The 70,985-nt window shown below is 52.4% G+C and overlaps 1 protein-coding gene and 1 pseudogene across 1 annotated transcript; both read left to right on the forward strand.

Annotated features, from left to right (window-relative positions):
* The first annotated feature begins 5,390 nt into the window (after positions 1-5,390).
* Positions 5,391-33,244, forward strand: LOC113835735 (annotated as a pseudogene).
* A 28,230-nt stretch (positions 33,245-61,474) lies between these two features.
* Begain (brain enriched guanylate kinase associated) lies at positions 61,475-67,637 on the forward strand. The gene is made up of 5 exons (XM_035445914.1): positions 61,475-61,725; positions 62,846-62,912; positions 63,483-63,590; positions 65,067-65,153; positions 66,097-67,637. The coding sequence occupies exons 1-5, from the start codon at positions 61,475-61,477 to the stop codon at positions 67,444-67,446; spliced, it is 1,863 nt and encodes a 620-aa protein (XP_035301805.1). The 3' UTR covers positions 67,447-67,637.
* Positions 67,638-70,985: the final 3,348 nt, after the last annotated feature.

Consider the following 70,985-nt stretch of genomic DNA (forward strand, 5'->3'; position numbering starts at 1 on the left):
TGTATGCAGGACATGGAGAGTGTAGTGCTCCCTGAAAAGAGAGAGAATTTTTTTTATCAGTTTATCTCACAATACCGTAGCCAGGAAACAGAAGTTGGGAAATCTATCGAAAAAAATCTGGAGAGTTGAGCTGTTGATTTGAAATGTTAAGCTTTGGTCGTTCCCATAGGTTGTCCCTACCTAGATTCCCTGTACCACCCATACACCACTCTGCTCCACCCGATACCACCCTGCTCCACCCTACACCACTGGATTCCTGGTTCCTCAAGGGTTGTGCTTCCCTGAGCTGCTCTTCTCCACCCCATCACAGAGACAGCTAGAACCTCCCTTCCATGTGCCACCATACCCCATAGTTCTCCTGGCTCTTCAAGGATCAGCTACTCACGCTGCTGGCTTATTCAATTCACCCCACCTCCTCCAGAATCTCACTCCCCTGCACTGCCCAGTCTTCTGGCTCCAGCTCCTCCCAGGTCTTGCATCCCTAAGCTAGGCCTAGACTTTCCCATCATACAGGCCACCTAGTTCTCTGGGATCTGTCTTCCCTACACTACCAGGTAGGTCTTGCTCTTTCCAATCCCTAAGATCCCCTGACTCCATACTCAGCTTCCCCCAAGATCTCATGCTCCCAACCTCTGGTGGACCCAAGGGGGCTCAGCATAGGGCATACTTGGACAGAGAAGCATGCCAGAAGGCAGAAGGGGGTATGCTGGTACCCGTTAGCACAGACAGTAATGGAGGCTGGAAGAGAAGATCAGGGGTAGAACTGGCAGCCCTCAATACCAGTCCCACTGAGGAAAACAACAAAGCAACCTTCTCCCACCTTAGCCCCCTCCTTGCATTTTTGCAAAGCTCCTTGCATTGTTGCATAGCTCCTTGCATTGGTGCGTAGCTCCTTGCATTGGTGTGTAGCTCCTTGCATTGATGCATAGCTCCTTGCATTGGTGCATAGCTCCTTGCATCGGTGCATTGTGAAGAAAGGTTGTGTGAGCAAAAAGACCTGAATAACAAACGACTTCAGATATCCGAGTCCCAGCAGAGAAACAAAAGCAACAGGAAAAGAGGCAACAGCACGTCCCACCCCAAATTACTAACTACAATAATGGCCCCTGGTAAGAATGACCTGGAAGAACTTCCAGACAAATAATTCAAAAGAATGATTATAGCTGTGTTCGAACAACTCAAAGATATAAAAAATATGCCAAGAAAACAAAAACAAAGGGCTGAATGAAACAAGGAAATCTGTCCAAAATGTGAAAACAGGTTTTAACAGCAAGATAGAATTACTGAAGAAAACCCGAAAGGGAATGATGCTGGGAATGAAACTCAGTGAGACAAGTAAGAGCTCCCGTGGGAAGCCCGCCAACAGAAAGAACAATGTGGAAAGCAGAGGGTCGGGGCTGGAAGGCAATGTAGAAGAGAGGGATAGAAACACCAAAGAGGTTACAAAGGAAAAACAAACAGTACAAAGACAGCAACTGGAAAAAGGTCCAAGCAAACACCACAAAACCAACAAAATGACAAGTCAAGAAATAACTTTCAGTGTTAACTCAGAATATCAGTGGTCTTGGCTCCCCAATTAAAAATAATTACAGACTAGCTAACAGATTGGTCTAGGAACAGGATCCATATTTTTGCCTCCAAGAAACACGTTATCAATAACAGACACCACATTAGAGTAAAGAGGTGAGAAAAGGCATTTCAAGCAAACGGAGCAAGGAAGCAAGCATGCACAACCATTTCAATATCTGACTACACAGATGTCAACCACAACTGAACTTTCACTCACCAGATACAGATGCAGCCAATTTCAACAACAACAACAAAAAAAACCTACATGGTGTAAAACCACAGATTTACCACAGCACAATGATAGTGGCTGACCTCAATACCTTACTCTCAACAACAGACAGCTCATGTAAACAAAAACTAACCAGGAAACACTGGAGTTAAATGACATCATAAATCAAGCAAGACTAACAAGCCAAGGACCTAAAGGTGTGATGTCTACACAACATGTAATATTATCCAGCTGTAAAGAACAATGAAACTGTAAATTGTGAAGGTAAATGGGTGGAATTTTAAAATACATATTATACTTAATGAGGTCACCTAAACTCAGAAAGACAAATACCACGTGTTCTCTCATGTGCATCCTGGCTTTTTTTTTTTTTTTTTAACTTGGAGTTCATGTGAAAGCTGGATAATTGGAAACTAACTATTGGGGACATTGTAAGGGAGACTTCACACAAACTAGAGTCATTTGGGAAGAGGAACTCTCTCAACTGAGAAAATGCCCCCACCAGACTCGCCTGTGGGCAATCCTGTGGGTTATTTCTTGATTGATAATTGATGTAAGAGGGCCAGGCCAATGTGGGCAATTCCATCCCTGATGTGGTGGTCCTGGTGCCATAAGAAAGCCAACTGAGCAAGCCATGGGAAACAAGCCAGTAAACAACGTTCCCCGTGGACTGTACATCAGTTCCTGTCTCCAGGTTCCTGCCTTGAGTTCCTGCCCTGACTTCCCTCAGAGACGGAGTGTGACTTGGAAGTGTAAGGTAAAATAAAACTTTTTCTCCCTGGGTTGCTTTCTGTCCTTGAGTTTTATCATAGCAACAGAACCTAATTAGTACTGTGTTTATTACAGCAATAGGAAACAAACTAAGATGGGCCGTGGTGGCGCACGCCTTTAATCCCAGCGCTTGGGAGGCAGAGACAGGTGGATCTCTGAGTGTGAGGCCAGCCTGGTCTACAGAGCGAGTGCCAGGATAGCCAAAGCCACACAGAGAAACCATGACTCAAAAAATGAAGATAAAAGGAAGGAAAGAGGGAAGGAAGGGAGGGAGGAGGGGGAGGGAGGGAGGGAGGAGGGGAGGGAGGGAGGGAGGGAGGGAGAAGAAACCAGAACAGGGAGAGGATACTGAGGGTGGAAAGATTCAAACATGGAAAGGGTGGGGAGTATGGAAATGAGGGGATGGAGAGGGCTCAACCAAAATGAAGCAGGAATGAAAAAGCTATTTGGAATCCCATGGTCTTGCAACCAAAGTAAAAATATAATTTGAAATAATAGTAGAACACACGTGACATCAAACAACAAGAGGGAATACTCCAAGTAAAAGGTTTAGGTGGGGATGGGGCCAGGAAATAGAGCAGGGGGCAGGATGTAGACGAATAAAAACCAAGCATTATGAAGAAGCTTTATGGAAAGCCACTAGTTTGTAAGCTAATTAAATAATATATTTTAAAGGAGTTGGAATGGGTGGACATGAGTTGTTAAATGAAAATCTCTGTGCTAGGCACAGGTTATCTCCCTATGTGTTATTAGTCAGGGAAGCCCCAGAGATACCAAAAGAAAGACAGGCTGTTACCATTGCTTTTGGCTGCCCATCACAACTAGATGGCGAGACCCTACTTCTGAAGACACTATTCATTTGAATGCAGGACATAGGGAAATCAACCATGATTGACTTGGAAATATCCTCCCTGCTAGCTAGCTTAACTAGTGCTAGATAGTCCTATCTAAGAAAAGACACAGATGGTCTTACCCAGCCCTGGACCCTGGATGTTATAATAACTATCTACCAGGCAAGGTGTGCCCAATAGGACAGGTGCCAAGGATAATCAACTGTGAGTGCTCATCTGTGGATGACCCCCCTATATCAACCCCATGTAAAGTTCAGAGAACACCATGGAACAATGAATAGAAAGAATGAAAGAGCTGGCAGATAAGGAAAGCTACGAAATGCTGTCTCCTCTACGTAACACAGCTGCTGTACACACCATACCACAGTGGCCCGCACAGGCTCACCCAGTCAAAGTGCCATGGGATTGCTAGTAAGAAGCTTCTCAGTGTAAGGCTTGAGAGTGGCAATTGCCTGCAGGTATGCATACACATTATAGTTTTAGAAGGCAGTTAAACAACAGAATTAAGTTTCCCCCAGAGACCTAAGACTTCCCCACCAAGGGCTTTTGACAGGTTTACAATTCCAGGTACAGATCCCCTTCTGTGGAACAGGCCTAGAATCCAACCACCAAGAGATTGGTTACCCCCATAATGGTCATGTTACACAAGCGGACACATCTTGGCTAGCCGCCAACTTGCAATTTTTATGTGTAGGTATTGATGATGAACATGTCACTGAAGAAATGACTTCTTTAGTGCCCTTGAAAGGCACAACTAATGACTAATAAGACACAAAATAACTATATGCATGGCAAAAATATGTTAAAGGGATTTTCTTTGTCCATTGTCAGTATATCTGGTATAGTAACTGATGCTACCGTACCCATGGCAGATAAAAGAGAGGGGACCTTGGAAAAATAGTGGAGTGTGATACAATTTCCTCCCCAAACTCACATTTAATGAATTATAATTGCATAGTTCATCAAAAAAAAAAAAAAACGTGTAAAAGCATTAGAAATGGGCTGGGGCTGTGATTCAGTTGGTGAAGTGTCTACCACACAAGTGTGAGGACCTGATTTGGGAGCCCCAGCACCCATGTAAAATGTGGGGCACACGGCGTCTGCCTGTAGTCTCAGCCTTGGGGGGGCGGGTAGGATGGAGAAAGGTAGATACTTGAAACTCATTGTACCACCAGCTTTCCAGTTCAACAAGAGACCATGCCTCAAAAAACAAGAATGAACCAGGACAGCCTCCAAAACAATACAGAGAAACCCTATCTCAAAAAAAAAAAAAAAAAAAAAAAAAAACCAAAAAAAAAAAAAAAAGAAAGAAAGAAAGAAGAAAAGAAAACTCACTCAGTCAACCCCTGGCCTCTGCCCACATTAGAACAAACACACACACACACACACACACACACACACACACACACGCATGTTCACATACACAACACTATTCACACACACACAAGATTGCATGTGCACATACACAACACTACACACACACACACACACACACACACACACACACACACACACACACAGAAGATTGCATGTGCACATACACAACACTACACACACAGTTGCATGTTCACATACACAACACTACACACACACACACACACACACACACACACACACACACACACGCATGTTCACATACACAACACTACTCACACACACACAAGATTGTATGTGCACATACACAACACTACACACACACACACACACAAGATTGCATGTGCACATACACAACACTACACACACACACACAAGATTGCATGTGCACATACACAACACTACACACACACACACACTCGAGCACACACACACACACACACACACACACTCGAGCACACACGCACACACACTCGAGCACACACGCACACACACTCGAGCACACACGCACACACACTCGAGCACACACACACTCGAGCACACACACACACACAAGATTTACAAATAAATAATGTCATACAGCTTCCAAGAGAGTGATGCGGTACGAGAAAGAGTTGCAGGCGCTGTCCCCTCAGCCGGCAGAGGTGGCGGCCAAGCTGGGCTTGCGGGACCCCAAGAAGGGCAGCGTGGCCAAGAGGCGGCTGGTGAAGCTGTCCACTTCCTCTTCTACTTCCGCCCGGACGAGGCTGAGCCCCTCGGAGCCCTGTTGCAGAGTGGCCCAGGAAGAGCCCCGGCTTCTCCATCAGCTTCGTGGAAGACCTCAGCAGGAAATATCACTTCACCGGGCCAGCTATGAGTACATGCGGCGAAGCCTCCCTCGTCTTCTACAGGAACGAGATCAGGAAAATGACAGGCAAGGACCCCTTGGAGCAGTTTGGCATCTCTGAGGAGGCCATGTTCCAACCGCAAAGCCTGTCTAGGGACGGGCAGACTTGTGCTGGCTCCCAGCTGGGCCCCTGGTTATCTTGGGAGGTGTTTTTTAAAACCATCTGTTCAAAGCCAGAGATCCAGAGGAGGAGGGCAGGTCTATGGTCCCTGTTCCCATGCCATCTCCCTGCCAATACTCTGAGTGCCCCCACGCAGGGACTGAGACTGGCACAGCCCCCACAATTACCAGGTGAATGTATAATGCTAGGTAAAGCTGTGACCCCCACTCCTGCTAATAGAGCAGGCCATGGTGCTGGCCTTCAGTGCTGAGCCCGCTCTTTAATAAAGGTACCTCTTTTCCAAGGGAAAAAAAAAATATGTCATACAAATCAGCATCATGACCACACTTCATTAGGACCAAGGGATTATTAAATCATTACCAATTCTAAGTACTCCTTTAAAGTGTTGATGGTGATGGAGGCAGGAGGGTGGCTGAATGGAAGCCAAATATCTAAGAAAAAAAGATTTTATATTTGTGACATGGCAAGTCAAAAAACAAAGTGTGTACTGGTACATAATGTTGAAAACAGGATTATGGATTTAGCGCTTGGGCTGACTTAACCTCTCATTTTAAATGGGTAAGAGCTTTGTCTTCATGGTGAAATCCAGCTTAATACAGTGTTTCAAAACACCGTGTTTCTAAATGAAACAAATTATGGTGAACACAAATTAAGGCAAATAGTTTTAATCATTTCAACAACCTGGCTAACCACAGTCCTGCAGAGAGCAAAATTATGTAGACTTGGTTTTCTATTTGAAACAGGAATTTGAAAGTGGATTCTGAGATTTCTATGAAAATAATATTTTGGAATGTGTGTGACTCCATTTTCAGCCAGCAGCAATTATAACTGCAAAGCTCCAAATGGAATGCAGAAAGAGGACACTGGACATGCGACGTGGAGACAAATACGATCTTGTCTCTCTGATGTCCCTCCTCACACCTCTCTGGTGGCACCTGCTTTGTGGACCACTGTTTCTTAAGAACAAAGTGCACAGAAAATAAAATTAGAACCCAAGTATCTGACAAGTCAGGGAGAGTTAGAGGGGCATGTGTAGACTAAGAAAGCGAAGCAGGCTTCTTACGATAGCTATCTTTTTCCCAGAAGACACTGCCAGAGAATGTGGATGGGGTGAACATAGAAACGAAACCAATGGGGATACAAGGACTTGGGGACCCTATAAAATAGCTGAGCCAGGCATTTAGCAGACTTCCAGTCTTTGCTGTTAACCTTCTCCTCCTCCACCTGGTCTTCTGTCTTCTCTGGTCATTCAGTTCTTTGTTGGTGCCTGGAAACAAGCTTGACAATCCCCTAAACAACCGCTATCACTACCATTAAAAGGAGCACGGTGAGACCTCACTGAGAGTTGAAACTACTTCCACTGTATTTGAGAAATGAAAGTCGAAATCCCACTGTTTTACGCTGCCATCTTTTTACTTGTATATTTTAAAACATAAAAAATCAATGAAATTTTATTACTTAGGCATGTTCTTTGTCTTCGCTAGTGATCAAATTTGAGACCCACCAGGCAATTTCAAAAGGCTTTCCTAATGGGGCATGGCTTAGTAAGACGATCGTGTGAGGACTTTGCTGTTTGCTGGTGGTTTGCCTCCTTAGTTTTTACTTTGGAGGCAAGGTCTTACTTACTATGTAGCCATGGGTGTCCTGGAACTCCATATATAAACCATGCTGGCCTCAAACTCATGGTGATCCACCTGCCACTGCCTCCTGAATGCTGGATTAAAGCCGTGCACCACCACCCTGGGCTTCTCGTTCACTCTTGTGTTTGTGCATATAATAGGTTGCCCACGACAATCTCTCTTGATTTGATGTGACCCAGGGAAGGTCTAAAACAAAGAGGCTGAATAGATGGTTTGCCATCTTCTCTCTTTCTCTAGACCAAATATCCTACAGTCAACAGCCACACAAGATTAACAGGGTGGCGTTAGCTCTTAGCCCTGGGAGCTACATGGATGATGGTGGAATAAGGTCCTGTTCCCTTCCTTACATACACAATACCTGCTTGCTGCCTCATCTCACTTCTGGGTCAAGCATCCAAGCTGTCTACAAGCCTGATCTGAGGGCTAGGCTGGTGTTGAGACTCCTTGGCATTGGGCCGAGATGTTTCCAAATCCCCAGAACATGATGGGAGAGAGCTTGAAACCTTTCCCAAGAGACTCTCCAAGACGTTTCTTTTTGAGCCATCAGTCCATGAATTGAAGGAAACTAAAGTAGGGCCTTCCTAAGACATATCCCAGAGGGCCTTCCCAACTTCTTGGGGTCTGCTCTAGGGTTGGCACTTGTGCTTGCCTGCTGCTTGGTAGACTCACACCATGGGCTGATAAAGGTCCCTCCAAGCCAGAGACCTGTCACCACTGTGGTGAGCAGAGTAGGGGCTCTTCTGTTCTGACCCTTCCTACTGAGAACAGCTCCCAGCACAAGCGGTCCAGGTAGTGCAGTTAAAGAAAGGAGATTGTAGATATCTGGCTCCCAGCATCCAGGCAGCCAGGCATGTTCATTTTCTCTCCCTGCAAAGACCTCAGCAGTGACTGCAGCTCACTGTAGTTTCACAGCTGGAAGGGCATCGGTTTCCTACCAAGGGCCACACCTAGGAGGGACATCCCCTGGGAATACAGGCAAGGTCAGAAGGATAACTCACATGGAGGAGGGGACGCAGCAGTGACTGACACCTTCCACCCCACGTGAGAGGGCCCAGCACCCTCGACATCCATTCACTCGGAGCTCAGAGGCTTCAGGAAGTGCATTTGAGTGTTCGCAGAGGTTTGAGAGATGTCGTTCCACTCTCCAAGAATGACCACAGATGACAAGGCTCACTCCATTGCCACCCCCAGAGTCCCCCGGACTCTATCCCAGTCCTATCCATGTACCATGCCTGTCCTCCCAGGTGCTGCCTGGCATCCAGAAGCCCACGGGATGGATGCATTCCCTGGATAGATCCCAGGCCTGTCTTCCACCCTGTCCTGGCTATCCGGTAACCTCCTTGCCAGCCTCTGGGCACAGGTGAAAGTAGGGTTCCTACCTGGGCAACAGCCTGCAGGTAGGAACCCTAGGCCACAGGCCCAGCCTCATCTGGTGACAGATGTGGACTGAGCCACTCGTCCATCAGAAGTGAGCATGGAGGAGACTGCCCATGGCTCCCAGGGAAGCTGGGAAGAGGCACACTTTCAGTGTGCTAGCAGCCCAAGACAAAGGCAAGAGTAGTTACCAGAGCAAGCTGTCCACATGAGAAACATGAGTCTGGACTTTTCCAAACAAATGGGGTGCCTGTGAGCTTGTGGGGTCCCACGAACGGGGTTTTTGAACAATCAGAAAATCAAGGCATAGTAGGCAGGGGTCTCTAAGACAGAGGGGAGGAGAGAAGCAGGCCGCCTGGCTAGGGAGCAGGTGGCTATAAGAGAAAGGGCTTTCAGAGGACAGGGCTCACCAACTCTGCTCTTGCACAGCCTTGAGGCGCTGGGGTTTGAAAGTCCAAGCAGCCTTCATCCCTACTGAAGGTCACCCAGCTCCCTCTTCCTATCATCTATAGCTGGGTCCCCAAGTCCTTGACATCCTGACTCTTGCCATCCCCAGCAATACCCTTTTTTTCCTCTGATGCCTGGTCCCAGCCTCTGGTCACTGTCGGTTCCATTACCACTCCACACTGTGACTCTAGATCAGTAGCTCTCACCCTGTGGGTCGAGACCCCTTAGGGTTAGAATGACCCTTTCATAGGGGTTGCTTGAGACCACCTGCATATCAGACATTTACATTGCGATGCCTAACAGTAGCGAAACTGCAGTGATGAAATAGCAATGAAAGTAATGTCATGTTCGGGGAGGGGGGGTCACCATGACATGAGCATTGCAGCATCAGGAAGGTTGGGAATCGCTGCTCTAGACTGAAGATACTAAGCTCCAGGGGTCACTGAGCCCCAATTCTTTTCCAAAGATACTGGGCTGCTTTTATCACTAGCCGGCTAGTTCACTGTCCCCTGTGAGGCCCATGTCAGCCACCCACCCCTACAGTCTCTGATTCTCCATCCTCAACCTTGTACATGCATGGCTCAGAGATGCCCTCCTTTGCACATACAATCATGTCTCCAGGCTCTTCCACACTGTTTCTTCTGCTCACGGGCCTCCCTCCACCTTCACCCTCTAGACTGGCCCATGCGGCCCTGCTCAAATGTCAAGAGCTTTTCTATCTTCCACCTGCCCCCCTCATCACCTCCTGCATCCTTGTGGGTGGACTTTTCCACACATACCACACCTCCTCTACACATTTGACCTATGGGCATCTTTGAGGCTGAGACGCCCAACCCCCCCTTCCTACCCTGAAGCTGAGACACTCAGCCCCACCTCATCCTGCTCTGTCCCCTAGTCCTTGATCCCCTTTACAGGGGACTGACGGCAGCTAGGAGCCCGCTCGGTAACTAATAAGTGGAGGTCCTCATGGAGAGCTAAAGCCGCGCTGCCCTCCGGGGCCTGACCCACTTTCCCAGCCTACACCAGCTGCTGGGGAGCGGCTGCCCCACTCGGAACAGTCTGCTTCTTGGTGAGCCTTTGATTGAGTGGCTCGGCCTGCTGCAGGACTCAGGTGGGGGTGATATGGAGGCGTTCCGGTGGCAGCTAAGTGAGGTCCTGTGTGGATGTCTTCCCATCCTATGTGCCAAACCCCTCACGTCTGACCCTGTTGCTCCACACCACACACTTGTGGTCATGGTAAGCTAGTTCCAAAGTCATCACACTATACAAAAGGAATGATGACGATGGTGGTGGTGATCCTGGTGATGATGATAATGAGAGAGAATAATGAATATCGCAGGCTTTGTGGCCCAGATCGTCTCAGTTGCAGTGAACTCTGCTCTGTGGCACCAGAGCAGCCTTACATGAGATGCACAGGCAAAGGCAAAAGTGTGGAGCATGCATGGGGGTGACTGGGCTCCCCACAGACATGTGCTGTAGAAATATGCCCTCTTTGCCCCCCCACACACACACACACAATAATACGGCTATTGCAATTCCCCTTGGCTGCCCACCAGAACTTGATGGTGAGACCATGATGTTGAAAACACCATAGGCTCTGGTCACAGGACATGGAGAAATCAAGTTAGCTCTAATGAGAAAATCTCCTCCATGTTCACCAGCTTTTCTTTTACCAGAAGGAAGGTGCTATGTAGGCTACTAAGGGAGAAAAGTTATCAATGTTCGGGCCCAACTATGAACCTGTGAAACTACAATGATGACTAGCAAGCCAACATATGCCCATTGATGACAAATAGTGGTGCATGTGTTATGGAGTAAGGAAACGCTCTGAATTAAGGTACACTCCACAGAAAGAAACGCACTCGGTACTATAAATCTGGTCAAGGACCCATGGTTAGGAAGCTCATAGGTCCCAATCATGACTCCATTCCTGTTATTCTGCTAAACGAACATAGTATCGAACTGCCCTCTAAATTTGCATCTCTCTACATATAGACTAGTTTTGTTCTCAGCCCTTATCGGAGAAGTTTGTACTGTGGATGGTGTTTAACACAGAAACTCACAACTGGTGAAAAGAATGTCCATGGAATGCTCACCCACACATAGGACAACTGTACTGCTCCACTCCCCGAGGCCCAGGGACCATTGTGGAAGACATGGCGGAAAGCCTGTAACTGCCAGAGATTAGGCTGGACCGCTGAACTCTTGAACTCACAGTAGCTATGGTTGCCTCACATTCTAGCATAAAGAGGGAAATGACTCATGAGCCCCCAACACTAACTGAGTGGGGCATTTGGGGTGCGTGTGATGGACAGTTGATGGCTTCTGAGAGATGGAGAGTCGGTTTTATTTAACAGTGTGGACCTTGGTGAGCCAACCACATGCCAGTGGATGGCCCCTAACCATGAGAATGTGGGCAACACAAATTGGACTCCATGAGTTAGATTTTTTTAAAGAACAGGAAGTTAAGGGGGGTGGGAGATAGAGAGTGGCTCTAGGAGGAGTTAGGAGAAAGAGTAGGGAGAGAATGAATCAGAATTGATCTATGAAAATCTCCAAATATTAATAAAACTATGATATGTTTTCTGAAAGGAATATTTCTCCTTTTCTCCGCCCCCTTGACCCATGGCCCCTTTCTACTTCCTTGCTTCAGCCATGTACTCAATATCAAGATATAAATATAAATATGAGAGAGAACACGCAATGTTTATGTTCTGGGCCTGAGTCATCTCACTCTATATGAGTTTTGACAGTTCCAATCATTTCCCCTACAAAATTCATTGTTCCTCTCTTGTTCTCTTTTTAAAAGTATAATGTCTTTTATTTAGTCTGACAATTTTATACAAATAAACAATGTGCCTTGATCACACGCACCCCAAATGCCCCATCCCCTCCCTCCGGGAACCTCTAACAAGTCCCCTCTCCCCTTCATCCCCATACCCACAGAATCCAATCAGTGCTACCTGTTGGAGTGTTGACTGACCTTGTTGGCTTGATCTTGGGTGGGTCTTGAGCAGGCGGCCATAACTGCAGTAAGTTCTTGAGTGAAATGACCATGTCATATTCATAGGAAACATTTTGCAGCCCTCTCCCCCTTTCTTTGTACCCTACATTCCCTATGCCCCCTCTTCCACAGTATTCCTTGAGCCCTGTTGGAGGGGGTGATGTAGATGTCCCCATCAGAGCTTAGCACTCAACAGGTACTTAATCTCAGCACTTTAACTAGCTACTCGCCTGATTTAACTGCTGATGAGTGGACAAGACTGAAGGCAATACTAATTCAATGTATGAATATAAATGTTTAGATGGCAGTTTGACAACATGTCCACTTAGTGACACAACAGTAGTAGGTTCCCCAATGGAGGCCTTTGGCCTCCTGAGTCATGGTCTTTTGACTAGGTTTATAGTGCCAGGAACGGGTTCCCTTCTGTTGAGCAGGTCCTGAACCCAATCATAAAGTGATTGGTTATCCGTCTAACTTCCACACCATTATTGCACCAGTGAGCAATTCTTGCCTAGAAGATCTGTATTGTAGCATTCAGGGTTTCCCTCTGGGTAATAGTGCTGACTAAATTTCATCCACAATGCATTTCATTTCTCTTTATGGCTGAATAAAATCTCATTGTGCGTATGTGCCATGTTTTCATTATCCGTTCATGGGTTGATGGACATTAGGGCATTTCCATCTCCTAGCTGTTGTGAAAAGACCATCATGGTGTTGAACATGGGTGTAGATGTGTCTCTGTGGCAGGAATAGAAAATCCTTTGAATAAATGTCCAGGGACGGTGCAGCTGAATCATACAGTAGTTTTATTTCTAGATTTTTGAGAAACCTCCACACTGATTTCCATAGTGGCTACACCAGTTTGCACTCCCACCAACAGTAAATAAGGGTTCCTTCCTTTGTCCCCAAACCCATGCCAGCACTAGCTGTCATTTGTTTTCCTGATCTTAGCCATTCTGACTGGGGTGAGAGGAAACATCAAAGCAGTTTGAATTTGCATTTTCCTTATGACTAAGGATGGCAAACACTTTTTATAAATATTTCTTAGCCATTTGTATTTCCTCTTCTGAGAACTCTCTGTTCAGTTCCATAGCTCATTTTGAATTGGGTTGCTTGCCTTCTTGCTGTTTGGGTTTTTCTTTTCCAGCTTTTTGTGCTTTCTGTTGGATGTATAGCTAGCAAAGAGGTCCCCGTTCTGGAAACTGCCTCTTCACCTATCAGTTTCGTTTGCTATACAGAAATAAGCTTTTTGATTTCATGAGTCCCATTTGTCCATTGTTGATCTCACTCTCTGAGCTCCTGAAGTCCTATTCAGAATGCCCCAACCTGTGCCTATAAGTTGAAGTTGCCTATTTTCTCTTCTGTCGGATTTCAGGGCATCAGGTCTTATGCTGAGGTCCTTGGTACACTGGGAAGATGAGGCTTGTGCACAGTGAGAGATAAGGATCTAGCTTCGTTCTTCCACCTGTAGCTACCAGGTTTCCCAGCATCGTTTATTGAAGATGTTGCCTTTTCTCAGGTGCGGTACCGTTCTTGAGCATGTGGTCCCAGGCTGTATAAGAGAGCTAGCCAACTGAGCAGGCATCCTCCTTGGTTCCTCATGTCCTTTGGCTGGAAAGTGAGTTCCTTGGTCAGAGGCAGTAAGTACCATGTGGACTAGCAAGCAGACCTGCTTCCATTTTCCTCCTAGAGTTCTTCCCTCCATGATGGACTGTAAAACTGTAAAGTGCAAGCTGGAATAAACCTTTTTCTTCCCTACACTGCTTTTGGTCATGGTACTTGTCACGACAGAATGATACTGAAACAGTTACCCACAAGAACTTAATAGCAAGACCTATGGCTGCAACACCACACACCTGGGCAACAGGACATGGAGAAGTCAAGGCAGTTCTGATATGGCTTTCCCGGTGCCATGAAGGTTTTTATAGGCTTCTGGGGGAGCTGAAATAATGACCACCTATGCCGATTTAAGGCCCACTCCATGGAATGCTGTAAACTAGGCCGAGAGTCCATGGCTTGGGATGTCCTAGAACATAACACTATTATATCCATAAATGGGCATGGTAACATCACACTGCCTCCTATACAATCACCTTTATACCCGTGGAAGCTCTCAGATGTCACAGAAGCTCCTGTTTGCAGTAGAGGGTGATGAAGACCAGAGACCCACAATGGGTCAGGGTGCAGAGAATGAGAGGCTGTGGGGCGCTCAGGCCTAAGTGAGACATCTGTGTCCCACCCCTCTCCCCCACACTCGTGGGGACACTGTGGAAGGGAGAGTGAAATGGTTGGATGAGCCGGAAGGCAGCGAGGACAAGAGTTAAACAGTCTCCCCTGGACATGACAGAGCTGTCACTCTCATGAGCTCACAGCAGCTCTGGCTGCCAACACAAGACCTGAGCAAGTTCAAACGAGCCACCATTCTCGCATGGATGAGAGAGGCTTGTAAGCCAACCCCTAGCTGAGGAGTACTTGACGGCTGATGGCTGCTGGTGGGGGGAGAGGTAGCTTTCCTTTAAGGGTGTAGCCCTGATACTCCAGTGCATAGCCCCACACCCATGCACATACAGGCAGCACTATTTGAAGCCGGGAGGCTATAGAGGACAGGAAGTTGGGAGGGATGTGGAGGGGTGGCTGGGAAGAGCTGGATGGGGCAGTGGGGGGGTAGATATGGTCAAAATGGATTGCATACATGTGTAAAACTCTCAAAGAATAGCTAAATATCCCCATTTCTTTAGCTGCCCGGGTGGGCCCTCAAGCTCCCAGCTCTTAGCTCAGAGGCTCCTGGATATGACAGGGCCTGGGCATGGTGGGAGAGACGAGCTTGCAAGAGGCTGAGCACCCAGAGATTGGCCATCTGCTCTTCTGCCCGAGAGCAGCAGCCTCTAGGAGGAGCATCAGGGGCTGTCAGGGCAAGGATGAGGACTCATAGGACTGCTGGGCAGGCCAGGGACACGTCCTGAAATCAGAGCAGGGACACTCGGCACTCTGCCAACAGGCAGCCCAGCGTCCGCTGTCTTCCATTTCAGAAGAGTACAGGAACAAAGCCAGCACAGCTGCGTGCTGCCACCAGGCAAGGACAATGACTGGCATTCTGTCCTGATTGTTTCCACTCTCTCTCTCTTTCTAAATGTAAAATCCAGAAACATGCCTAATAATATTGAAGTCCTCTGTGTGCCCTGGAGTGGGGCAAAGCCAGCCAGCATTTCCTGCCATCCACCCTCTTCTGCTCAGGGGATAAAATGACCTTCTGGAGCAACGTCTACCCAGAACTGCTCAGGAGTTCACCCCCATCAGCTTCTGTGACTCTGGAAGAGGAATGCCAGAGACCAGCTCTCTCCCTGCTTTGCAGAAAGGGGCTCTGGGCAACCGAGTGGAGGCTGACAGCTTTTCTAGCCTGGAGAAGGCACACTGTCCACACCAGCCACGAGTGGATTGTTTCAGGCTCTGGGTGTCTACACCAAGCACTCTGACGCTCCTTCTTCCATTCTTTCCACTGGGGTTTGTGACCCAGGCAGGCCGTGGCTCAGAGATTTGCTTCCATAGATGTTATCTGCATATATTAATACATCTTCAAAAGAAAGGCCACTGTTGCGTTCATCAGTCTCTGGTAAGTGTTAAGATGCCATTTCGAATCCCTGTCTGGTCCCCTTGGGCAGCCTCGGGGTGTGGCACACCCTGCATTAAACCACAGCTGGCAGGAACAACTGTCAGCTTGGTGGTCCTGTAGAAGAAGCTGCACAGAGCAATGAGGCTCCTCTCATGCCAAGTGGTTTGAAAGAGAAACGCCCCCCACAGCCTCCATCATTTGAATACTTGGTCCCCGGTTGGTGGTGCTACTTGGGAGATGTGGTCTTGCTGGAGGAGGTGTGTCATTAGGGGTGGGCTCTGAGAGCTTAAGGCTGCACCCTACTCTCTATTTCCCTCCCTGCTTTGTGCTTGAGCAGAGTTCAGCTTCCTTCTGCAGCCATCATGCTGTCCTCGCTGTTATAGATGTTAATTAACTCCCTGGAACCATAAGCTAAAATGAACTCTTGCTTCAATATGATGTCTTGTTTATGGCATTTTATCACATCCAACAGAAACATAACTAATACAGGGAGGGTGTCATGTGAACAGTCCTTTAAGATCATCAGGGTTAGCTGGGCTTGTTGGTGCACACTGTCGATCCCAGCCCTTGGCCAGCACAGGTAAACAGATCTCTGTGAGTTCAAAGACAGCCTGGTCTACAAAATGAGTTCCAGGACAGCCAGGGCTACGCAGAGAAACCCTGTCTCAAAAAACCAACCAAATAAATAAATACATAAGCAAAAAGATCACCAGGGGTTGCTGCTCTTGGGAGTAGGCCCCAGTGTTTGTCAGGTATAAGATATGTGTGTGGTGGGGTGGGGGTCAGGTCAGTTCATCCTATAGTCACACCCTACGTGGCATCTCTATGCCACACCCCACCCACTGCCAGTACCAACCCCCACCCTATCAAGCTCTCAGAAGACCCTGACAGAACAGTTCTTAGAAAAGCACCACATCAACAAGGGGTCAGATGACCTCCTGGGCTCTCAGAGAACCAGAAGCGGGTCTGAGAAGGGTCCAGTAATTTGGACTTAGAAAAAAAGCTGAAACACCTTTAAACTGGAATAAGAAAAAAAAAAAAAAAAAGCCCAGCACCAAACAAGGTTAAATTCCAGCTCCTGGCATCCAGTCAAAGTTACCAACCAAGCAAAGGCAGGGGGGGGGGGACAATGGCCCCTAAGAAAAGGAAACATAAGTGAATAGAAAAGGTTCTGGAAGTGGCCAGATGACAAGAGGAGCCATGGGACAGAGAACAGACAGATGCTGAGAAAACAGAGATGACAATGAGCATGAGGAAGAACAAATGGAGTAGAATTTCAAAACTACAAAGTGGGCTTGTAGACAGAGTTAAAGCGAAGTGTTTGGGGGCCTGTGAAATGGCTAACTTGGCAAAGGTATGTCTTAGTCACAATTCTATTGCTGTGGAGAGACACTATGACCACAGCAACTCACTAAGGAAAGCGTTGAAGTAGGGGTCACTTACAGTTGCAGGGGTTCACTGTCACCATGGGGAGGAGCTCGGGGGCATGCAGGCAGACGTGGTGCTGGAGAAGGAGCTGGGACTTCTACATCTGGACCCACAGGCAGCAGGGAGAGAGACGGTCTTTGGGCCTGGCTTGAGCATTTGAGACTTCAAGGCCCGCCCCCAGGGACATACTTCCTCCAACAAGGCCACACCTCCTCCCCATTCATATAGTGCCCCTCCCTGATGACTAAGCATTCAAATCTGTGAGCCTATGTGGGCCATTCTTATTCAAACCACCACAAGGTGTTTGAGAACAAGCCTGACAATCTGAGTTCAAGTCCCACCTCCTGCGTGGTGGAAAGAGAATAGACTGTCCTCTGACCTTCCCCATTGAGTTGCTGCAGGTATGCACGTGTACACACCTACAGGCACATGTGCGCTCACACACACAATAAATAAATGTAAAATAATCAAGAAAGTATATGGGATGGCAGTGACTAGTTGGGACGAACGGCAGGTTAAATGTGAAAGGAACACCAAGCAAGTACACAGGCATATAATAGCCATGAGGACAGTCCAAAATGAGAGGAGAAAGTGACGCCGAATGAAGAAGGTTCACTGTGCTGTGAGATGCACTGAGGGGACTAATGTATGCACAGGGGGGAAAAGAACCTAGAGAAACAAAATAGAATGTCCAAATCAGAAATCTATAGACAACTGAGAATCCCGGTGAATACGATGCAGAAACAGAAAGAACACAAGAAAGAAATAGAGTGAGCAAGCTGGGATTGGTGGCTCACACCTGTAATTTCATCAGTCAAAGGGGTCACCATGAATTCCAGGCAAGTCTGGGCGGCAAAATGAGAGACTGCCTCAAAAAAAAAAAAAAAAAAAAAAAAAAAAAAAAAAGAAGAGGAGGAGGAGGAGGAGGAGAGGGAGGAGGGAGGAGAAGGGGGAAGAGGAGGGGGAGGAGAAGAGGGGGAGAGAGTCACCTCATAATCAAACTGCTGAGAGCCCACAAAAGCAGAGTCCAGTTATACAGTGCAAAGAAGCAACACTGCAGGACGCCCCCACCTAACAGCAGCAGCAGACTTGACCTCCTTAAGGGAACGAACCACCTTTGTCAAAATAACATCTCCTGGGGTCATCTGTAGAGGGCTTGAATCCTACCAAACATGCCCTCTGTTCACTGTGGGATTGAGTTAGGCACCAGCTGCAGGAGACACCTAGGGTGCTGGACAGGGTTTTGTCACAAACTAGAGTTGTCTGAAAGAAGGGAAGCTCATTTGAGAAGATGCCTCCATGAGGTCCAGCTGAAAGGCATCTTCTTAATTAGTGACTGACGTGAGAGGGCCCAGCCCCTAGCAGGTGGTTCCATCCCTGGGTTGGCAGGCCTTGGTTCTATAAGGAAGCAGGCTGAGCAAAACATTTGGGAGCAAGCCAGTAAGCAGCACTCCTTAATGGCTCCTGCCTCCCGGATCCTGCCCTGTTTGAGTTCCTGTCCTGACTTCCCTCAACGATGAACAGAAATAAGGAAGCATAAGTCAAATAAACCCTTTCCTCCCCAACTTGCTTTTTGGTTGTGGTGTTTCATCACAGCAATAGAAACCCAAAACTAAGCCATACAAACATCTGGAAAGCATAAAACATCTGGGTGTCAAATTACACACTTTTAAGTAACCAACATGTCACAGGGGGAAATCACAATGGATTAGAATTTCTGGGGGCCCAGAAGATGGCACAGACAGGGTGATGGTTTGAATGAGAGTGCCCCGCCCCCCATAGGCTCATGTATTTGAAGGCTTGGCCTGCCATTAGCGGAACTGTAAACAGTTAGGGTTAGGAGGTGTGTCCTTGTTGAAGAGCATATGCCACTGTGGGTTAGCTTTGAGATTTCAAAAGCCCATGGCAGGCCCAGTCCCTCCCTCCTCCCTCCTCCCTCCCTCCCTCCCTCTCTCTCTCTCTCTCTCTCTCTCTCTCTCTCTCTCTCTCTCTCTCTCTGCCTCCCTGCCTCCCTGCATTTTCAGGTAAGATAACTACTACTCCACCATCATGCTTGCCCGCTTGCTGCCAGAGTTCCCATCATGACGTCATGGGCTCACCCTCCAAAACTGTGAACAAGCCCCCAACTAATTGCTTCCTTTCATAAGTTGCCTTGGCCGTGATGTCTCTTCACAGCAATAGAACAGTGTCTAAGACAGGCAGTGAGCCAGCAAGCCTGAACACCTGAATTAAATTCCCAAACTCACACAGTGGAAGGAGAAAGCCAATTCTTCTAAGTTGTCCTCTGACTCCCACGTGTGTGCTGTGGCTTGCATACACAAGCACAGACACTGGACAAATGGAAAGAGGGGAGGCAACCTGAACTTAGGAACAAGACAGCAAATCTTTACCGATTATCTAACCACAGACGGGCAGATCCCAGTGTGGCAGCGCAGGAAACGTGAAGAAGATCACATGAATGGCCACCTATCAAAATGACTTTGATGGCATTTCAGACACAGAGTTCAAAAGACCGATTATAAATATGGTTTAAAAAATTCAAAGGTGTTGGTGGCACACACCTTTCATCCCAGCACTCAGGAGGCAGAGCAGGAGGATCTCTGTGAGTTTGAGACCAGCCTGGTCTACATAGCAAGTTTCAGTCCATTCAGGACAACCTAGACCTGTTTCAAAAACAAACGCATAACTCAAAGAAGAGCCTACCATTTGCCGAGAGACCACAAACAGGCAGCTGATGAAATAAGGAAGTCAACCCACAATATGAAAATAAAACCTAATAAAGAGATAGAAATAGTGAAGGAAACTCAAACCAAAATGGCGATGGTAATGAAAAACCACCATAGGTCAACATAGTTAAGCAAGTGCTCTGATATAATTTAGCATCATTTGGGTATATGCCCAAGAGTGGTATTGCTGGATCTTGAAGTAAATTGATTCCCAATTTTCTGAGAAACCAACATATTGATTTTCAAAGTGGCTGAACAAGTTTGTATTCCCACCAGCAATGGAGGAGTGTTCCCTTTGCTCCACATCCTCTCCAGCATGAGCTGTCACTTGTGGGGCTTTTTTTTTTAACTTAGCCATTCTGAAAGGTGTAAGATGGAATCTCAGAGTCCTTTTGACTTGCATTTATTGATGGATAAGAATGTTGAACATTTCTTTAAATGTTTCTCTCCCATTTCAGATTCTTCTATTGAAAATTCTCTGTTTAGGTCTGTACCCCATTTTTAATTGGATTATTTGGTTTCTGATGTCTAGTTCCTTGATCTCTTTATATATTTTAAGATCAACCCTCCCTCCCATTCTGCAGGCTGCCATTTTGCCCTATTGACAGTGTCCTTTGCCTTACAGAAGATTTTGGTTTCATGAAGTTCCATTTATTAATTACAAAGACAAAAATTTTTTATGTAGAAACAAAACATGAAGAAACTCTTGGATTTCCTGAAAAGGCAAAGTCTATGTGGTATGAGCACATAGAAAGATAGGTTTCAAACAAAATGCATAGAATATATTTTCACTAAAACCAAAGAAGAAAATTTCTCATGTAGAAAACTAGAAGCCCATCTAGATACTGGGGGTACACAGAACAACAAACAGATAGCACCAGAAAAGAAACTCCTTATGTTGTATTATAATTAAAACACTAAATGAACAGAACAACATCAAAGAATATTGAAAGCAGCAAAAGAGAAGAGCCAAGTTACATACAAAGATGGGACAAACAGAATAGCTGACTTTTCAACCATGACAGTAAGAAGGGATTGAACTGATGTCTTCTCAATTCCAAAGACCACAACTGCCAACTCAGTCTAACATACCCAGCAAAACTCTCCATCATAATCAACAGCGCAACAACAACAAAACTTTCCATCATAAAGGGCAGACTATAGGAATTCATGAGTACCAACCTTGCCCTATAGAGAAGGCTGGAAGGGATGCTGCAGTCTGAAGAGAAAGATAAACACACTCAAGGGGAAAATAAATGATGGTAAGGCATGATTCAGCAAAAGGAGACTTAAAAATGCCCCAAACACTACAAAATCAACAAAATAACAAGAAACAACTGCTTTAGTCAGAGTTCTGTTGCCATGAAAAGAAACCATGACCATGGCAACTCTTATAAAGGAAAACATTTAATTGTTGCTGGCTTACAGGTTCAGAGGTTTAGTCCATTGTTGTCACGATGGAACCATGATGGCATGCAGGTAGACAGTCATAGCTGAAAGATGTACGTCTGGATCAGCAGGCAGCAGGAAGACAAAGAGACACTGGGTCTGCCTTGAGCATTTTAGACCTCAAAGCCAACCCCCAGTGACACACTTCCTCCAGCAAGGCCACATCTCCAATAACACCACTCCCTATGGGTCTATGAGGGTCATCTTGATATGTTCAGAAAATCATGAAGACATTTTAAAAAATTGTATTCTATTAAACTGGAAAATCTAAAAGAAACAGATGAATTTCTAGATGCATGTGACCTGCTAAAGTTGATCTGAGATGAAGTAAATAGATCTATAACAGTGATTTAAAATATTGCAATTACATCAGCCCAGGTCCTGGTGGGCATAGTGTAGAGTTCTACCAGGTCTTCAAAGAACAGCTAACACCAATACTACTGAAATTATTCTGTAAAACAGAAAAGGAAATAGCATCTCCAAACTCTTTATTAAGCCAAGATTCCCCTGATACCAGAACCAGAAAATGATCCAACAATAAAAGAGAATCAATCACTGGGCCAATCTCCCTGCTGAGCATAGACCATAAATTCTAGAACTTCTACAAGAATAGGGAGTGCATCTTGAGATATAGTCTGAGGTGGACAGGAGTCTGGTTGCCCAGGAAATGAGACCAATAATCCAATAATCAGCAGGTGGGACCACCTTGTGAAATTAAAAGGCTTCTATACTGCATGGAGACTATTGAGCAACTGAAGAGGCCACAGACCGGGGGCGGGGGGGGGGGGGGGGGAGGTAAGACTTCTTCCCAGTTTTGCATCTGACAGAGGGTCAGTGTCCAGAGTATAGAAGGGACTCAAAAAAACTAAATGCCAAGTAATCAGCCACACAATTAAAATGTGAGTGTAGCTGGAGTTTTCTTGTCCCACCTGGTCTCACAGCTCAATTGGCCCCAAATAAACACATGGATGCTACATTAATTATAAACTATTGGCAGATGACTAGGGATTCTTATTGGCTATCTCTGTCTTAATTATTAACCCATTTCTATAAATCTATGTATTTCCACGAGGTCTTGGATTACAGGAGAATGCCCACACCTGTTTCTCCTTTGGTGGCTACAACAGGTCTCTCAGCCGAGCCTCTCTGCCTATTTTTCCCAGAATTCATGTCTCCTAGTCCTGCCAATCTTCCTGCCTCTATTGGCCAAACAGTGTTTTATTCATCAACCAATAAGAGAAACATATATACAAAAGGACATCCCCCATCATGTGGGCTATAGAACAGAGCAGAGAGTTCTCAGAAGAGGAAATACAAGTGGGTAAGAAATATTTTTTAAAGTGTTCAACATCCTTAGCCATCAGGGAAATGCAGATTAAAACTACCTTGAGATTCAACTCGCCCCAGTCAAAACAGCCAAGATTATGGAAATAAAAGACAATAGGTGCTGGTGAGGAATGGGGTACCCTCATACACCACTAGAGCAGATAAAAACTGGTGCAGCTCCTATGGTAATTAATGAGATGCTTCCTTAAAGAACTGGGAATGGATCAGCCATGTGACCCAGCTTTATCACTCTTGGATATCTACCCAAAGTACCCAATAATTGAGGTAAATACTCATCCTTGTCCATAGCTGTTCCGTTCATAGCAGCTAAGGCACGGAATCCTACTGGATCTCCATAAACCGATGAGTGGATAGTAAAATGTGATATCTATGCACAAGAGAATTTTATTACCTGTAAAGAAAAATGAAATTTTTAGGTAAACATTACATTGAATGAGGAAACCCAGATCCAGCAAGACAAATGTCACATAGTCTCACACATTTGTGGAGCTTAGTATTAAACCTTTAGGTTTATGTGTTTAACACAGAGTGTCTGTGGGATCCAGGAAACTAGAAAGGGACCGTTGGTGGGGAGTGGAAAAGATTTGCTGTGGAGCAGGGGGATATGAAGATGGAAGGGAAAATGGGGGGGGGCCTTAACGGGGGAGAGGGTGAAAGAGCAAGGCAGAGGAGTGGGGAGAGGAGGAGGAGAGGTATGTAACACTAAGAATATTTAAAAGCTATATTTTATTTTATAAGCTTCACAGATAGATGCATGGGTAGATAGATGATAGATACATACATACATATATATTAATATTTTTAGAAGTCTAGTTGGAGTCGCCCTACACAGAGGTTTGTAGGCCTGCCAGAAGCCAGCAGGTGCCAAACAAAGAGTCCAATACTGGGTGTAGGTCACCTCACCACAAGTTATGGATCAGAGATATTTTGAAGACCCCCCCCCCAAAAAAAAAAACAATAAAAGACCAAAACAGTCTATTGCCATTTCTCTCGGTTGCTCACCAGAACTTGATGGTAATATCCTATTGCTGAAGAGACCACAGGGCATGAAGAAATCAAATTGCTACTGACCAGGGGGCTTTCTCCTGACTGGATAACTTTCATAGTACTAGAAGACGTATACAGGCTGCGGGTGGGAATGGCATCACCAGTATCACCCAGCTGTGAGCAGGGCAAACTGCAATAATGACCAGCGTGGCAAGATACAGCCATGGGTACAGCGACAGCACCAGCAACTGCCTCCCGGATGGATTTAAAGCCCAATCGGTGTCTGCTACTGTGAATCGGGTCAGCAGTCTGAGATTGCGGAGTTCACAGGCTCCAGGGTGAAGCTACTACTGACATTCCGCTCAATGGACACAGTATCAAATCGTACTCTTAAGTTTGTAACTGTGTGCCCTGAGGCAGACGCCGCTCAGACCTCCTCAGAGGAATCCCTTTGTGCAGCCGACATGGTTAACTCAGGAACCTGAGTGGTGGAAACACTGAGAACCAACGTCAGTGGAGAGAGCTCAGACACAAACGCAAATCCCATTTCATCTCCCCCACGCCGTCCCAAGTCCCAGGGACCCTCACAGAAGGGAAGGGGTTGGAGGCTGTGAGTCAGAGGTTGTGAAGACTGGAGGGAAACAGAATTTTCCCGACAAGACGGCGCTACTGCACTGACGGATGGCGCAGACCCAGGAGTTTACAAGCGGCACAAATTGAACTCAATGAGTAATTTTTTTTAAATCTATGGCATGAAGTTGGTGTGGGTAGGGAGGTGGTCTGGGAATAAAAACAGAGAGATTCTTTGGGGGCGAATATAATCAAAATACATTGTATGAAACTCTCAGAAAAATTAATAAAGTACTATATTTAAAAATAAACACATTGAAAGGCAACATTCTCTTGCGTGGAAATAATAAAAACATGACATGTTAAAATGAAGCGACAATGATGATTTTAGGGAACACTGAAGCACTGATGTGCTTATATGAGAAAGAAGAAACGGAGCCTTGAGTGGCACGCGTGTAATCACAGTGCTTGGAAGGTGGAGGCAAAAGAATTTGGCCAATCATGGCTACTTAGTGAGTTAGAGGTCAGCCTGGGCTACATGAAACTAAGTTTCAACCTCCTCACATCCCATCCAAAAAAAAAAAAAAAAATACCAAATAAGTAGATTTAAAAAAAAAAAAAAAAAACAGCGGAGATAAGAGCAGAAGTCAGTGAAATGGAAAACTCAAAACCACAGGAAAATCAGTTAAATCAAATGTTGGCTCTTTAAGGGTCAAGACGCCAAGGGTATAGTTCAACAGCAAGGTGCTTTACTAGGGTATTAGAGCTCTGGGGTCTATGCCCAGCACCTGGGGAATGGGGAGAAGAAAGAGGAGGAGGAGAAAGGGAAAGACAGGGAGGACACCGAGGGAGGGAGGGATGGAGGGAGTGAGGGAGGGAGGGAGGGGGGAGAATGAATTGCCAGTACCAGCACTGGGGCGAGATGGAACACTGTGACTCCTACAGATGTGGAATGATAACAAGGGAATATTTTAAACAACTTCATGCCGGAGAATCCAATACCTTAGGTGAACCAGGAAAAAAAAAAATGATTTAAAGGAATCCATAGCCACATTCATTAAAGAAATGGCATTTTTAGTCTTAAAATGTCTACAAAGAAATTTCCAGAGGCTATCAATTTGCAAGGAAGTAGAGGGGGAGGAAGGAAAGAGAAGAGGGAAGTGATGTAATTATATTTTAATTAAAAACTTCTTAAAAGAACTGCAAAGCTCCTTAAGACCTGAGGCAGCAAACTGCAAGATATGAGAGAATAAAGAAATTTCCAGATCCGGATGACTTTTCTGGCAAAACTACCGAAGTCTTAATGAAGACATGGGAGTCATTCGATTGGAACGCTTTCAAAACCTGAAGAGGAAAGGAAGTTTCCAACTGGTTTTTTGAGGCCAGTGTTACCTCAGCACCAAAGCTAGACAGCAACATCCTGGAGAAGAAGGCTACCGAACAGACACAGAAAATGTTCAGGAAATGTTTGCATATTAGGGGCCAGGGTGACAAGGAGATGAGTGAGTCAGTAGAGTGTTTGTGTCCTGGGGAGGTGGAGGCAGGTGGACCCCTGGGGACTGCTGACCCCTGAGCTTGGACAAATGGATGAGTTTCAGGCCTCAGTGAGAGACCTGGTCACAAATGACAGGGTGGATACTTTCTGAGGAACAGCACCCAAGATTGCCCTCTGGCCTCTCTGTGCATGAACACACACACACACACACACACACACACACACACACACACACTTGTGTGCATACACACAAATGTTTTCAAACTAAATGCAATAGAATACAAACAACGATATCCATCAGTCATGTTTAAGGAGATTATCTCAGCAATACAAGGATGGTTCAAGATCTGAAACTTCAAGGAATCCAACATGTTGACAAACTAAACAGAAAACACCCACAATTCTCTTGATAGATACAAAGTAACTTTTTGAGACGCTTCACAGTCCATTCCTAAAGATTCAGTAAGGCTCAGAAGTGTCACCTAAAAGAGCCTTGCACTGGTTAATTTTTTTTGGCAACTTGATGCAAGTTAGCATCATCATGGACAAAAGGAACACAGTCCAGTAAACACCTCCATCAGATTGGCCTGTAGAGCAATTCTGTCAGGAGTTTTCCTGGTTAATGGTTGATACTTGGACAGTGCCATCCTTGGGCAAATGGTTCCTGGTTTATATTAGAAAGCAAACTGAGCAAGCAATAGGGAACAAGCCAGTACACAGCATCCCTCTGTGGCCTCTGCTTGAGTTCCTGCCTCCAGGACCCTGCCTTGAGCCCCTGCCTTGACTTCCCTCAGGGGTGGATTGTCAGTTGTAAGTTCCCCCACCCCAAACTGCTTTAGGCTATGCTCTTTATCAGGGCAGCTGTATGGTGGGTTATAGTTAGCCAAAGCCTTAGAGCTTGTCCCAGGCAAGGATGGCGCCTCCCACCACTTCTCCCAAACATTACATCCAAGCCCTAGACAGGGCAGGAAAGCAAGGAAGTGAGAAAAGTCATGAATTGCAGATTAGAAATTAAGCTGCCTCTGCAGCTTAGCAGACAGCATGCTGTTGTGAAGCAGTGTCTATGGTTTGTACCCATGCTGAAATAGCGTTGCCATGACACTTAGATGAAAGGCTTTGAGAGCAGCTTCAGCATCAGGGGCTCAGGGCTGGGACGGACCCCCAGGACTCCTGCATGCCATAAAACTCCTCTACCACTGAACTATACCTCAAAACTAGCCCTTTCTTAAGGGACTGGGTTAATCCCCATCAGCGTGAGTTCTTGCTTTGGGGACTGAATAAGTTTCTAGAGTAGCAGGTGGCCTGGGCCAGAGGACCCATGTGTTCCTCCTCGTCTCCCTTCACTGCTGCCACAGGAGAGGCCTGCCAGCACCCTGCTACCTAGAAACCTCCAAAGCCGTGAGCCAAATCAACCTCTTTCCCTGTTCATGGCTAATTTTCTTGCAGCAACAGAAAGCAGACTGAGATAGTCACCTACGTAAATGTCACTAAGGGCTCTACAAACAGATACTACTACAACAGCAAGACTGTAAGACACCAAGGTGGACTAGTCGGCAGAAACTGTATTAGTAACAACTGCTCAGAAACACTGTCTCTTTTGTTTTTCTCTTTTCTTCTTCTTTTATTAATTAAATCTATTCATTTGTTCGCCCCTCCCATTCCTCCCTCCACCTCCCCCCTCTCCGCCATCTACCTCTCCTTTGTTTCTGCTCAGAGAGGGGCAGACCTCCCATGGGTGTCAACAAAGCACTGGCATATCAAGTTGAAGCAGGACTAAGCTCCTCCCCTTGCACCAAGGCTGGGCAAGGCAAACCAGCATGAGGAATGGGTTTCCAAAAGCCACTCAAAGTGTTAGGAACAGGCCCTGCTCCCACTGCCAGGAGTCCCACAAGTAGACCAGGCTACACAACTGTCACACATATACAGAGGACCTGGGTCCGTCCCATGCTGGTACCCTAGCTGCCAGTCCTGAGTCTGTGAGCTCCGATGAGCCCGGTTGGCTATTTCTGTGGGTTCCCTTGTGATGACCTTGACCACCCCGCACCCCGGCTTGTACAATCTTTCTTCCCTCTCCTCAACAGTATTCCCTGAGCTTGGCCCTCTTGAGTCCTAGCTGGGGTCATCCCTGCAGATTCACGGGAGTCTGCCTGCATCAGGCCTCTACCTGACCCCAAAATGCCCCCAACAGGTCATCTCTTTCCTTACTCTACCCCTCCATCCACCCCCAGCCTGGTCCCTCATGTTCCCATCCCCACTCGTTCCCCAGTCCACCCAGGAGATCTCTTCTATTTCCCCTTCCCAGAGAGATCCCCATTTGGGTCCTTCTTGTTACCTACCTTTCTGGGTCTGTGGAGAGTAGCATGCCTATTCTTTACTTTACCGCTAATGTCCACTTACAAGTGAGTACATACCATGTTTGCCTTTCTAGGTCTGTGTCCATTTGCCTTCAGATTTCCTGATGTCATTGTTGAGAAAAGCTGTCTTAACACAAATTATTAGAAACTACTAAGTATGGACTTGATCGGAATAAAAACCCTCCTCTCAAAAAAAAAAAAAAAAAAACACTTTTAAAAAACTGAAAAAGCCAACCAAAGACTTTATAAAGTCTAGAATACATAAAGAGCATTACAACTGAGTAATGGAAACACAACCAACCCAATTAAAACATGGGACAAAGTGAAGTAGATTCCCCCGTGTCTGCTGTCCTTTGGAAAATGAGAACTGAACACAGGTGGCTAAAAAGAACATACCCAGTGTTGACAAGGACATGGAGCAACTAGAGCGCTCAAGCTCTGCTGGCAGGAATGTAAGATGCTTCGAGCATTTGGAAAAAGCTTGGCAGTTTCTGGACATAGCACTTTCTGTGTGGTCCATCTCTATTCTAAGGTTCTTACCCAGGGGAAATCAAAAAGCAGTGTCTGCACATGGCGATTTGTACATGGATTGTCATAGAGACTGTGTTTACAGTAGCCAAAGTAGAACTGGAAAAAGCCAGGTGTGCGTTCCTAGATGAATACATTTTAGAAACAATAGCCTATCTGATGGAATACTACTCACCATTTAAAAAGAATGAGCTATTGAGACACAGGTTTGGGTGAATCTCAGGCTCATGCTTTGTGCACAGGTGCACGCGCGCACACGTCCACACACCACAGAAAAAAAGAGGATATAGAATATTACTCCCCTTACGGGAGAGTCTAAAACACGCAAGGTAATCTGTAATGATGGGGGCAGATCAGTGCTAGGGCGGAGGGAGGGGGATTTACTACAAGCCCCAGAAAATGCTCGCAATTGACTGAGATCCACGTTCTCTTGATTGTGGTGATGGTTTCTCGGCATCTGCATATGTCAAAACTTATCATGTTACACTGTAACTACTACGAGCTGTGTACTTCACGCCTCAATAAAGCTGTAATGCGCACAGCGAAAAGATTTCCAAAGGCTCAGCCTGCTTCTGAGCCACCGTCTTCCAGCCGTGCCATGGATGCAGCCTCCTAGGCACACGGGGACTCAGGAGGGTGATCACAGTCTCTGTTCCCTATCTTCAAAACAGACAGCTTTCCGGAGAGAGGGCTCAATGCTGCCAACTGAAATAGCATAAGCATCTCAAGGAGAAGTTACATGCCCATGAGCAGCAGAGCGCAAGGTCAGAATGTGTGCGCACAGTGAGCCATGGGCACCGTTAAGGAGCTGTGTGTGTGTGTGTGTGTGTGTGTGTGTGTGTGTGTGTGTGTGTGTGTGTGTGTGTGTGTTATACACGGTTACATAGTCTCGTGCACACATGTGGGCTAGGGGTTGATGTTGAATGTCTCCATCAATCACTCTCCACTTTTTTATTTTTATTTATTTATTTATTTTTGAGACAGGGTCTCTCACTGAATCTGGAGCTCTCAGATTCAGGTAGACTAGCTGGCCAGTGAATGAGACATCTGCCCATCTCTACCTCCCTGATGTTGGGATAAACAAGTATGTACCATGGTCCCCAACTCTTTCTGTAGGGGATCCTTAACCATGCTTATGGGGCAAGCACTTTACCACTCTCAATTTTCTCCCTAACATCTTTATTTATTTGAGTTGGAGTTGATCCAAGATATCCCATTCTTATCTGACCATTTTCTCAACACCCATGAAACCCCAAGGCCATGATCCGCCCCAGGGCAAGGATGGGTCAGTTGAGCCCAGAATTTAGGCCAGGCCTGGCAAGCGCCAAGCTCTCAGGCTCCCCTGTCCCTTGAGGTGCATGACCAGCCAGAGAAAGGCAAGAATGAGGGTGCCAAGAAGAGGCAGAAATCCAGGTAGCCCTAGGGCCCTGGTGTAGGGAGACCAGTGGTGAGAGGGGGTGAAATGCAGGGCTGAAACTGGAGCAGGCAGCTCCCCAAGCTAGAGCAGCCTGCCTCTGGGGAGTGCCCATGGATCCTGGTAGAGGCTTAGCAGAGGTTGCCTTCATAGCTAAATGCTTGGTTCCCCCTAGTGCCGGAACCCTCACTAGTTGCAGCCAAACTCTTTGCCTTGAGTCATAAAAAGTTCTTTATCCTAAGCCTAAGATGACCAACTTACCCTGCTTGCTTTGTTTGTTTTCAAAATTGTCCCATTTTAAACGAGAAAGACTTGCTCTAGGAATTTGGGCAAATCGGCCACCTTACCCGTATTTCCAACCCTACTCCAACTTCTGATCTCACAGGAACAGCGCTCTGGGCTTCTAAGCCTCAGCTCTGGCCACAGAACATTGAAGGTGGGGCATCTATTTGCGTCCCCAAGCCCAGATTGAGGTAAACAGACCGTCAGCCCCTCCTGCTAGAAACAACCTTGGCCCTTGCCACCTCTGACTGTTTTGAGTCTGGTGAGACCAGTGGCATGGGGTGGTCAGATCACGGCTGACTCCTGCCCCAGGACCCCTTCTAAGGTAGGCCCAAGTGCTGTGGGTGACTCCGTGAGCCGAGCCTTGTGCCTGGAAGCGCCTCTGAGGAGTTCCTTTTGGGCCCTTTGTGAATCTGGGAATGAAGCCAACACTCGGGTCGGGGATCACTACTAAAGTGCCCAGAGAAAGGGATGCAAAGCCTGGGAACCGGCCTGGCCTGCCGAGCTGCAAGCACCAGGGGAAGCTAGTGGCTGAAGCCTGCCCACCTGCTCAGCCAGGACTTTTTCCTGCCTCCTGCCATCCAGTCCCACTGGAGTAGGCCAGCCCTGTCCCCAGAACAACTTCAAAACTCCCAGAGCTGACTGACTAGGTCTCTCACAGGCACGCATACTGTCTGGGACACACAAAACCGGCAGAAATCATTTTCCTGCCCAGTGGAGTGAAGAAAATTGGTGGCTGCCTCCGAGCTCCTATTTTCAATGAGGGCAGCCTGCTCATGTCCCTGCGGCTGTGGCCCTGCTGCCACCTTGCGTCCCGGTGGGGAGTCCGTGCCTGGCACACTGGCTCTGCCCAGTGTCGGAGTCTCCGGGCAGTGTGACCCCTGCCTGAGAATACAGATTCTTCCTGAAGGGTGAATCTTGCCCAGGCCCTGTCCACTCACTGTGTTTCTGAATAGTATATGTGAAAGTGCACAGACAAAGGTGGATTCCCATTCCAAAAGTGACATGAGGACACTCAGAGAGAACAGAAGCATAGCCATGCTCTCCCAGAGCTTCCTGTGGGGAACTCAGGCCATCCTGGGTAGGAATGGAAGAGAACAACACACCCACAAGGGACCACATTCTTGCTGGGAGAAGAGTGTGTGAAGGTATTGGAAGTTGGAATGGAAAACCGAGCATCTCTTTAGGCCCAGAAGTTGAGGGTCTGGGCATAGCTGAGGCCAAGTAGCCCTGCCCCAGCCCCACTATTCCAGGGGCTACTGGAGCTTTCTTCTCCAGAGTGTTGCCTCTTGTTTGAGCAGACTACAGTAGGCATGACTGTGGATGGATGGGGTTGGAGGGGCAGCTTGGAAGTGCAATGAGACAGAAAAGCCCTGGGAACCAGACTCCTTGCTGTAGATTTGCGGAGATGGCAGGAACCTTGCCTGTCAGACTCACAGTGTGGTAAAAGGTGCAACCCTGTGACAGTCTCTGGTATGTAGAGACACAGCAGTGGGTGTCCAGGGAGGAGGAGGAGGTACCAGGGAAGAACAGGGGTCTCACTGAGACAAATGCTTCCTGGAGGACTCTCCTGCGACTGTCCAAGCCCAACAAGGACCCTGCTGAGGGAGCAGCCCCACCCTGTTTTCTAGATGGCACAAGTATAGGGGACAGGTATGGAACCCAAGGACCCAGACATCTGGAAAGGGTATGAGGACTTCAGGGCCAGTGCTCTGCAAGCACCTAATGCTCCCTACTGTGCCACCCAACGGACAGGAGCTAAGGACAAAGGCCTCTGCCACACAGGGCAATGCTCACCCAGCCTAGCCACCTTCTTCCTACCCCAGGTGAACACAGGACTCCTCTAGGAAGCCTGCTGGGTTGCTGTGCTCTGCTGCCCTGAACACAAAGGCCCTGGGTTCTGCAACCATTTGGGTACTCCAGGTGGCACTCGCTCCTTTCCTCCACCTGGCAGAGGTTCCTGTGACAGGTCTGACATGGATGGGAAGCATGGGGCCAGACTGAACTGTGTGCTCAGATCCTTGATCAACTTCCTCTTTGCTAGTGGCCTTTGGGAAGGGACATGGCCACTAAGCTTCAGCTGCACCACCCGCAAAGGGGTCTAGTACCACCTCCCACATGGAACATGGCAGGGACAAAGACCCACAGCAACGGCCAGCTTTCTTCCTGCTTCCCCACCACGGATAGAAGGGGGGTGGTCTGTTTGGGGTGGGGGTGGAATAAGACCTTGGGAACAAGTCTAGAGCGGGCCTGGTTGAAGCCTTCCCAGGCAAGCCTGTCCCGAGTCTGCAGACTTCCTGAGTATGGCAGGCAGGAGCCACCAGCCCCTCCTCCTTCTCTCCAGCCATCTGTGCGTTGGCAGCGGAGGAGGCAGGGCGGAGGAGAACGTTGTGGCTTCATCTGAGTAGGACCCATCTCTAGGGAAAGGCTACAGCCCAGGGCAGGAAATGCAGACAGAGTCCTGTTCCATGGACCGCATCCGCCTCCTGTGTTTTTCCCCTCGGGCCTCTGGGGGTGTGTGCCTGGCTGGGCCCTTCCACCTCTGTTAGAGCCCTGAGTGAGGTCAGGACCTCAGAGATCAGGAGTGGTGGTCCATGGCACCCCTCTACTCAGGATGTCCCCAGAGCAAAGGATATATCTATAGTGAGTCGGGGGTTAGCCTGTGCTGGCCACCATGGACTGTAGCTGCCTTCTTGTGCCTTTCTGAAATGTGCTTCGTGCCCCTAGAGCCAAGAAGGACACCCTGAGGCTCAGTGACACCTTCCCTTCTGCACCTGCTACCCAGTAACGTCCCCTGGTGCCCGTGGGGGGGAAAGGGAGGACGGTGCTTAACTTCTACCTCCTTGGCTTGCCTGTTCCCTCTAGATGCTCGGTTTTATTGCCTTCTCTCTCTCTCTGTGCCATCAGCGCCTTCTCTGCACTGTCACCGCGCTTGAACGCACCAGCTACTCCCTAATTAAAGGAGAAAGAAGTCGCTGCAATGTACACAGCACACAGGACGGAGAGGTGGACGGTGGTGACAGCCCGGTGACAGTGTGGATGTACTGGTTGCCCCTGGACTGTACATTTATTTAAAGGTGATTAAAATGGTAACTCTTGACATGCATATCTTACCACAATGCAAAATCAACACGCATGCCTTATTCACCGGCAGTACCCTCGTATCTGCCTTGTGTTTGGAAACCATTAACACGCGTGAACCACTGAGCCCACGGGCCCTGAAGGAGGCCAAAGGCAGACTCTGCCTTCTCCTCTCACCGCAGCTTCTTCCTGGCCCCATGTGTCTTGCGTTCATATGCTGGCTGCTGCTGGACGGGAGACCCTGGAGTTCTCAGGACTTAGGCTGGCCTCCACCTATGCTCCAGTCTGGTTGGGGCCATTAGACCCACTATGTCAAAGTGTTTCACCCAGGGCCAGGATCGGGCAAGTCCCGAACGCTACTGGGGCCAAGGACAAGTGGCCCTCCCGTAGTCACTCCCATACACACCCCCAAAATAAAAATGGCATTTACAGGTCAGGTTGGGAAAGGGTTGGGGAGGCTGTAGCAGTTTAAGGAGTCCCTGACTGGGATTGGGGGGTGGTGGTGGTGATGGTGGCTGTGTCAGGCCCTGGCCTGGAGAGCAGGCCATACCCTTGGAAGCATGTCCCTCAACTGCAAGCTCCCTGAGGGCAGGCACCTGACTCTTGCTGCCAAGTTAGTCCCTGGGAACCGGGACGGGGCTAGCTGGTATACACCAGGTGCCTACTAAATGCCGAGGCTCCCCCACCCCCCCAGCAGGCTAACCCAGGCAGTGCCCGGGACACAAGGCCTCGCGCCCCGCACTGCTCCATTCATGTCCGCCGCCATTCATGCGCGCGGGACTCATTCACCCCGCGCGCCGCCATTCCGCGCCCTGTGAGCCCCGCGCCCACCACGTGCGCCCAGCCCGGCGCGGCGCGGGGAAGCGCCGGAGCAGCCGCGGCTGCGCGGGGCCGGGGCTGGCGGGGAGCCGGGCCGGGGGCGGGGGGGGCGCTCCCTGCGGGAAGCGGGGCGCTGGGGAGCCCGGCCGCGGGCTCGGGCGCTCAGAGCCGGGGCCATGTGGACGGGCAGCCGGCGGCCGGGCCGGCTTCGCCGGGCGGTGAGTACCCGGGAAGCCTGGCGGCTAGGGCGCGGGGCGGGGCGGGGCGGCGGGCACCACGCCGGGGCGGTCCCTGCGCGCGCCCGCGGCGGCCCTGGGTGGCGCCGGGGCCCGGGGCCCTCGCGCGGGGCGGGGCGGCTGGGCCTCCGCCGCTGCAGTGCGCGTGCGGCCTGAGGACGTGCGGAAGGCGGGTGCGGGGGACCCGGCTGAGCCCACCCCGCTCGGGGAGGCGGGGGCGGGCGGCCGCAGAGAGGCCGCTGAGCCGGAAGGAGACTGGACAGCGGCTCGTTTCCGAGCGTGGGCCGCGTGCGTGTGCCCGCGCCAGCCTCGGGCACCTTCATCGCAGGCGGCCTTAGCAGGCCGCCAGCAGCCCTCCCATTGCCAGGAGAGGAAACTGAGGCTGGGGAGGCAGGGGCTCGCCAGGGCCGCTCTGCAGGCGCTGACCTGCTCCCAGAGCTCCAGCACGTTGGCTGGGAATTGCTGCCCCTAGTATTTCCGCTTCCTGTCTGGTTTAGAGGTGTTTTCTTTCCTCGTGGGTGCCCACCCCATCAGAGCAAGGTTCCTTTGGGGCAGGAGCTGTATGGGCAACGTCCCAGAATCTCCTGAGTGAGCAGGATGGGCCAAGAAGGGCCCCAGGAGCATGGGCTGCCTGCAGGAGAAGTGACCTGTGCAGGGTTGCAGCCCTGAGGGGTGTCCCACCAGTGCAGTCCCTGGACCAGTGCCTTGGGCACAGATAGGGCATCGTCTTCATGAACTCCCTTCCCCGGAGGTCCTAATATCCCGGGACCTCTGGAGGCCATGGGACAGTCTCTTCTGTTCACTGGGCCTCAGTTTCTCCACTGGCCAGGAGCAAGTGGTTTTTGCTACTCACAAGTCCAGGCTATGAGATGGTCTCTAGGAAGAAGCCCCTTATCCACTGTGGTGTGTCTGGACAGCCCAAAGTGGCCGTTGGGGGCGGCTCTGCCTGGCATCTATGACAAGCAGGGCGGGGAGGCAGCAGCAGGGCCTGGCAGTCTCTGCAAACCCTTAATTTTCCCACATCTCACTATAATCAGGGCGGCTCTGAAAAGCCAGCAGTGGCAGATGCAGGCGCAAGGCGAGGGGCTGCAGCCCAGCATCGAGGACCCTCCCAAGTTCCTGTCTCGCAGGCGTACATTCCTGTGGCACAACCTGCAACTTCTGGGACCTGGGAAGTGAAGTGGGGAGGCAGGACTGCCTGGGGCCATGCTGCAGGAGCTTCCCAGAGGCTAGAGGTCGAGTAAGGGACCCTCAGGGGCCCAAGAGCAGAACTCAGTTGGAAGCAGCCTGTACAGGAACTTTCCAGCCTCTCTCTGTCTCTCTCTCTGTCTCTGTCTCTCTCTCTGTCTGTCTCTGTCTCTGTCTCTCTCTCTCTCTCTCTTTCTGGCCATGAGCACCCGGTTGGCCTGCGGTAGCTGTCATTTATAGAATACTGACTGTGTATTGGGTAGTGTCATCAGCACCCCCCCCCCACCAGCAGCACCTCGGAGAATGGATGGATGAACAAGTGGATGAGTGAGTGGCTGGGAGGGAGTGACGGAAAGGAAGTCCGTCACCCCATGCCATCCGCCATAGCTTGGGGACAGTCCACAAGAATTCCATACAACTCACAGGAGAAGTCCCACAGGCTAAGTCGGAGGAGGTGAAGTTAGTCTTGGGGTAGGACAAGGCTTGCAGGGAGGAGTGAGAAGGCGTGAGTCTAAGGACCAGAAAAAGCATCTTGATGAAATGTGGCTTTCAAAGACCAGGAGAGTCCTTCTGGCACAGGCCTGATGTTCAGAAAGCCTAAGCTCACTGTGTTGGTCCACAGTTGCCCCAGGGTCCCTTCTCTGTTCTCATCCTGCCTCAGCTAGCTGGTCATGGGACTGGTGGAGAATTCTGGATTCGGTCTGAAGCCATGGGTTCCTGTCTCTGTTCTGCCAGTGGTTTGCTGTGTGACCTCAGGCAAGGCCCTAGACCTCTATAAAGACCAGTACCAGAGGCCAAGCACCCAACACATCCTGAAGAGTGAACCAGAGCAGGCTCCATCCAAAGATGATCAGGCAGCCTGACAGTCCCACAAGGGCTTCTCTCCTGGGGAGGGAGGGCCGGACCCTGTGGAAGCTGTGGGTGATCTGAGCTCACTTCCTTTCTGGAGAATGAGAGATGGCAGAATTCTGGGTGGACAGAGCAAATAGGAAGTGTCAGGGACTCAGATACCCAAGAACTGTGGCTGTCCTGGAGGATTCTTGGGTTATCAGTAGGAACCTGAGTGTCCCAGGGGACTTTCCAGAGTTCCCTGTATGAAGGGGAGCATGGTACAAATTCGGCGCTTGGAGTAGAATGCGGGAAGAAGGCCGAGGTCTCTGCGGTGCTTCTTCCATACATGGTCTGTGGTGGGCCTTGTGAGTCTGTGGTCTCTGGAACTTTTGCCCCGAACGTGGTCTATGGTGGCCATGTGCATTTCCCAGTAACCCTGCCTCTTCCCAGTTCTTCCTCTAGATACAGAGTGGCTGTCCCTAGCTTGGAGAATTGAGAGAGCAAGATGACTTGGGTTTCCAGGACTTACCACCCAGGAGCAGCAGGCCGTGCCTACCTCTTCTTCCTGCCAGTCTGGGTAGTTAGATGAGGTGGCACCCTAAGGTCTGATGGGCCCTTGTTCTTGCAAGCAGTGTGGTAGGCAGTGGAGGGATGTCAGGAACACAGGGGAAGCTGTTGGGGGTTGTGGCAGGGGACACTGGTTCTTCCAGGGACTGAAGATTCCTACTGATGTCTTCATCCAAATTCCAGCCCACAGCAAGTTCCCATCAGGTTGGGATGATACCTGCGAGCCAGCATCTGAACCTGTAGGTCTGTCCCCCTGCCCACCTATCCATTGAATTGACGTATCCATTCAGCTATTCCCTACACACCCCTCCATTTCTTCATCTGCCCTTTCACCCATTCATCCACCCACCCACTCCCTACATACCCATCTTTCTTTCCACCTACTGATTGATTATCCTCCTACAAAGTCATCCATCCATCCACCCACTCCCTTACACACCCATCCATCCACCCATCCATCCACTCATCCACCCATCCACCCATCCATTCACTCACCTGTTCATCCATTACTCTATCCGTCTATCCACCTACCCATAAATACATTCATTCATTATTAACCTGTTAATCCATCCACCTACCCACCCATCCATTCATCTACCTACCCACTTATCCATCCATCCATCCATCCATCCATCCACTCACCTACATACCACAGCCTCCTTGTTAAGCCTGTGCTATGTGCCAGGTGCAGTGCAGAAAGCTGCCATTCAAGTGAGAGCCATGGAGACTAAGCAGATGAGTTCTGGGGGGCCATGTCATGAGAAAGGCAGTGGGTATGAAAGAGACTGTGGGTGGCATATAAGACCTAAATGTGGGGACAACAGGGGACAAACTATTGAATTGGACCTCTAAAGTTTAGCCAGGAGTTAGATGGTGAGGAGCTTGGAGGGGGAGGGTGGTAAAGATAGTGGTTGCCAAGGCCCCTGGGCCACACAGAGTTCGATACATTCAAGAACTAGACACATTCCCCTGGGGGCAATGGAGGGAAGGCTCTGGGTCTTCAGAATTCTGCCCGCTATGTGGACATGTGACATTGTCAAGTCACCTAGGCTGGAGATTTACAAAGCCGGTGCTGCCATATGTAGGAGGCAGATGATCATGGGTGCCGATGAGGCGTGGTGGCACCTGGGGCCTCAGAAGTGACGATGGAGATGGTAGGGAGGTTATCAGGGTAGAGTAGAGCTGGCTGTGGTTTGCCCACAGTGCCCCGTTGAAACCTCCATGGTGCTGCTGCATGGGCTTCAAAGAAGCATCTTGAAGCACCCACAAAGCCAGGACCCTGGGGGCTTGCCCTGTGGCATCTCAGCCGGCTTCCAGGTGCACAGTGTGGACAGTCAGTGCCAAGGTAGTAGCGGAGGCTGCCAGCTGGCTGAGGGCCTAGACCTGACACAGCTTTAGTTTCCTTTGACGCTGGGGGTGGCACAGTTACACAGCTCTCCTCCTTCATGGCACTACCCCGTCGCCACACCTGGGCCAGCACTACAGGTCCCTGCTCCAGAGTCGGTAGCCGCCGTCACCCAGCTCATCCTCGTGTATCTCAATTGTATGTAGTTGCTAGCAACCAAGACTGGAAGTAATTGTGACTTAAGCAGCACTGGGCCATCTTTCTCCGGCTGAAGTGACAACACAGACAGGAGACATGGAGCTACTGGGAGGTTCCCCTGGTCAGCAGGATCCACTCTGGTTTCATCTTCCCGTGCTCTTGTCTTGGTGCATGGCCTTGGCCACAAGCATGGTTCATGGTGCAATGTGGCTGCCACAGCTCTAACTACAGAGCATGACAAAAAAGGATATCCAAAGAGGAGCCTGAAGGACGTAGGAAAGCCACCTGGTCTGTGTTAAAGAGCTCCCTTACTGATGCTCCTCGTGTTTTTATAACTCCCTGGTTTCAAGGGAGCCTGGCAAGTATGGGATTTTAGTTGTCGATCTTGCATCTCATATGAAAATGCAGGTTCTTTTTGAGTGTGTGTGGTGTGTGTGTGTGGTGTGTGTGTGTGTGTGTGTGTGTGTGTGTGTGTGTGTGTGTGTGTGTACACGTGAAAGCCAGAGGTTGATACTAGTTGTCTTCCTCTGTTGCTCTCCACCTTATTTTCTGAGACAGACTTTCTCCACTGGACCTGGAGCTCACCAATTCAGCTAGGCTGGCTGACCAGAGAGCTCCAGGGGATCCTCCTGCCTCCACCCATCCAGTGCTGGAGTGACAAGACATGCATTGTCAGCCCCACCTTTGTGTGAGTGCTGGAGATCTGAACCCAGGTCCTGGTGTTTGCATGTTACCCACAGAGTCCTCTCCCTGGCCCCCATGCCGGCTCTCGGTCAGGAAGAGTAGAGGTACAATGGGCACTGGATTATAATCTGGTCCAGTTGTGGCAGTTATGCTTTCCCTGTGCCTATACTGAGTGGTGGCTGTGACAGTTGTCTGTCCTTCTGTCCTCTGTCCTCCAGCCATGGCAGCCCTGTCTGTCCACCAGGCAGAGCTGAGGACATGACTTTCTCTCTCTGGACTTTTCTCTCTCTCTCTGACACCGATCCCCAAAGCTTGCATTTAGTGACAATCAATTTTGGGGGTGTGACCACCACGCGCTGGCACTGGGTCGATGGGTAGGAGGGCATTGGCTGGTCGTCGTGGCCTGACCCAGGAGGGCAAGAGCGCTCAGCTTGGGGAGACAGATGATGGGAAGCATGACTCTGGACCGCCTGAGAAGGATGCTTACAGGGGCCAGCTGCCAGGCCCAAAGCCCTGGCCCTGCTAGCCCTGGGTGGGTAGATTCCAAGTGCCTCCTGCCGTCCAGGACAGAAGCCCACAGCCACAAGCAGAACCCTGGCACAGGCCTAGAGAGCACTGTTTCTCACCCCAGCTGTAAAGCAGGCTGCTGCCAGGCCAGGGCACTGAGGTCTCCTGGCTCTCCTTCCCTGTCAGAACCCCCTAACTCAGGCTGCAAGGTTGCTGGGGGATCCCTTGCCCGCTTGGGCCGCTGGCGGGAGGCCAGGCTGCCCTTCTCCAAGTTCCTGGATGAGGTCACTGTGCGTGTGCTGGACCCAGTGACCCTGGAGGGCTTCAGGGGTCCTCAAGGCCACAGCCAGGAGCCCTCTCCAGGTGAGCACAGCACCAGCCCAGCCCAGGAACCCCAGACCAGAGCCACAGCCTCTGAGGAAAAGGACCTGGCTCAGAGCCCCTGGCATTCCTCGGAGGCCACAGGCACCAGGGGCCTTGGCATGGGCAGCAGCAAGCAGGGAGATCCAGCTGGTTCCCCCAGCATGTGCCGGGTGAGTCCCCATCCTACCGCCAGCCCCAAGCATGAGCATGAGTCTGCTCCCCACAGGTCCTGTCCAACTGACCCCTCATCGCACTGTTTTATATGATTGTATCAGAGACCACAAGCACCCAAAGCATGAATCATTGAGATGAAAGTGAGTGGGTGGGGTCTGGGCTCGGAGTAAACAATACTAGTAACAATATTAACATCATTGCTGGGTCAACAGAGCCTTCCTCGTTCACCACAGTTGGAGGCTCCTAAAGATACTCCTCTTATATACTGAGGACAATACTCATGGTTCTGATTCCATCTCATCTGACTCAATTAGCAAAGCACTATAGCTACCAGGATAGTTAGTGGTCCAGGGAGAGGCCCACCTGCCTATTGATTGGCTCACCCTGCTCTAAGCTCCTGACTGGACTATCTCATTCTCTATTACTCAGTGTCCAGGGAAGGGCACTGCAGAGCCCAGCTGCAGTGAGCCTCCAGTCTGTCCTCATGGCCTCCAGGTGGCCTGCCTCCAGGGCCAGTCTTATAAGGGGGACATAGAGTTCTGCTTCTCAGAGGTCCCCAAAGCCTCTGCTATGGTCCACCAGGGCCAACTGCCTGCTGTGTGATTGGGTGGGCCTTCCTGCCTCCCCCTCCCCAGGCCTCGGTTTTCCCAGCAGTGTATGGCTTCCGATCTTGTCCCCATCTCCTCCATGAGGTACTGCTAATCGTCTGGGATCCCCACTGTCTGCAGCTCTGGGCTCTGTATATATATATTCTCTCTCTCTCTCTCTCTCTCTCTCTCTCTCTCTCTCTCTCTCTCTCGCTCTGTGTGTGTGTCTTTCTGTTTCCCTCTCTATCTCTCTGTCTCCCTGTCTATGTCTCTGTTTCTCTCTGTGTGTCTCTGTGTGTCTCTGTCTCTCTCTCTCTTTCTCTCTCTGTCTGTGTGTGTGTGTGTGTGTGTGTGTATCTTTCTCTGTCTCCCTCTCTATCTCTCTGTCTCCCTGTCTCTCTGTCTCTGTTTCTCTCTGTGTGTCTCTGTCTCTCTCTCTCTGTCTCTGTCTCTGTGTGTGTGTGTCTTTCTGTTTCCCTCTCTGTCTATCTCTCTGTCTCCCTGTCTCTATCTCTGTTTCTCTCTGTGTGTCTCTGTGTGTCTCTGTCTCTCTGTCTCTTTCTCTCTATCTCTGTCTCTGTGTGTGTGTCTTTTTCTGTCTCCCTCTCTGTCTATCTCTCTGTCTGTCTCTGTCTCTCTGTCTCTTTCTCTCTATCTCTGTCTCTGTGTGTGTGTGTCTTTTTCTGTCTCCCTCTCTGTCTATCTCTCTGTCTCCCTGTCTTTCTCTGTGTCTCTCTATCTGTCTCTCTGTCTCTGTATGTGTGTGTGTATGTGTGTGTCTTTCTGTTTCCCTCTCTGTCTATCTCTCTGTCTCCCTGTCTCTATCTCTGTTTCTCTCTGTGTGTCTCTGTGTGTCTCTGTCTCTCTCTCTCTTTCTCTCTCTCTCTGTCTGTGTGTGTGTGTGTGTGTGTATCTTTCTCTGTCTCCCTCTCTATCTCTCTGTCTCCCTGTCTCTCTGTCTCTGTTTCTCTCTGTGTGTCTCTGTCTCTCTCTCTCTTTCTCTGTCTCTGTCTCTCTGTGTGTGTATCTTTCTGTTTCCCTCTCTGTCTGTCTCTCTGTCTCCCTGTCTCTATCTCTGTTTCTCTCTGTGTGTCTCCCTGTCTCCCTGTCTCTATCTCTGTTTCTCTCTGTGTGTCTCTGTCTCTCTGTCTCTTTCTCTCTATCTCTGTCTCTGTGTGTGTGTCTTTTTCTGTCTCCCTCTCTGTCTATCTCTCTGTCTCCCTGTCTTTCTCTGTGTCTCTCTATCTGTCTCTGTCTCTGTCTCTCTGTGTCTGTCTGTCTCTCTCTCTCTCTCTCTCTCTCTTTCTCTCTCTCTCTTTCTCTCTCTCTCTCAGGACTGAGGACCATGGCCCCAGGGGAGTTGCTGACACCCAGGCTTTTTGGAAGGCTCTGTCCCAAGGCTCCAGTTAGAACTTGGAGGGGTGCCTTGCAGCCGAGACTCTTGGGGACTTGTTAGACCAGGGGTACATGGTGAGACGGGACCATCCTTAAAACCCATCTGTGAGAGCCAGTGCCTGGCCTTCAGCAGCTCCTCTGGGAAAGGAGTGGATTACCAGCATGGGGTGCTGAGTTTTAGTCCTGCCTCTGTCCTGTCTGGGTGAGTGGCCATGGGTAGATGAGGAAGAAGCCAGTGGGGAAGGTCACAGGGAACCATAGCTGCTACAGACTTGGGACTGAGAATCACTCATACCCCACTATGAATGACTTAAAAGTCAACTTTTTTTTTTTTGAGAATCAAAGTATCAAAAAGAAATCAAGAGGCACTGAGCCAATGATAGGGTAGGGTAGGGTAGGGTTGTGACAATATGCTTGATGTTACATGACCTTGAATAAGTGGTTACGCATGGGTTTGGAAAGTACCTCCCTCCTGGTGCCCTGGGAGCCTCCGAAGGGCGGCTGCTGCATGCACCCGTCTCCTACCATGTGGGAGTGTGGGACGGAGTTGCTAGATCTTCCAAATTTTTCAGTAGAAGCCAAAAATATGGATTTTAAAATGTAAACTCTTCCAATTTTTAAATGTTGGCTCAAACATTTAAAGAGAGAGAGAGAGAGCAAATGAAAGAAAGAAACCTCAAACAGGCCAAATACAACATGCTAGCGGGCCAGATTTAGCCTGGGAGGCCAGTTTGCAGGCGCAGGTCTGGGTGATGAATGTAATGGGGTTGGAGGGGGATCCCTGTGAGCCCCATAGATCCCAAAAACCCCAAGGATACAGGGCCTACTGTGCCCAAGAATGGGGCAAGCCATCCTTCTTGGGACAGCGCCAAGCCAGGCTAACTTGCCAGGCAGCCTTGGATGGGCATTCTTCTTGCCCCCATCAGCTGAGGTTGCCATGGGGACCCCACAGCACCGACAGAGCCCTGGGGGTTGCCTAGGGATGCTAGATCCTGTCCTTAAGTCTCCTGTGACCCAGCCATGGCACAAAGATGACCTCTCCCTACTAGAGACTCTGCATGGGGCCTGCAGGTACCATCCTGACTCCTGTGACTCTGTTGGCTACACCAACCAGTGTAGGGGGGTCTTAAGTGCCACCTCTGGTCTGGCCATCCCCAGATCTGCATTTCCTGACCCTGTTCCCCAACTCCAAGTCCCCACATCTCCATTGATGCCTCCATTGATTGTGTAGGCAAGTTCAGACCCTCTAGACAAGAGTCCTGTCTTCCTCACTCTCCAGCCAGTCTGCATCCGGGAGCCTTCCCATCTCTTCCTGGTCACCACCTGGCCTGATACAGGGGCTTCTGCTAGACCCCTGGAGTACTCAGTATTCCCAGCTGGGGTACACACTGCTCTTCCCCAACAGTGGGTCTCAGCACCCAACTTGTGTTTGTTGAACAAATGCAGGAATGCCAGGAGCAAGGGAGAAGTCTTCCCAAAACAGTCATATAAAGACTGACTCTCTAGGGCAGGCACCCTCTGCAGCCTGGTCCACAGGACAGCCCCTTCCTGGGGCCACCTATCACTCAAAGCATCCCCCCGAGGATTTTCCATCCTTCCTTCCTAGATGAAGCCTGAGGCTCAGATGGGAGAGAGCTTTGGGGGTGTTACACAGCTAATTAAGGGACTCCCCCATTGCAGTCAGTGAGGGGTAGGCTCTGCCCCTCTCCCACGATTCAGGCTGTTTCCTCAGCTCCTGTTAGGATGGCAGTGAAAGAGAAATAGCCAAGGAAAGAGAAGTGAGGATGAACACAAGTCTCAGGGTAAGTCCAGAGCCTAGGCTTGTCGAAGGCCCTCCCCCAACCTGACTTGCTCCTTTGAAGTGGTTTTAGTATGTACCTCAGATGAGTGTGGAGCAGGTAGTGTGAAACCATTTCTGTATCTTCAATGGACAGAGCTATTCGCTGAGTACCCAGGGGCCCAGGCCTCCAGCTGGCAGAGGCAGACTTCGGGGAGGGCTAGGGGTGGGTTGTGGCAAATGAGACTCTGACAACAGGACTGGAGTAAAAGCACCTTCATTCACAGACTGTCCCTTACCTGTGTGTTGGAATGCCACCTTGCTCTGGCCACAGTGACACAGTGACCAGAGAGGAGGGTTCGGTGCTGCCTAGGAAGCCGGAGAAGGCATCCGATGGACAGAGGTCTGAGCATAGCATCCTAGAAGAACAAGGGCCTGAGACAGAAAACTGGGTGGCACAGTGGCCTTCGTAGGGAGGGATGGGGTCTCTGCTAGGCAGGATTCCTCACCAAGGCACAACCACCTACTTCCTCAAGTGGGTATGTGGGGCATGCAAGCCATCATGCCTAGGTGACACAGGGAAGGTGCCAAGTCAAAGCAAGCCTCTGGACCCCTGTCATTTTGCACTTGTTTCATGAGGATTTTGCAGGAAATAAAGACACAGGTGGGGGGGGAGAAAGATGGCCCACCCTGGTCAGAAGGAGCCCTGTTTGGGGCTCAGGACATGTAATAAGGAGGGTGCTCAGAGCACTCCTGTGGGCCCTGTAGGAGGTGGCAAGTGCCTGAGAGAAAGGTGTGTCCTCCAGCATGCTCAGGTGAAGCTAGAAAGCCAGGGTCCCCTGGGCCATGCTTCCCCAGGTCTGAGGCTGGGGAAATCCAGCACAAGTCTTGAACTGCCCAATACCAAGGCCCAGGAGGGCCTAGCTCAGGTTCCCAGTTCCCTGAAATTCCTCATGTCTGGCAGCCCCTCCTCCACCAAATCAGGATGCTCTGAATGGCACTGGCAAAGACGTGGGCTTCTATCTGGCTGGAACTAAACCCAGTAGCTACCCTGCATATAGAGTTGCTTGTGAAGGTAGACTGTAAAAGCCAGGGCCATGCTGACCCCCCGGTCCTGGGTCACAGGAGGATCAAAGCCATGTGCCAGAATCAGAAACAGCCAAGGAAAGGGCAGGGGCTGCGTTTCCATTGTCTCCTGCCCCGCCCAGCCCCCCACCCTAGCCACAAAGCTACCCATCACCTCCCTTGCTTCTTTGCCAGTCCCCTGGGAGGGGGGGGGGTTCCCGGACCAGCCTTCTAGAAGAGCTGAAATAGTCAATGTAAATAATTGATGCTAGCTTTTTAAAATTAAATTTTAATACATTCTTATTAATTCCAGACAAATGCCCCGGCAGGTCATTCACTGTGAGTGATTGAGGAGGCCGAAGACAGATGAGGGATGGCCCCTGCCTTTGGGTGGAAGAGGCCTCTTATGAATGGCGTCAGACCCTGAACAAGCCCTGTCATGTCAGCTTGAGGGCCCAGCTCCTTGTAGATCTAGGGCCCTGATGACTGGAAGGAGCTATTGCCTTGGACGGGGGCAGGTAGCTTTCCATAAGATGAACCCCAGACTTGGGGTGGAGGTATACCTCCAGATTTGCCCCTAGAGAGCCTGCTGGCCTCCCTTGCGCTCCTCCCCGGTGGTAAAATCCCCGCCAGCCACCGAATGAGTCGGGAGCCATTGGTGGATGGATGGGTAGATGAACACTTGGATTGGGGGGGTTGGTTTCATCCCGGCTGGCTCTGACCCTGCCAGTGGACGGCTCCTCCCACCCTGCGCTGGCTAGAGGAGGCCAAGACTGCTGGGTGCTGGGTGTCCTGGGGAGATCCGGGACTCCTGCGTGGAAACCCACAGCCAGCCTGGGGAAGGCTGGAGAAGCCTTACTTCGGTGCCATAGGACCCCAGGCATGCCCTGGCCGTGTTTATTGAGTGTCTGCTATATGCTGGGACCCATTGCAAGAGATGAGTGCTGTGATGAAAGGTGGGCCTGGGGGAAAGGGGCGCTGGGGGTCGTGCTGGTATGCGTCAAACTCTTAGCTAGAGAACTCTGATCAGAAGGAGGGCTCCTAGAAGGGGGTCTGGGCTCGTGCTTTTTGTAAACTTTTATTAAAGTGTTGGGGAGGGGAGCCCACCGAGCGCCCCAGAAATCCTTTCCCTAACCCAGCCCCTCTGCAGTCCGTCAGAGCTGGAGGGCAGCAGAGCGCCTGTCCGAGCTCCTCCCGCCCTCCCACCTCCAGATTTTGGGAGAGGAAACTGAGGCTGGGGGAGCGCAGGGGAGGCCTGCTCGGGCTCCCGGGAAGTTGCTGGCCGAGCTTGGCCGAAGATACGAGGCCGGGCTGCGCCCTCGCTCGGCGGGGCGGTGGGGGAGGCGGCGTGGGGCCCGGACTGAGCAGAGCGCGCTCCCGGCGGACGCGGCGCGGCGCCCGGCGCGAGGGTCCGGGATGGGCAGCCATCAGTCTTCTCAGGTCTGTGGCGTCGTCCCAGAGCTCAGTCTCCAGCACAGCCTTTAGCGGGAGGGCGGGGGCAGCCCCGGGGACGGCCTCGGCCGGGCTTAGAAGAACCCATTGCGCGCAGGAAGTGCGATCCCGCTCGGGCCGCTCGCCGTCCCCGGGGTTCGCCGGAATCCGCAGGGTTAACGGGGGCTGGTGGGTCCCGGACCTAAGGAGGTGCCGTCCGGCACAGAGGGTCTTCACATCGCACGCGGGCGGGTCTGCGCCAGCGGCTCGGAACCCCGCCGGAGAACCGGGCGCGCCGGGGTTAATCCCTCGGGCCCAGAAGGGGGGGCAGACCCCGAACCCCAGGATCAGAGACAGCAGGGTCCCGGGAGGAGACCACAGAGCCTGCTTCCGATGCCGTTCCCCTCGGGCTGCGTGAGCGCCGGCCGGGTACGCGGTTCCAACACTCTCTAGCGACTCAGCGCTCTTGCGCTGCCGGGCTCGGGAGGGACGGGAGGGAGGGAACGGGGCAGCAGGGGTTAACGGCGGGCCGGGGAGCGGCGGGGGCCGCAGCCGCCAGAGAGTCGTCGGGCACGGAGGGGCCCCTCTTCCAGCGAGGCTGCTAGCCGCCCGGGCCGCTGCATCTTGCGTCCCCAGCCGGTTCCCCGTTTGGTCCCGGGGGCGTAACTCGGTGGCGGCCCGGGCGGGCTCACCTGTTACACGGCCGTGGCCCGGCGCGCCCACTGAGGCACGGTGGGTGCGGGCTGGGGCGCGTGCGGGGCTGCCACACGAACGGGCCGGTGGGGCGCCCAGCCGCGCGCTGACCCTTTCCTTTGCTCTCCGCAGGCCTCTGCCGCAGACATGGATAAACTCAGGTGAGTGCTGCGGGCGGGCTGGGGGGAGGGGGAGGGCGGGCCGGGGGGTGCGGCGGGTCGGGTGGGCGCGGGGTGGGCGCAGGTGACCGGCGGGATGCGGGGATGGGCGCGGGGCAGCGCATGGGGCTCAGGGAGGCTGCGGCAGGGGCGTCATCACGGACCGGTCCCCGAGGTCCTCCCGCGCCCCCCCCCTGGGACCCCAGGACCCCGGTGCGGCGTCCCCGCCGTTGAGCCGACAGTTGTCGCGGCCGCGGTGGCGAAGTTTTTCGCCGATGGCGACGGGCGGGGATGGAGCCCGCGCGGCTGCCCAGGGCCCCGCATCTTGGAGCCATTTTGGGGGAACCCCGCGGCCGCGGCCCGGAGAGCCCCCAAGGCCTTCCTACGCACCCCAACTTAGAGCGGGGGCCCGGGTTCCGAGGGGCCCGGCACATAGCAGACCCGGGACCAGCCCATTTGAATATTCCCAGCTGCTGGCGATGTCGCCCTTATCTTCGGACAACCCCCCCTTCCCCCCCCCCGTATTTTCCTCCCGAGCCAGGGCCCAGGCTATGTGGTCATCAGGCCCAGCCCTTTGGTGCTGGGTTCGGGGCCCTTGCCCCTAGCCTGAAGGGTCTTTTATATTCCCTAGTTCAAGACCAAAATTGTCAGTATGGGAAGAAATGGGTGGGAGGCCCCCCAGCCCCTGAAGGGTAGGGCCTGATCAGGCCTGGTCCAAGATGGGGCCTGGCTCCAGGGGAGGGGCTGGGCCTTAGCAGATGACCTTCAATCCTGGTAAGTGGTCTCAGATACCCAGGTATCTGGAGACAAGAACAGAGGATCACAGGCCTGGGGTCAGCATGTCCTGAACTGGGAGGGGTCCAGCCTCTTGGGGACCTCAGAATAAAATGCTGATGTCAGTGGCCCAAGGCCCACCTTGCATGGTCCAGGCCCAAATGGAGGCATCCAGGCCTAGGAAGCCATGTTCTGTCTATGGTCATTGCAATGACCTCAAACCCAAACCCAGGCTTCCTCCCCAGGCCAGGACCCTCATTGGTGCCCCTCACTGACTGTTACTCATCATCACCCCCACACCGAGGTCTGGGGGGGCACTGCTCAACCCAACTGGGACTAGAAAAAAAAATCAGAGATTTCCAGAAACATGATGGACTGCCCAGATTCCTTCCTCTCCTTATGCTCAGCAAGGGTCTTGAGAGGGGTCTGAGTGTCAGGTCTGGGGTCTGTTCAACCTGATAGGGGACATAGGTAGGCCCTGGATTGAAAGGGGAGGGGCTGGGAGCAGTAGTTAGGGCTTCCCCCCCTCCTCCCTCCTCCCCCCCCCGGACTGGATTGGATCACATGACCTTCCAGACTTGGTAGGGTCCTGAAGATGGGACTCACTGTGCCTCCTGGAATTGGGGTGGGAAGGGTCCTATCCCCTGGGATTGGGGAGGGCCCCATTGTCAGCTGCTGGCTCTCCAGCACTCTGCTTGCACAGCTTCCTCCAGAACATTCCTCCCCTAATGGTATGGGTACTGAGAGCCATAATGGGTTTCTTTCTGGAGATTAGGGTTGGGCCTGAGGACCAAAAGAACCAGAGGCTAAGGAAATCCAGTCACATGACCTCCCTTCAGGGTAGTCAGAGGATTTGGGGTCCCACAGATCTAGCTTTTAGCAAAGCCTTCCCTTGATCTTGAATTTCCTCAGCTGCAGAATGAATGTCCCTACCAAAGGGTGTTGGGAGGGGGGAAGGGGTCTGGGGCTAGGAGCACACCAGGGGCCCAGGCAGACTGTCCCCTGCCAGGAGAGGAGGTAACCTGCAAGTCCCAGGCAAGAGGAATGGTATTTGTGGTTGAGTGAAGGGGTCCTGGTCATCCAGACAGGTGGTAGGTATGAGCCTGCTTCTGCTTCCTGGGCCAGAAAATGGGGATCTCTCTCTGCTGTAGCCTGGGCTTTGGACCTGGGCTCAGTTCTGGGAAGTCTAGCCTTGGCTCCACCCACTCCTCCACCCACCCACTCCAGGCTTGAGCCTGGCTGTCTAACCTGCAAAAAGACTTGGATAGCAGCCGTTTGTGAGCAAATAAGCAGCTGAGATCTCACTGCCTTCGCCCCTCTGCTGGACTCCCCCACCCCCACCCCCACCCCCACATCATGATCCCACCATGGGGCTCACAGCCCATGGTCCTCTCTGCCCAGGAAGCCTTTTCCCTACTCTGTTAGTACACAGCAAACTTAGGCTCTAATGAGGAGCCTCTTCCCCAGGATTCTGACTCCATCTGAGAACCTGATCATGCACTGGATGCTGAGACCCAACCTAGCTGTCCAAAGCAGGCACACAGGACAAGGATAGGTGACAGGTCTGCCCAGGATGCTCCAGGTACCAGGTTAGAGACATTAGTCTCCTGAGGTTTTGAAAGATGGTTCTTAGGATGCCTGAACTAGGGCTCAGGATGACAGGTTAGACAACACACCCTCCAAGAGCCCAGAGACCTCTCCCGCCTTAGGAAGCAATGCCAGACAGAGGAGGAAGGGGGACTAGAAATCAGGGGCCTGTCCCAGACACCTGGAATGAAGTCTCTGCCTCCCTAGTGTCACATGTGAGCACCCTGAGAACAAGACTTGGCTTCTACCTCTCTTCTACTCGCCCCAGAGCCTGGCAGGGACTTGCACACAGTAGGACTCCTTGGGCCCAGTGACACATAGTGGGTGCACGACCACACCTATTGATCACATGGCCACCTGGCTATAGTCCAGTATCTCCCCCCTCTCCAAGTCCTACACATCCCTGCAGGTACTCCATCCCTGCCCAGCCACTCTGCCTCCAGCTCTCGGTAAAACTTTGTGTGGCACTGCAGCATTGGGAAGTCCCTGCATCTCAGCTGCCTGATGTGTGGTGGCTATGGGCCTCTCTCTGCTGCCATCTTAGGCAGCACCCCCCCACCCCACTCTTGGAGCTGCAGCTTCTCCTCTGTCCTGAGGTGCAGGGGGGGGGAGATACTCAGCAAACCCAGAGATTCTCTCACTGGGGACCACGCCTTCTGCCCAAAGCAAGCCCTTAAAGGGATAGTCCAGAGAAGCAACACAGAGCCAGTAATCAACTGCAGGACTAGCTGTGAAGTTAGAGCAAGCCTGAGGACCACCTGCCGGCTGCCAATCACCCCCACATCTCCAAGACCCTTCCCCAAATACAGCCCCCCCTCAAAGTTACCAGGACCCTGGCCCTACTGTGTCTCCCTTGGATCCCCATCCGTGCCTCTGGGATTCATCTGTGTCGTGGCTGTGGGAGTCACCCAGTGCCTTGACATCCCACTGAGCCACGGGCACGCCTTGGTGACTGGATCAAGGTAAGCAGAGCTGCTGTGGACATCCATGGACAAGTGTCCTGTGTGTGCCAGGGCACACGTGATCCCCTTGAGACAACAGGCCCAGGGGCACCCAATACCCAAGTCCTCACCAACTTTCCCCATCAGATGTGGGCATTGGGGTCTTTCCTAGCTGAATTCCTGTCATTTGATGTCCCTCTTGGGTGCCATCTGCAGGCACTTTTCCCCAGGGATCCAGTGCAACTCTGGATTATGAGAAATCTTTATACAGCCGATTCCAGCAGCCCGGTGCCTCCTGCCAGCACACGCTGCTCACTGTGGTCCTTGGGTAGATGGGACCTGGTGGTTTTGGCACTGTGGCTCAGGCTGGGATGGCATTGGGGCTTCACAGTGCTGGCAGGCACTCCATCACTGAGCAAGCCCAGCCTGCTCCTGCTTTCTTACTGAAGCCTTTTGTGTGCTGCTAATGGATTTTCAGGTGCCCTGGCCAGCCTTCCTCTCCTTGAACTTGGTCCCTGTGTCCCGAGGCCGGTATTATTTTCACACGGGCACCTGCTCTTGCATTTCCCCAGTTTGATCTGTTCACCTCACCGTTTCTCAACCAGCCTTGCACAAGCCAGGCTGTTGTTACCGCTGGGGCAGTGGAGGGTGGGGGAGCCCCACACAGGCTCCAGATAAACAAGTGGCTGTCAGGCAGCCTTATACCTGTCTCAGCGCCCCCTTCAGGACTACAAGGGTAATTTTCCTAAAGCTGAAGCTGAGGATGCATAAGGCAAGCCTGCAGATCTCTGCTCCTCAGCCCCCCCTGCAGCCCCACCCCAACACCGCCCCCACCCCACCCCACCCCTGCCTTGGCACATCTGCCCTCATGCACTGGATCTTCCCTGCACTGAAGGTCTAGCCTTAGCCCCCTGACTTGTCACTTAGACTTCAGTTTGCTCATTGATCACAGGCTCAACTAATTTATTAAGCACCACTGTTTACCAAGTGTATTTTAGTCAAAGGAGGATATAGAAAAAACACTGCAGTTAATAGAGACAGGGGCCTTTTCTAAGCAAGTAGAATTTGCAAGTGCTTTGGGGACAGAAATAGGGAGGGTGGCAAGCATCTGTGGGGCGGGCGGGGCAGTTCTGCCAGCCTGAGAGCAAGCAGGGAGAGAGGCCTGAGCTCCAGGCAGGTGACAGGACATAGCCAGTGCAAGAGCCTGGTAGGAATGATGGGGGCCAGGGCTGAGGTGGACCCAGAGGTAGATTCTGGGTGCATGGGGGCATCCATAAAGCCAAACCTGCTGATGACAGAGCTGCAGTGTGACAGGTGCTGAGCCTGAGCTCCTGACAGACATGATGGAGACGGCTGTGGGGAAGCCTTGCTTTAGGGGTATGTAGGCTTGGATCTCTTTGCATGTGGGGGTATCTCTCCACATCAGATCCCCTACTCTTCATTTTTTCCCTCAAGCCCACCCACCCACTATGCCAGCTGGCCAAGTCTGTCACTAAATGAGGTTCTTCAAGGCTCCCACCTCTACTTCTAAATCTGATGCTACTACAGGAAGCCTAATTCTCACTCAGGTGTGAGCGACTACCTCCTCTTGAATTCTTCCTTTAGGGATCGGACCATTGTAAAGGGACCTGGCACATGTATTTCCCACTCTAGTTCCCTTCAGAATCTCCTGTCCCACAGCTCATCTGGGACCCTTCTCTGCCAATCCTCCTTCCTGGAGTATGCCATTTTATGAAAGTGGGGTCACCTACCTAACTTGAATGCCAGTTCTCTACTTAGTGGCTGTGTGGCCTTGAGTAAACGTCTGACCCTCTCTGATTCTCTGATAATGGTCCTTGCTTTGGTATATTGAATGCGTTTGCATGAACTTGGCATTCAACTATATATGCTATAGAGACTTAACTCATGCTAGTAACCACCTGTCTCTCTCGAAGGGTCAGTCATTGCCTCACAGGGACCATGTTGCCCCACCCACTGGGCAAGTGACATTATTCCCATAGTGAGGAAGAGAATGGAGGCAGGATAGAGAGAGTCTAGGGTTTTCAGCATGACTGTGTTTAGTGTCAACCCTATCAACCCTGAACAGGAAAACACCCACATGACTAGAGCTCAGCAGGTAAGAGCATTTGTTCTTGGGAAGGACCCAAGTTCAAGTCCCAGCACATACACAGTAGCTCAGAACTGTCCATAATTCCAATTCTAGGGGCTCCAACACCCTATTCTGACCTCTAGAGGTACCAGGCACACATATGATGCACAGACATACACACAAGCAAAATACTCATAAAATAAATCTCATATGTGACTACAGGACTTTCCCAACTGGACAGGTGTTGCCTGCTCCATACACACCTGGCAGTGGTCCAGGTAGCCCTCCATCCACCAGTAGGCATTCTGTCCACAACCCTACCCAGGGCACCACTGTGGCAGGGCTGGAAGAAGGTTCAGGGGCCATGGAGCAAGCTTCTGGAGGGAAGCCATGATGGTCACCAGTGGCTCCAGGGACTTTGTTGCAGATAGGGAAACTGAGGCACACTGAAGACAGCCTCCTTCCACTAGTGAATTTACCTGTGTCTGTTGATAGTGATGAGGGGCCTGCAGGTTTGACCTCAAGACAGATCAATTACCCCGGTGGCTTTGCAGCTCCCTTACCTGGGCTCTGAGGGACATGGCACCCAGGAGACATTTAGGAGTCCCTGAGGAGATACTGTTGACAGTGAGGCTCACTTTGAGCCATCCATCCACTGTCCTGTCATGCATGCTGACCCTGTCTTAGGGTGGGACACAGCCGGTGGGGTGGAGATGGGGGGGGGAGGACCATGCAGGAGACTCAGGAGCCCCAATGAAGCTTGAGACTATGGATGCTCCAGGAGCCCAGGTAGCTCCTCTGCTGAGCCTGCAGCAGGCTCCAGCTCTGACTCTGACCCCCAGGATGGCCCCCCAACACAGCACTTCCAGCTCTCCAATGCGGGGTACCCCTGAAGCCTGTGCCTTTTTGTGGCTGATCCAGGCCCCACCCTACTTCCAGACCCCAGCACAGTTGCAGCCCATCCCAGGATTAACTCCTTCCTTTCTCTGTCCCCAACCCCAGCACAGCCTGGTGACCTCCCCAACACTGGGTGATGGATTCAAGACTAGGGCCCGCCCGAGGCTGAGAGGGAGCACTGGGAGGAAGGGGGCCACCCTGAAGGCAGAGCCAGTGGGAGGGTGGGGAATGTCCAGGACTCTTCAGACACAGGAAAGGCTGTCTGTCGAGAGCTTCCTGTGAGCCCTGCAGACAGGTGAGGCAGAGCTGTGCGAGCGCCTGGAATCAGATGCACTGGGGGACTGTGGCAGCCCATATTTGCTACTGGGGATTATTGTGAGGTGTGCACCCAGGGGAGGAGAGCGATTGCAGATAGGGAGCAGAAATGAGGAACGCTCAAAGGATGCGGGGAAGGGGTAGCCAGCCAGCTAGACACCAGGTGAGGGACAAGAAGGAACTGACAGGTGCCATTCAAAGTGCCGCAGAGATGGACAGCAGGGACAGACTGCATTTTCTGCAGCCGAACGGGCAGTGCCTGGAGATCAGAGAGGGTGGTTACTGAAGTGTGAAAAGAAGCCACCTACTGGACTGCTGGGGAGAATGATCTAGAAGGAGGAGGGGCTCACTGATTCAGAAAGGAGGGGTTTGCTGGAGCTGACAGAGAGCAGGCAGGGCCTGGAGGGTTGTCCCAGGTGCCTAGCACAGGTGTCAGGCAGATGTAGGTAGGTGGCACATGGGGTGACATCTGTGGAGGTTCCCTTGGACGGCCTCCTGTGCCCCATGCTGTAGGTGGTGGGAGGAAGAGGAAGGTGGCCAGAGACAGGATGGTGGTGGCAGGGTTCCAAGTCAGTCCATCTTTAGGGGCTGAGTCCAGGTGGGAACCTCCTGTCCTTGGGGTGGGGGGATGGGGTGTCAGGGAAGCATGGAGGAGGGGTGTAGGAACAGAGAAGGGGGACATTCCTAGGGACAGGAGGCTGTGTGTACCCAGGCCCTATGGCTCTGTAGCTGCCCTGGACATCTATCTCTACCCACCCCAAGGGGACATGGGGCCCGGCTCTCAGCACATAGCTCTCTTGGGGGGGGGGCTCCAGCTATCTGATAAGATGAGGTGAGGAGCTGATTTTTCCTGCAGTAGCTCCTGACTGCTGCCCCAGGAGGAAGAGTGACAGGGGCCGTGTCAGCCCGAACTGCATAGCCATGGGTGCAGAAGGTAGAATCAGGGCAGGTACGCAGTATGGGCACTTGTGCTCCCTAGAGGCAAGCCCCTTCCAGACAGCCCCCTGCTGTGGCCACAGGACCACATGAGACGGTCCTGTTCCCTAGCACATGCCAACGGGACATCACAGAGGCACGCACGCACGCACGCACGCACGACCTTTCCACAGGGGCTGTTTTGTGACACCTTAGTGACCATGATGGCAGCATAGCACTGAGACTTACAGTAACATCTGGCCTCTCCACTGGGGTTAAAAAAAAAAAAAAAAAAAAAAAAAAAGACAGCACAGAGCTGAGCCCAGCCAAGTCCTATGACTTAGACAGACTTGACCTTACCCACGCTGCACCTGTTTCCCCAACTGGAAAGCAGGCTTGGGGGAGGGGAGATCTAAGAAGATGATGAAAAAGATGGCTGGGGACACCTGGGCAGGAGATTGAGTCATTCTGTGCTCCATGGCTTACCTGCCCTTGGGGGAAGCATGAAGGACAGAATCATCCAGGCTGTGACCAAGGCGCCACAGACCCTGAAGATGTACAGAAATGTAGCTACTGGACACAATGCAGCATAGGTCAGAGCCCCTGAGGGTGTCACCAGTAGGAGACACTCCACTGAGGTGCTGAGGGTAGGTTGCTCTGGCTGGTCCATGGGAGCAGAAGTGGCCCACAGTCTGCACAGGGAGGCTGGGGAGGTCCTCCATCAAGATAGAGATGTTTTTATCATTGGGTATATCATCCCCAGGGAGCTAGTTCTAGGCTCAGGAGAGGACAGGTTAGGTCTCTCGCTCGGGCAGTGTTAGTAGATAGAGATGGCCCTTGGCAACAGCTTTGAAGAATGGCATTCTAGGCTAGTTGAGAAGATGAACTCAGCTCCAGGTAGACATGCCTGGCCTTGCTCGTGCAGCACCAGATTGCCATGTGCCTCCCAGCCTGGCTGGGTGCTGATACCTGAGGTAGCCCTGTAGGCCTAGTGGCCAGGTGACAAGCCAGGTCACCACACTGTCCACTCAGTACTAAGACTAAGCAGGTGGCCAGAGGAGGTGGTATGCAAATGGAGACCCTCCTGAGAGAATATCCCAGGCCCCCGGGAGGCAGGAGAGCAGTCAGGGGCTCCAAGACAAACAAGCAGAGGCCAGGGGAGTGGTGGCCCAAGGGATGAGAATCTGGGCATTTAGGCTGGGTACAGAGGCCAGGGCAGGGTGTGGTCTGCCATCTAGTCACCAGAAGAGCTTGGAGTTGGGAGGTCAGGGTGGCCATGTAGGAGATCTGTGTACCCTTGCACTCAAAGGTAGACAGGCTGGTAACTTAACCATCCAGGGGAGCAGTTCTTTTCAGGTGGGGAAGAGTTAACCTGGGGTAGACAGAGCAAGATGCTGGCAGAAGGGACATGGGGACAAAGTCACCAAAATGAGAAAGTGCTTGCAGCATGTGAAGAATGACAAGCAATTTGGCGTTGTTGGAGCATGACTGCCGGGGCCAGGCTGAGCTGTGCTGGGGAGCAAGACAGGCTGAGCCCAGGCATTCTGCAGGGCCCCACAGACACGGGGACAGAGCAACCCCTGGCCCTCCCCTGATCCTGGAGCAGTGACCAAGAGTCCAGCCCCACCCCATCACCATGTGGAGCAGCAGGCAGTCACCAGGCAAATGTGGATGAGTCCCCAGCAAGACAGGTAGCTCCAGAGGCAGGAGAGGTGTCAAGCTGCGTGTCCCAAGAAAGGAGAGGGAGGACAGATGTCCAGTGTGAGGGACAGACAGCATGGCAGGCAGGAGTGAGGGCAGTGGCTGATAAGAATTCGGAAGGAATGCAGAGGAAAGGGATGGCCTAGCTAGCTCAAGAGCCTTCAGTTTCACGTGTATAGAGTCTTCGGGTGGGGCTGGAACCTTCTTTCTTAGCTGGGCATGCTGGACCCCCCACAGACAGCCTCCAGGCTGCACAGGTGCTGTGGTTATCATCTACATCTAAGATGAGTGGTGATAACCCCCTTCTTGTTTGTTTTGAGAGGAAGGCTCTGGTCTATACCCACTGTCTCCTCGGTGTCCTGCACTTTCTCTACCTTCAAGGACCCTTGCTGGTCCCTGGGGTCCCTCGGAGCTTATTTGTCAGGCACTTCCTGGGAGAGGAAGACAGGTTTGTGTCAACAGAGTTCCCTCCATGAAGAAAGGATTGCTTCCATGCCTAGAGGGAAGGAAACGGGCTAGGAAGCAGTGAATGACAGGGCCCCACCCTGTCTCTTCCTGAGAGGCACCCAGTGTCAGGCATCACCTGCTCATGTGTATCCCGGGGACTCAGTGATCAGGGTAGGGCAATCACTGGCCCTGCTGGGGGCGGGCACAACCCACAGCATCTCTCAGCAGGCTCAGCTTACTTCCGCCTGTCTTCTCTCCTGAATGGGGCACAAGAAGGGAGTGGTGAGCTAGTCTGCATCTCAGCCCTGGGACCTGCCTGGTGATCTTGGGACTATGGTATAATCTCCCTGGAGCCTACATTCCTCATGTGTATACCAAATGTTGCAGACAGCTTCCGTGTGTTACCCAGCTGAGAACACAGACAGACATCCAATGAGGCACGGATGTCCTGTAAGTGACCACACTCAGACCCTGCAACTGCTCTTGGCCCAGGCACATCCAGCCCTTCCCTGGACCCCAGTTTCACTAGTGGTCCCAGGCTTCATCTAGTGCTGAGGTACCCAAACTGAGGCCCCCCACAGGGGCTATGAAGTGAAAATTTGTCGGCAAGGGCTTTGAGGAAAAGGGTGTGGCCACTGCTGGCCTTGGGCAAACCGGGAAGGGAGACAGCCTAGACCCTTCCACCCTCTACAGCCTTGGGAGTGGCTGCCATATAAAGGACTGAAAGCCCCTCCCCACCCCCACCCCCACCCCCCACCCCGATTCCCACCGGTCAATCACTGATGCTTACAGTGACAAAATTTGATCCTAAGTAAATTTTTTTCCTGATTTTTCATCTGTAGAAAAGATGACAAATCCAGAAAAGTATACATTTTTTTTTCAATCACCCAGCATTCCACTACCCAGGCGTAACAAATGAACATTTCTCTTCTCCTGTGATGGTTTGCACAGCGAGTCTTTTAAATGGGATTATGCAGCTCCTCAGCACACCTGCCTCATCCTCGAGCCCTCTCTGAAAGCCTGGTTTCTGGGCCAGCCAGGAGATCTTGCGGGGGTCACTGACCCACCTCAGCGGCTGCTTGACATTACCTCAGCTCTGAGCACTCCTGCAACGTGTGCCCCCCTCAAGTCCATGCGTCAGGCCTGACCTCGAAGGCTCCAGGCCCGCCATGGCCCTGTGGCAGGCACATGTGCAGTACTGGCCTCCAGCAGGGCTGGATGAGCAGGGTCCCAGCAGAGGATGAAGAGACCCTTAGCATCACAGACCCCACACTCAAGTGACTCACATACATCAGCCAATGTGGCCTCCCTGCAGAGAGGAGCCACCTGCCCCTCTTTGCCCCTCTGACCCAGAAGTCACACACACACACACCAGGAGCAGAGCCTTCCAGGAACCAGAACCAGTATAGGACATGCACTTGATAGACCCAGAGGGTGTGTATGTGTGTGTGTGTTGGGGGGGTGCTTCTCCCTACAACATACCTGAGGCTAAGATAGAGGATGCAGGCCTGTGTGTGGGAACAGAACCTCCCAAAATAAACCCAGCCAGTGACTAAGGAACCCTACCACAGTGGAACCCGGTGCCATCAAAGAGCTCAGAGCCTCTAAAGCTACCAGCAAGGGCTGTCAGATGCACAGCTGCTCCTCAAAATCCTCCCCTCTTGGCCTCAGTCAGGAACTACGGCCCCACCCTGAGCCCCCACATGTTCTGAAAAGTTCCATCCTTGTCACTCACAGGGCTGCACAGCCCCTGGGTGCCCTTGTGTCTCAAGCAGCCCGAGTCCTGCAGGGCAACCTGGCCAGGTCCTGACCCTTGCTCTGGGACAGGTAACACACCTGTTATCCCCACCTCTACACCCTCACTCCTTGGTGTCCCTTTGTCTGTCCCATGTCTGCATCCAGCTCAGAAGAGGGTCTCTTGTCTCAACTGTCCCTACAGCCCAGCTCCATCTTTGGCAAAGAGGCATTATAGAAAGAGGCTGCTTCAGGCCCCTTTTTGAACCATGGGGTTCCTGCCTCGGCTTCCAGCGGAAGAGAGGACCAAGACATAGCACACTGCAGCTGCCCTTCACTCACCAGGGGCCTCACCCTCACACCTGGGAGGGCGGGGCTCTGGCTGCTCAGTTCCTCAGCCCTCCTCCCCTCCCCTGTGCATCTATTAAGAGGCTGTTCCCATGGCTTCCTCTTGACAACTTGATGGACTATAACCTGTAAACTGAAATACCCACCCACCCTGCAACACACACACACACACACACACACACACACACACACAGAGAGAGAGAGAGAGAGAGAGAGAGAAGAGAGAGAGAGAGAGAGAGAGAGAGAGAGAGGAGGAGGAGGCTGTGTCTGGGTACCAGGAAAGACTGACCCAGCTGCTCACCTATCCAGTCATATCCTCACCCCTTAGGAGCCCTAGAGCCTACAGCTTATCCTGGTCTCTCAGTGGCCTGGAAGCTCCCACTCCCACACAGTGAGTTGTGCTGAGGGGGGCACCACACCTCCCTCATCATCCCATTGTGTCAGTTGGCTCTCACAGGTCCCAGCTCCCTGTATGTGGCTATGCCATTCTTGCTTTACAAGTGTGGAAACTGAGGCCCTGGGAGTAACTGAGTTAGTCCATGGGAGGAGAGGACACTAGACAGAGATGTTGGCAACACCCAAGTAACCACCAGGCTTCCTGTCTAGAACTTCTGACCCCAGGGTACGGCCAGGTGTAAGGGAGGGACGAAGAGAAGTTGTCATGACCCTCTCCAGGTTGTGGGGTTCAGAGGGCAGGCTGGAAGCAATGGGACACAGACTGGTGGGTGGAGTCCAAGAAGGTGATGGGTGTGGCTGGTGTGGGGATGAGTCTTGAACATGACCCAAGGTGCAGTGGCAGGGAAGGCAAAGGCCTATAGGTAAGATGGTGCCAGATGCAAGGAAGAAGAGGTCATGGTAACACTACCAGCAGTGACTGGGGCTGTGTGTCTGGGCCAGGGGCCTGGGTGATGTAGCCCCTGGAGCAAGGGGGCCGGAGATCCAGCAGCTGGAGCTCTATTGGCCAACTGTCCTGGAAGGTGGCTGTGATGGCTGAGAGGGGCAGGGACTGGAAGGGCTGGTGGACCAGTGAGCCAATGTCTAGAAGACCATTGGCTGGCCAGGGTAAACTGAGGCTCTGTGAAACAATGCTCCCTGGTGGGTCCCGGCGCTGCATGGAATGCACCCTGGAGCTCCTTTCCTGACCCTGTGGGTGCCCAAGGCAGGGTAGAGGAACAAGGGATGATGTAGAGGCTGGCTTGGGTTTGTCAGTGCGGGCAGGGTCTGAACTGAGTAGAGACAGGTGTCTGTAGGCATGTGGGGTAGGCTGCCTCATAGACCTAGAGGGTCGGGGCCGAGTGTCACAGCCTACCATGCTATAGGTCCAGCTTCCCAAGAGCTTGGCCTGGATACTGGCGAATGAGTTGTGCTGAGGGGGGCACCACAACAGATGGACCAGGCTCTCGTCTCTTCCCAAGGGCACAGCCTCTTCCTATGGCCTCCCAACCTCAAGGGTTGCTGCCCACTGTGACTCTGCTTTGGATGGAGTGGGTACTCCTGGAAGCTTGCCACCCCACAAGGGAGGAAGGGCCTGAGTAGCGGCTGCCTGGAGTGGGCTGATGCAGCTGGGCGGGCTGCCTGGAGGAGAGCAGCAAAGAGACAGCTGGCAGAGACAACAGAACACCTGGCAACTGGGCCTGTGTGGGCAGCAAGGCCTTGCCTTTGGGTTTCCCTTGCTACTTTAGAATCTCTTTTGGGGACTGACTCTCAGGAGGACCCGCCCCCTTTCCTCAGGCCTGGGCAGGAATCCAGGAATGCCTAATGGGGGTGGCTGGGAGTGTGCCTGTGACATGTGTGGCTTACTCACAGGGTTGGGGACACTTCTGATGATGCCTGCCGGCCCTCCACACCCCTCACTGGGTTTTGAGTCGGGGTGGGGGTGGGGTGCCTAGTCCCATAGTGCATCTGGGCAGACTTGGGGCTCCCAGCACCTCCCACCCCCTTCCCCCAGGCACCTGAACTTCCTTCCCTTTTGCCCCCTACCTACTGCAAGTCTACTGCAAGTTACAGTCTCAGGTGTTGGGGCTAAGATGGGATGGAGTGTGAGCACCCAGGGGACAACACAGAGTCCTGACCCCTAGAAGGACACGAGTGCTGGCAAAGCCGCCACAGAGAGCACCGGGTTATGCCTCAGTGCACATATTCAAGTAATAGTGGGGTCGAGAGCACAGTACATGCCCACAGCATGCCTGGCTGGCCAGTGTGGCCTCAGTTTCCCCTTGCTCAGTGGCACAGCCTGGCCAAGCTGCCTGTTGCTTTGCAGTGCCCTGCAGGAGCAGAAGGGCGAGCTGCGCAAGCGGCTGTCCTACACCACCCACAGGCTGGAGAAGCTGGAGACAGAGTTTGACTCCACCCGTCACTTCCTGGAGATTGAGCTGCGCCGAGCTCAGGAGGAACTGGACAAGGTCACTGAGAAACTGCGCAGGTGAGGATGGTGAGGATCTAGCTGCATACAGCTAGGTCACCGCAGTGCTAGCTGCGGGGATGATTGGCAAACGTGGAGCAGAGCAGCCTACCCAGGGCTTGAACCTGCGACCCACTGATGCCATTGTCAGGCTCTTCCAGTGCCCTCTTCCAGACCTGGCTTCTCACGCCCTCATACATGCAATACTCTGACATTGGATGAGCCAACAGCAGCATAGGTGGGGCTGCTTCCAGACCCCTCCCCACTGGCCACAAAAGCTCCCAAGACGAATGTGGATATAAAAGTGGCATCTTGAGTGACTTGGGGACTCAGGATGCATTGAGAGATTCCTACACCGTTTTCCTTCTGGCATTGGCTTTTCTAAACCCTATTGTGGGTATCCCCAGCTTAGAAACACAAAGAGGATTCAGGCTGCTGTTGGCTGAGTTTGTTTTAAATACTTAGAGGAGCGGCTGGCATTGTCCCGAGGGCAGTGTGTCCCTCTTCGAATGGTCCCATTCTTCTGGGCTTTTGAATACACTCCACACTGTGTGGGAGCCAGGCTTGGTTAAAATCCCAGCTCTGCTCTGCCACTAAACTGCATTAAGCGTCTTTTTGTGTCCCTTTCCTATTGGCAAGGCAGCAATAATACTGCAAAGGTTGTCTAGAGGACACACAGCCACCATGCCTGGTCCCCCAGCCACCAGCAAGAGAAGGCCAAAGCATATTGCTCCGTCTCTACCTGCTTTTCCAGGTGGAGCCACATGCCCTCTTGGTCACTGGCACTCATCTCGGGGCCACATATACACGTGTGTCCTTCTGTAAGCCACCTGCCAGCTTCTAAGAACTGCATACAGCTCTTACAGGCTCTTATGCACACAAGCCTCCCTGTGCTCTCTCCAAAGAGCCCTACTGTGGGTGGGCAGAACAATGGGACTTTGACCATGGCCTAGGAGAAGCCCTGACAGAAGTCAGCTCTGATCAGATCCTGAGTGCAGACATTGGATCAGGTAGGGCTGGTGGCACAAGCTTAGGAGCCCGACAGCCATGCTAAGCAGGGCATGGCGGCCGTGAGGTTGCTGGGCTTGCTTGTAGGAAGGTCAGGCCTTTCGAGTCTTGACACTGTTGCTTCCTGCTGCAGGATTCAGAGCAACTACATGACGCTGCAGCGTGTCAACCAAGAGCTGGAGGATAAGCTGTACCGGATGGTGAGGCCCCAGTGCACGCTACCTGCCCCCTCTCTGAGTGGCCCCTTGAGGCTTGTTCTCACAAGTGGGAGGTGCTCTCAGGATGAGAACGAGGTGGGGTCCAGGGAAGCCATGCCTGTGCAGGCAGCACGGAGAATGGCCGTGGGGCTCTGGCACCTCCTCTCTTTAGGATGAGGCTCCTGCTTGATCTTGTTTGGTGACAGGTGTTCAAGGCCTGCCTGTCTTCAGTCTGAGGACAAAGGGGGCAGGATAGGTAGGGGCTGGGCCATGCTAACCATCACTTCTCCACTCATTGAGACAGGTGGGCAGGGCAAGCCATACTTCTCACCACATAAGAAGGACATCGGGAGCAGGTAACTGAGGCTCAGTGGAAGGACTGGCCTAGGCTAATCCAGTTTATCATTATCGAGATGGGATTAAACCGGGATCAGTCTGTGGTCTTAACTCCTACACCATTAGCCTTTTGAGCACCTTGTCATCAACAGCTGTTGGGCTCACAAAAGCCTTGACCCAGCAGCTGGGCTGTGGCACTAACCACTAGCTATCCCTTCCACTGCCCCTACTGCCCAGGGCCAGCACTATGAAGAAGAGAAGCGGGCGATGAACCACGAGATTGTGGCCCTCAACAGCCACCTGCTGGAGGCCAAGGTGACCATTGATAAGCTGTCGGAGGACAACGTGAGTGCCATATTCGTTTGGCCCCTGGAGGGATGTCGCAGGTTTTTTTTGGGGGGGGGGTTCCCAAGGGAAGCCTTGGCAGGCAGGGCCTTTCTGATTCAGAGGACTCCAGCTTGGCCCCAGACAAGGGGAGGGACAGGGCAGTGAGGACTTGGAGAAGTGCCCCGGACAACTGAGAGAGGGCAGAATCCCTGATGGCAGGGCTGCAGGTGGGATACAGGAGGCCACCTATCCCACCCACACAAGACTTTCGACTTCAGCCAGCTCCAGTGTCACCCCACAACTGTGTGATAATCCAAAGGAGCCCCGTGAGATGGCCAGCCGCTTCCCACTGTTCCCTGTGGGCTGACTGTGGACACACTAATTAGCCTGTGCTCCTTGCCATGAGATCGTACGAGGTTCTGAGATTATGGTCTGACAAGCACAGACCAAGGAAAAAAACATGGCTGCCCTTGGGGATTTTAAGTCCACATGGGGAAAGTAGACAGTAAATTGGGCAGTCAGCAGTCTGAGTAGCCTGTTAGAAGTGCTAAGTGACGAACTAAGTGTGGCAGTGGCAGTTTCAGTTAGTTCCACTAGAGCGTGTCACTTAGGATTTGAAGACTAAGCACTCAGTGGCCAGGTGGCCTGAGCCCTTCCCAGAGTAGGGCAGAGAGGTCCCAAGCGCAGGAGGCTCAAGCAAGGAGCCTGGCTCTAATGTGCACTTCTGTCCAAGGCCACCTACGTCTCCAAGAGGCATCCCTGCTCACTGTGGCTGGCCTGGGCTGGCTGGGCAGTGCCCATGGCAGCTGCTGTTGGGGGATGACTTCCAACTCTGTTCTAGGAAGTTCAGGGAAGAGTTGAATGGGGCTGTGGCAGTGCAGGTGCCCTCTGGGCCCTCTGGGCAGTGCAGGTGCGTCCTATGACAGCTGTCATCTCTGGAGAGCAGCAAGGAACAGCCCAATACAGGCACATGCAACAGAGATTTATTTCCAAAGGTGAAAGCACCCCCCCCCCATTCCTAATGTTTGCATCTGTTTTCAGCTCAGGAGGCTGAGCAGGGTCCCTTCTGCACCTGGGGGCCATACACCTGCCCTGACCCAGCCTGGCAGTCAGCCCTGAGGCCAGGCAGTACCATGAAGCGGGTTGAGCACAAGGGGCAAATCAGGGTGGGAGGGTTGGGGTTCATCCCTGGAGCTAGAGGAACAGGAAACCCAGACCCGGTGGACCAGACATCCAGTATCTGGGAGCTTGGAGCTGATGGGGGCCTACCTGTTGCCACCCTAACCTGTGGAGAGCCCCGTGTTGACAGGGCATCCTCTATACACCAGCAGCTCCAGGTCAAAACAGGCCCTTGACTGCAGGGAGGATTCGGAGCCTGGACAGGGACTGGCCAGAACCAGCTGCCCTGCCTGCTCTGCTCTCCCCCTCCGATCGCCCCGTTGGCACTGGGCACTGGCCGGGGGGCTGTGCCAAACACCTTCTTTTGTCTTCCAGGAGCTCTATAGGAAGGACTGCAATCTAGCGGCCCAGCTGCTGCAGTGCAGCCAGAGCTACGGCAGGGTCCAAAAGGCGTCCAGCAGGGTCCAAAAGGCGTCCGAGGTAACGTGGCCCCGCCCCACAGCCAGGCCCGCCCCGTCCCAGGACCACCCGGCTCCTTTTGGGCCATCCCACCCCGAAGCCTCTCCCCACCCTCCACGAAGAAGCAACCGGGTGAGCCTGAACCCTCATCCCTCGTGCACCTGGGTCCTGGCTTCCTGATGGTGAAAGGTGGCCCCACACTGCACTTCCAGGGGCTACTCTAACCTAGTAGGGCTACACACCCGTTTCCTTTGGGGACTGCACAATTAGAGACAGGCCATTACCAGATACAAGAAACAGACATCAAGGACAGGGCACACACTGAAGGCATACAGAGTGAACTGGCAGCAGAGCCCTCCCTGCCCATCTGTGACCGTCCTGTCCAGACTGTCCCTCCCAGCCCACATGCACAAGAAGTCTCCTAACCAGACCCCTGCCCGTGTCCCCTTTCCCCAGGCCTAGCCAAACCTGCAACACTCACAAAACAGATCAAACAATAGCTGGACACCCCCCCACCTGCCACCAGGCACACCGTGGAAACCTTTGGCACCTGGCACTGATCCCTCAATCTTTGTTGCATCTGAGTCTGCCTTGTTCAGCAGTCTAGGGGGGCTACAGACACTTTGGGCCAACAGGAACATGTCACCCCTCACTAGCAGGAACCAGAAAGGGTGCAGAACAGGAGCCTAGCCAACGTCTGCTGAGCCCATTGGAGTTGGGTGGGTGGGTCGAGGTGATGGGGAACCCCCAGGTACTTGTCCTTGGGAGTTAAGTTGCCCCCACTAATGTGAGGTGAGACGCCTGGGGGTGGGGGCTGTCGTCTGTCTGTCTGTCTGTCTCTGTCTGTTGGTGATGCTGGTGTGGCCCTGGCCTCGAGGCCGGGGCTGAGCGGCTTTGCTGACTATGACTTGTTTCTGTTCTCCTCTCCTCCTCATGCCCGTTCCAGCTTCCCTCGGAGTTCCAGCAGCGTGTGAGCCTGCACATGGAGAAGCATGGCTGCAGCCTTCCTTCTCAACGCTGCCATCCGGTCTACGCTGACAGCGTGCCCACCTGCGTCATGGGCCAGGTGCTAGAGAAGCCAGACCCTGGAAGTCTGTCCTCGCACCTGTCGGATGCCTCGGTCTGCGACCTGAGCTTCTGCGATGGAGCCGGAGCCGAGAAGTCGGGCGCGCGTCCCCAGTACAAGGAAGACATCTACTGCAGCGACCAGGCTCTCTACTGCCCCGAAGAGCGTCAGCATGACCGGCGACCCGGCGTGGAGACGCCAGTGGCCGAGGTGGGCTTCCTGCGGGGCCAGAATTCCACCGACAGCGCGGCGGATGAGGAGGAGGAAGCCGAGGCCGAGGGGGCAGCCTTCCCCGACGCCTACCGCCGCCGCCGCGATGCCTTCGCAGGCTACGCGGCGTCGCTGCGCACCTCCAGCTCCTACTCCAGCTTCAGCGCCACGTCCGAGGAGAAGGAGCACGCGCAGGCGGGCACGCTGACCGCCTCGCAGCAGGCCATCTACATGAATAGCCGCGACGAGTTCTTCAACCGCAAGCCGCCCGCGGGCGCCTACGGGAGCAGCCCTCGCTACCCCAGGGCCTCGGCCACCCTGGCCTCCCCGCTCGAGGCCCAGGGCGCCCCAGGTTATGCTCGGACTGTGTCTCCGTACCAGGCCGACTCCTACCGCTTCCCGACCTCCCCAGGTCCCCAGCCGGCTCTGATGCCTCCAAACCTGTGGAGCCTGAGGGCCAAGCCAAGCGGGAACCGGCTCGGAGGAGGAGGCGAGAACATTCGTGGCCAGTGGCGCCCCGTGAGCGTGGAGGATGTCGGCGCCTACAACTACCAGCCTGGCAACGGAGGAGGAGGCCGCCGTTCGCCCTTCGCTGACCGCTTCTACCGTGGAGGCGGCCGCGGAGGCCGCAGCAGCCCAGGCAAGGCCGAGGGCCGTGGCAGCCCCCTCTATGCTAGCTACAAAGCTGATAGCTTCTCGGAGGGCGATGACCTCTCCCAGGGTCATCTGGCTGAGGCCTGCTTCCTCCGCAGCCCTAACCGTTCAGTTGACCCTGGCTACGCAGCCAGTGATGGGGATGGGGATAGGCTGGCCGTGCAGCTGTGCGGGGCTGCCAGCAGCCCCGAGCCCGAGCATGGGTCCCGGGATTCCTTGGAGCCCAGCTCCATGGAGGGCTCTCCTGAAATGCACCCTCCTAACCGTCTCAGCCCCCAGCAGGCCTTCCCCAGGACTGGAGGGTCTGGGCTGAGCCGCAAGGACAGCCTCACTAAGGCCCAGCTCTACGGCACCCTGCTCAACTAACTGCTCCAAGCAGGATGCAGTCAGTTGCCCCCACCTGCCCTGCTCCAAATAGGAAGCAGTCGGCCCCCACGTGAACGACCCCTGCCAAGGAACTCTAGTTCCTTTGACCCCCTTACCAACACCCCAGTAAAACCTGAAAGAGCAACCCTCCCTGCTAATCGTCTTGTTCACCCCAGCCTCTGCTACAAGCGCCACCCAGAATATTTACACTCTGCGCCCTTCCCTGAAGTGAGCATCCCCCGTTTTGTAAGTGAAAGTATTTTTGTAGGGTAAAGGGTGTTTCTTCACAAGCTTGCCTCCAGCTTTTGGATGGCAGCCTGGGCATCCCCCACACGAAGCTCCTTCATTTCCAGTGAGGGTGCATGGGAGCCCGCCCTAGAGAAGGGGAAGCAGGGGTCCTAGGGGGACCAGTCTCCACAAGTGAGAGAAGCTAGCAAGCCAGCAGCAAGGGGAAACATGTTCTTTCCACTGAAAGGGGGGACCAAAGCCACTTCGGGCGCAGAAAATGTCGTATGCACCCATCCCATAGTGCAGCCAGCACTCTGCCCTGATCCACCCTGAGCTCTTTCCCCATGCCCCTGCCTGTGGGCCCAAGAGGGGCCAGTAACACCCCCAGAACAGCCGGTGCTCGCTCTCCGCACCCCCTCCGCACCTGACTCTACCTCAGATATGAGGCTCCTCCCCTCCCCACTGCTACCCCACCCCGGTGCAGTTTCTCCCCACCCCGGTGCAGTTTTCACCCCACCCCGGTGCAGTTTTCACCCCACCCCGGTGCAGTTTTCTCCCCATCCCAGTGCAGTTTTCACCCCCACCCCACCCCTGGTGCAGTTTTCACCCCATCCCAGTGCAGTTTTCTCCCCACCCCGGTGCAGTTTTCTCCCCACTCCTTGTGCAGTTTTCACCCCCACCCCACCCCTGGTGCAGTTTTCTCCCCACCCCTGGTGAAGTTTTCTCCCCACCCCTGGTGCAGTTTTCTCCCCACCCCTGGTGAAGTTTTTCCCCACCCTGGTGCAGTTTTCTCCCACCCCTGGTGCAAGTTGTCTCCCCACCCACCCCACCCCTGGTGAAGTTGTCTCCCCCCCCACCCCACCCTGGTGCAGTTTTCTCCCCCCCCTCTCCCCACCCCTGGTGCAGTTTTCTCCCCACCCCTGGTGAAGTTTTCTCCCCACCCCTGGTGCGTTTTCTCCCACCCCTGGTGCAAGTTGTCTCCCCCCCCCACCCCACCCCTGGTGCAAGTTGTCTCCCCACCCCCACCCCACCCCGGTGCAGTTGTCTTCTGTGATGCATGCCATCAACTAGCCAACTAGTACTGTATCTGCAACCCTCAATAAAGCACAGCAAAAAGTTCGGCCTCATGGGTCTTTTTTCCTCCGAGATAACCAGTTAACCGGAAGCAGGGACTTTGTGTCTCTTGCTGGTCCCTTCCAATCTATCAGAGGGGGCCCCTTCCCCTCCTTGCAGCCCTCCCTGGCTCAGCATCCAAGCTTTCATCTAGGGTTCATGTGGCCAACCAGCCAGCTCAGCATTTCAGGTGACTTGCCTCTGTCCCCTGCGCTCGCCATTCCTTCCTGCTACCCTAGACAGCTCCTTTCTCTGAGGTAACCTCTCCAGTGTTGTCTTGACCTGCCGAGCCGCAACCCTAACCCCTGCAAACTCTGCCTGTTCTCCCTTGTGCCCCAGTGGGCAGTCAGTACGTGGCTATGCTCCCACTGGTTGGTTTTCACCAAAGGTAGAGCTAAATTCCCCTTCTGTAGCCTAAGGTCCTTTCCTGGGGCCTTCTAGAGAGCTGGCACACTTCCATATGGTTCCACCTGGGTTGGGGGAATAGAGAGAGCCATCTGGGGAGTCAGTAAAAAGAGTCAAGAGTACAGGCCTCAGGGATGGGTGGTCCCAGAATGTCTCCATGCTCTTGGAACAGAAGCCTCCTCAGGAGGACAACGGGGGTCATGGCCACGCCGTGGAGGGCTGCGTGCTCGTGCTTCAGTCACAACCTCGGTGAAGAAGCCAACAGCAGATTCAGCCTTGGAGGCATCTCTAGCCAGGGCCGCTTTCCTCCCAGGGCACCTCTGATCTGGCGTTGTAGGTTGCAGATGTGGAGTGGATGGGGTGCGTTCGGCCCAGGAGGGTGGGTGGAGGGAGAACCCACACTCCAGGTTCATCCTGCTTTGTGCCTTCCAAATTTAGCTTTCCTATTTTTAAATTGCAAATGGTGAACTCCCGACACCTCAGCTGGGATCAAAGTCAATCTTTCTGAATGTTCTTTGGAAGGAGACATTTGAGGAAAGCAGGGGGGAGCAGGGGACACACCTGCCCTCCTGCCCAGAAGCACAGGGCACCGGCTCCTACAGGGACAAACCAAACACTGAGGATGACACCAGGAAACAACCACAATGACACTCCTGGAGACCCCTGACTGGTCCCCCTGGACCTGAGTTAGAGCATGGAAGACTCAGATGGTGTCTGTTTGTCCTGGTAACACCAACAGGGTGACGGTCTGTAGAACTCTACCCTCTTTGTCCCAACAGACCCACTGTGTACCTGAGAAAGAAAGCAGAGGCTCAGGGAAGCCAAACCCCACACTATCAGGGGAGGGCCCAGAGTCTGATCAGAGACAGGGCGGGGGTGCCGGGCACCGAGGAAGACAGGGAAGCCCTGTACAACCATCTGCCAGCCCTCCCTGAAAAGCCTAATGACCAGAGCCAATCAGTGAAGACACCAACACTGCAGTGGGGACAGAGGTCAAAAGACACCCTGGGGTAAGGGGAGACCTTGGGATGGTAGCTGGGAGGACGGATGGCATTGGGAGAGGCTGGAGGAGGCTGGGAGAGCATTGGGAGAGGCTGGGAGAGCATTGGGAGAGGCTGGGAGAGCATTGGGAGAGGCTGGGCCCACTGTGTTCTAATTCATTCAGGCCTGAACCTGAGAAGACACTCATGAAGACACCATCAGGGCCCCTGAGCTCTTCGTGGAGCACATCAGTCCCCTGACTCAGGGTGGGAGCTACTGATCACAGCTCCCCATCTGTCTGGGCAAGGAGTCCTAGTCTAGTAGGGCTTGAGACAGAAACCAGCTGGTCTAAAGCTCCCAAGTGTTTGCCAAGTGGGGAAGGAGGAAGCAGCCTTCTGCCAGCTTCCTCTACCAGGATTAATTCTGGACCATGCTAAGCCCCCAAAAGCAAGAGGGACAGCAGCAGCAGGAGAGGGTCCCACCCGCCCCTGGACTTCCACATCAGAGCCTCAGAATGGGACCTGGCCCTGGTTCCACCTGAACAGGCCCAGTTCTACAAAGGGCTGCTGATCCAAGTATCCTGAGTGCCCACTGCACACAGGCCCCCTGCTGCTCTTCAGGAGGGGAGACTGAGACACAGCTTGACTAAGGCCACACAGTAATGAAGGAAACAGAGGCAGAGCTCAAATCTGGGTCTGACTGGCCCTAAAGCCTGGGTCATGACAGGCGACACAGCCATTATTTATTGCATGCTTCTGTGCAAGAGACAGCAGGACACAAAGCTCTGCCCAGGGAGCTTACTCCATACCTGA

This window comes from Cricetulus griseus, chromosome 5 (assembly GCF_003668045.3).
Source record: "Cricetulus griseus strain 17A/GY chromosome 5, alternate assembly CriGri-PICRH-1.0, whole genome shotgun sequence".
Lineage (NCBI taxonomy): Eukaryota > Metazoa > Chordata > Mammalia > Rodentia > Cricetidae > Cricetulus > Cricetulus griseus.

Bases quoted from the DNA above. Each gene is read 5' to 3' on its own strand.
- Begain (XM_035445914.1), top strand. From the start codon at position 61,475: ATGCCCACAGCATGCCTGGCTGGCCAGTGTGGCCTCAGTTTCCCCTTG. The intron at 61,726-62,845 runs GTGAGGATGGTG...TTCCTGCTGCAG, and splicing joins GTCACTGAGAAACTGCGCAG to GATTCAGAGCAACTACATGA. The intron at 65,154-66,096 runs GTCCAAAAGGCG...TGCCCGTTCCAG, and splicing joins TCCAAAAGGCGTCCAGCAGG to CTTCCCTCGGAGTTCCAGCA.